Source organism: Macaca mulatta, chromosome 18, assembly GCF_049350105.2.
Source record: "Macaca mulatta isolate MMU2019108-1 chromosome 18, T2T-MMU8v2.0, whole genome shotgun sequence".
Taxonomy (NCBI): Eukaryota; Metazoa; Chordata; class Mammalia; order Primates; family Cercopithecidae; genus Macaca; species Macaca mulatta.
In genome coordinates this window covers 13,769,774-13,841,862 of record NC_133423.1, presented here as the reverse complement: position 1 = coordinate 13,841,862, position 72,089 = coordinate 13,769,774, and the positions used below count along the sequence as shown (strand labels likewise).

At 35.5% G+C, this 72,089-nt stretch overlaps 1 long non-coding RNA gene across 1 annotated transcript; it reads right to left on the bottom strand.

The window, feature by feature from the left end:
* Nucleotides 1-33,422: 33,422 nt before the first annotated feature.
* Nucleotides 33,423-67,156, bottom strand: LOC144336440 (uncharacterized). Its single transcript, XR_013408244.1, has 3 exons — nt 67,071-67,156; nt 33,845-33,994; nt 33,423-33,524 (listed from the first exon to the last, which is right to left on the bottom strand). It is a non-coding gene; the product is annotated as an uncharacterized LOC144336440 (long non-coding RNA).
* Nucleotides 67,157-72,089: the final 4,933 nt, after the last annotated feature.

Below are 72,089 nucleotides of genomic sequence, written 5' to 3'. Positions count from 1 at the left end.
TCTCCAAAAACACTGAAGTGAACAAACAGTAAAAATTATTAAATATATTAAAACTCGTAATATAAACATTGCATACATCAGCTAAATTTTCCCCAGCTGGTATCATACAGAGTGGGGGAAAAGCTGAAAGCCTCTCCTCTAATATCTGGAACATGACAAGGATTTCCAGTCACCACTGTTATTCAATATACTACTAGAAGTCCTAACTAGAATGATCAGACAAGAGAAAGATATAAAGGGCATCCAAATTGGAAATGATGAAGTCAGATTACTCTTATTGGCAGATGGTGTAATGTTATATGTGAAAAAACCTAAAGATTACACGAGAAAACTATTAGAACTCATGAAATTTCAGTAAAGTTGTAGGATACAAAAGCAACATACAAAAATCAGTAGCGTTTCCGTATGCCAACAGTAAACGGGGATATTTAATTCATCTGAAAATAATGGAATTGTGGAGACGAGGCTTAGTAAATCATGTAAAGGTTTAAAAATACACAGAGGATTAAAAAAACGTTAATTTAGTTTTTAAGAAAGAAGAGTCAGTCACACAAGTGCTATTAATGAGTTTTGTTCTTGATATTGAGAAGATGCCCTAAACAATTTCTGTCTGAATTTATATACCATATCCCCTTTATTGACTCTATTCTTGCTATTTGCCTTCTAATTATCCACTTTTCTTTCCTTACTTTTTGATTTCTCAGCAATTCCAATTTTTTTATCAGTTTCCTCTTCTCATCACCCTAATAATTTTTATTATCCTTCACATTCATTCAATGGATATTTAATTGTCATTCATTATATAAGCCTGTCAGGAAGCTGAGGAAACTAGCAGTTTTTACAACCTAGAAAAGCTTTTGGACTTATTAAGTTATATCTGAGATAAATTTTTTCTTACTATCCGATTGAATATAAGTTGTCACTTTTTTCCAAAGGAAAATTCTGCTTTTAAAGTAGATAAATTAATTCTGCCTTGGTGCAGGCTTGCATTTTGAAAATAAATCATATTCTCATCTATTGTGAAATTCTGAAAATGTAAATAAAAGTACAGGAATACAGAATGCATATGTGTGCACATATGTATATGATAGGCATTATACCTGAATACATCCTTGTACACATATTTGTGGTTATATAAACAGTATTTCCAAAAATGTAGATTCTATTCAAATCTAATATTCAAGTATATTATTTAGTGTATTCATTACAGTTCACTACCTCTATATTTTGATCTGTTCAGAGAAGAGAAATATTTGTGAATAAATGATGAAGGAATGGAATTGCTGACAAAATGCTGGGATTATATATTAAGAATGGAAGAATTATTATTTGATTGACTCAATGTTTAATTCACCAAAAACCCATATTCATAAACTAAGCAATGACTTTAATATGATTTATATAGTTCTTTATAGTTTATTATTCCTTAGTTCATAAAATTAAGAGATACATATGTTTGGATCCAATAATAATTATACATCATATGTATTATTGTATGTTTATATATAGGATATGTATGATATAATTAATATATAACATATGTTATGATTATATATAATTATTTTATATTTATATCATATGTACATATATGTATACTATATATAGTATACATATATACAATAATTATATATATTATATATTTATATACAAATATTTATATACAAATATTTATGTTATATATAAATATATGTAATATATTTTATATATTTACATATATATAATATATAATTCCAATATATATTATTGAAGATATATATACATATAGGATATACAATTATTATTGTGCCAACATTGAGTAAATCCAAAATTATCCTCCCATTATTCTTTTTTTCTTTTTGGAGACAGAGTTTCAGTCTTGTTGCCCAGGATGGAATGCAATGGCACAATCTCTGCCTCAGCTTCCCGAGTAGTTGGGATTACAGGCATGTGCCAAAATGCCTGGTTAATTTTGTATTTTTAGTAGATATGGAGTTTCTCCATGTTGGTCAGGCTGGTGTTGAACTCCCAACCTCAGGTTATCCACTTGCCTTGGCCTTCCGAAGTGCTGGGATTACAGGCGTGAGCCACCACGCCCAGACTATTCTCCCTTTCTTAATGAATAATTCCAGCATTTTTTGAGACATTCCATGCTAATTTTAATGTATGTCTATTCTTTGCCAAATGTGTAGGTAAGAATCAACTGAAGACTTAAAACAAAATGCCAGTGTCTAAGCTTGACCAAAATTAATTCCACTTGAGTCTGTCTCAGATAGGTTTCAGACATTGCATTCTATAATTCTTTGTCAGTGATTTTGATGCTTTTTATTAGTTGTTTACCATTGACTTTAAGATAAATCAGGATCTCAAATACAGAACACCAGGCTTTCTATTTCTGTTACTCACATACCTTCCAATCTCCTCTAGAAAAAAAAGCAAATGATACCTGCCGTGTTATAGCACTACTGTTATGAACAAATATGGTATTGGAGATGACAAAACTATATCTATAGCCTGGACTATCCTATATAAATTTACACATGACTAAGCAAGTTGAAAACGGATATGGTTTTCAATACTCAATGCTCTGTTTAGCTGCATGATGTTAAAGGTTCATGTAAGTTTATTTATAAATTTGATGAAGTCTACAAATACTTTATGAATAAATTAGTTTGTGAACATACTTGTTACAAAACAATATAGCCGACCTTCCATCATAAATTTGACTGCAGATTAACCAATTTGGTCATAGTTTCAAAAAGCACATTGACATTCATAGAGAAACAAAGGTCTTTGTGTATATTCAGGAAATTGCAAAAGAAAGAAGGTAAGTTTTCACGATAAACATGTACTTACAGACAGAGAAAGAAATAAAGAAGAAAACATTTAGGAGTAAATTATATCAAGGGAGATTCAGTTTGTATTGCCCCATCTCTGTTTTTCTAAAGGTAGTTTAGAAATAGTAATCATAAATGAGTTAAAACTATATTCTAGTTTTCTTTTTGTATTTATTTCATTATTTTTTCTCTGCAGCCCATCTTCTTTACTTCCCCCTCATCTTGTCTAATTCTAGGCTTTCTTTCTCTGAGTTTCAAAATATGATTTATTGTATCTTGAGGGAAACATGGTTTTTGTAGCAATATACCTCCAGTTTCTTAGGAAAACCAATTTGAACAAAAAACATAAATATACTATAATATCCTTCATAGATATTTTAGATAATTTTCTACCAATATTCTCATCTTCTTGAATTGACAGTGTGTAGTTAATAACACACTTTTCAAAAATGTAATTTAAACAGTTATAGTCACTCAATTATACATTGCTCACTGCCAAAGAAACAATGTCATGCATAAGGATCAGGATATGGGAATGATATAGTACTTGATTTAGATATTTATCAGATTTACTATACTAGTTTGCTAGGGCTGCCATAATAAAATACCACAGACAGGATGGCTTTTACTGCAGAAATTCATTTTATCACAGTTCTGTTAGGTAGATATCCGAGATCAAAGAGTCAGTGTGGTTTGGTGTTTTCTAAGGCCTCTCTCCTTGGCTTAGAGACAACTGCCATCTGCCTGTGTCCCCACTTAGTCATCTCTCACCCTGTGTGTGTCTGTGTTCCGATCTCCTCTTCTTATAATTACAATAGCCATAGTGGACTCGGGCTTACGCTAATATCCTTAATTACCTCTTTAATAGTCTTATCTCCAAATGTAGTCATGTTCAGAAGTACTACTAGAAGTTAGGGCTTTGACATTTGTGAGGAAAGGGTACAAAATGTAGCCCATAATATACATATTCATATATACAAACAGGTATTGTTCAGACGTTAGCTATTAGGCTTTTGAATCTATAATCATTGTTTAAATCTGTGAGTGTTATCATGTAGTAAAAACAATGTTGTCTTAATAATATTAATCCTCTCTTGCAGGTATAGACTGTTTTGTTCTCTAGTTTGTCATTGATTTCTATCACTTTTTCTGACATATATGAAATCCTTAATAATTAGTGATTGCATGTGTGGATGTGTGGTCGAATACATGGATGGATGAAGGAATGAATGAACCATCACATGAGCAAATAAATAAAAATACAGAATTTGTATAAACTTTTATATTGTTAGTACAATAAAAGTACAATCAGTGTTACTAGTAAGTCCACAGTAAGTGTTAGGAGTATTTTAACCTTTCTGGCATTAGAAAGCTGGTTCGAATTTACTTCCTTCAAGAATTAAAGTCAGTCCTGCTCTGACTAGTCTATTCTCACCTCACTCACTCAGTATTTGTGAATTGAACTTGGTCCATATGTTTGCTCACATCTGTTTTCTTGCCACTTGCAGCAAATACTCAAATCCAGATGTGGATATGTTTTGCCTGTGCAAATTAATTGGTATGATTATCAAGACTAGAGGCTGTACTTTTGATTTCCCCGTGTAGCACCTAAATAGGTTTTCTATACACAGTGGTAACCCAATAAATTTCTTGCTAACTAATGCATCTCCCATTCATGAGCCCCTAGTTGATATTTTTTGTCTTTTGCTGCCTGCAAGTGGAAGCATACATTTCAATTAGATCTCCACTTACTGAAAAGAGAGATTTGTTAGAGAAACCAGAGTAAGCAATTTGTCATGTTGTTTTCATGCAACCATAAAATAGTATTTCAAACTCTGTTATATTTGGGGATTACTCTGCCATATCCTGAAATTCATAAAATGCAATATATGGGTACATAACGGATGAGGTGCATTTCAGAAATGAAAATGATTGCAGTACACAGTTTGTAAATCAAATTTGTGAAACACTTCAGGATGAAAGCCACTATACAATAAATACAGGTTGTGAAAGGATACATGTTTGTTGCATAAATACAATTTCCTTTGCATGGATATTTTTAACCCCATAATAATCTCCAGGTCAGATTTTAAAACATCCTTTTATTGATGTAATTTGGAAAAATATTGATATAAAATGATTCCTGATGTGTCAGCCACAGATTTCTTGACGTTTTCTTCTGCTTTCTTATTACGTGGCCGTGATCTGACAAAACTAAGATGTCTGTCACCAGATTTTCTTTCTATGAAATGTTGGTTCTTATTTTCTAAATTGTAATTTAGCCTCCCATGGTTTGACCTCATCTCAGCAGATAGCTTATATTATCTGTTTTACACAAAAAGAAGATAAAAGGAATTATATATATATAAAATTATAGATCATATCTGTACATTATATGTATGTATATATGTATATCAAAACCTAAAAATTAAAATAACTTTTTATGTGTAGAATTTGCTACTTACATTGCAAAGTACAGCTGTTCCTCAGCAAGGGTTTCTCCAGAAGTTAGCCCTAAAATGTGTTTGTAGATTACTGAATGATATAATGTGCAGTGTTTGAAACCGCATAAATAGAAGTAACTCACTAAAATGTCCCATTAGAGTGTTTGGAGATTTCTAATAAAACAAATATGTCCAAGATAGTGTAATACTCTAGCAAATATTTATATTTACACAATTCTTTCCAATGATAATTACCAAATGTACATAAAAGTAAACATGGAAACACAATAAATACCAAAATATGTGCAGATTTGATAATACATTTTAATATTTTGCTATAATAGTTCCTGAAGAATATTCATGAAAAGATATTTACGCATGAGTCAAATAAAGACAATTGTCAGAACCACACCTAACAATTTTATAATAATTTCCAAACGTTATTCACTGCCCACTGGGTATTTGAATTTTACCGATTATCCCCCAAATATATTATTTACCTTGTTTTCTCCCTGGGGGCTCCAATAAAAGACCATACATTACATTTGGTTATTTATCTTTTAGACTTTAGAAAAAAATCCAATATAAATTAATATAAAAGTCCAGGGAGCACACAAAACAACAACACATTTCTGCAATAAATGTGAATTTAATGAGACTGAAAGATGCAAGGTCAATATAAAACACTCAATCATATTCCTACATAACTTTAATAAATAATTTGACTCATATAAAAAAGTAATAACATCAAAGTGTGAAAGAAGTTAGTAATAAATCTAAGAAAAATGGTGAAAGATCTTTATGCAGAAACCAAAAAATACTGATGAAAGAAATAAAAGATCTAGATAAGCACAGAGATAAGCCACGTTCATAGTTCGGAAGCTTGAATATTTTTAAAATATCAACTGTTTCCAATTTGATACTATCCCCTTCAAAATGCTAGCAAGCCATATATTTTTTCTTATTGCCAATATGAACTTGATTGGCATTTGAAGGTTAAACTGTCATTGGTTTGCTGGTGTCAATGCCATTTGTTTGTGGTATATGATTGATCCTATTCAGTTCTCAACCTAATACATAATTATTTGTATGTGCTTCTGTTGGCACATTTGGTAATTAATTCTAAACCGTCTTTTATAGTGCATTTAAAGTATACAGAATGCTCCCCAAAGAATAGTTTTATCACCACTCCAGTAATGTTTGTGTTTCATTTACATGTTAGTTATTATTTAGTTTAAAATTTGCCCCTTGTGATTTATCGTTTCATGTATGGATGATACAGAATTGTGGTGTACAATTTCTATTGGTATTTACGTTTTGTTTCAGAATTTTTTTCAATTTATCATTTAATTGTGATGTGATTAAAGAACGTACTCTATATAATATTAATCCTTTTAAATTAAATAAGACTTGTTTAATGGTCCAGTATATAAACTATGTTTGGGGATTTAAAATGCACAGTAGAAAATAACTATGCATTCTTTATTTTTTGGATGTAGAACTCTAAAAATGTCAAATGGTTTCAGTGGTCAATAATGTTGTCCACATCCTTTATAAATATATTGATAATTTTGTTTAGTTATCACAAGATAATTCAACAGGTATTTTTAAATGTCTTACTTTAGGAATATGGAATTTTCTATTGCTTTATTCATTTTTTTCAATCATGCTGTATGTGTTTTTGAGGCCCTATTATTAAGCGTTTACACATTTGTCACCATTACAGTTTTTATTTTATTTTATTTTATTTTAACTACTGGGATACACGTGCAGGAAATGCAGGTTTATTACATAGGTAAACATGTGCCGTGGTGGTTTGCCGCACCTATCAACCTATCACATAGGTATTAAGCCTTGCATGCATTAGCTATTTATTTATCCTGATGGTTTCCCTCCTCCTGTACCACCACCCACCTGTCAGGCCCCAGTGTGTGATGTTCCCCTCCCTGGGTCCATGTGTTCTCTTGTTTAGCTCCCACTTATAAGTGAGAACATACGGAGTTTGGTTTTCTCTTACTGTGTTAGTTTGCTGAGGATGGTGGCTTCCAGCTTCATCCATGTCCCTGTAAAGGACATAATGTCGTTCCTTTTTATGGCTGCGTTGTATTCTATGGTGTATATGTACCAAATTTTCTTTATCCAGTCCATCATTAATGGGCATTTGGATTGATTCCGTATCTTTGCTATTGTGAATAGTGCTGCAAGGAACATAAGGAACATATGCATCCCTGTATCCTTATATTAGAATGATTTATATTCCTTTAGGTGTATACCCAGTAATGGGATTGCTGGGTCAAATAGTATTTCTGGTTCTGGATCTTTGAGCAATTGCCACACTGTCTTCCACAATGGTTGAACTAATTTACATTCCCACTAACAGTGTAAAAGCATTCCTATTTCTCCAAAGCCTCGCCAGCATCTGTTGTTTCTTGACTTTTTAGTAATGACCATTCTGACTGGCATGAGATAGTATCTCAGTGTGGTTTTGATTTGCATTTCTCTAATGATCAGTGATGTTGAGCTTTTTTTTCATATGGTTTTTGACCACATACATGTATTATTTTGAGAAATATCTATTCCTGTTCTTTGCCAACTTTTTAATGGGGTTGTTTTGTTTTGTTTCTTGTAAATTTGTTTAAGTCTCTTGTGGATTCTAGATGTTCGACCATTACAGTGTTTTGATTAACTGGCTCTTTTATCATTATGACATGTCCTTCTTATTTTTGTAGTAGTCCTTGAAGTTCATTTTCCCTGGTATTAATATAGTCACCTTGGTCTCTTTAAGCCTATGATTTTCATGGTGTATCTTTTCCTATCTAGTTACTCTTAATTCCTGTGTCTTTATATTTAAAGTGCATATTTATTATGAAGCCTATAGTTGATTCTTGCCTGATTAATCAGAGTGATTAATTAAGTTATAAAAGAAAAGCAAAGACTATAGCTATGCTTCAGTTTGGAAGTCCACACATTCTAGGCTGAAGATTGTGGCTACCATACCAGATCATAACAGTTTTGGAAAATGCATACTTCTGGTGCATAATATGGAATGGCTTCACAGGAATGTGGGAGGAGCTGAAATAGAGAAACTTGGAAAGTGGTAGGTTGAGTTTCAGAGAAATAATTCCTAAACATATCAGCCTCAAACACTGATGCAGATGGAAAAGCTAGAGAGTGCAGGAGAGTCAGAATATCAGTCCATCTGACAACCAGACTGGGACAGCAGATGAAGTTTGGGGGAGCTTTGGGGAACCTGCTTTGTCTATGACAGTTGAAGGAGACGTGAATGGAGGCCACTGTGTCTGAGCAAGCTGTTCTCTGTGACCAGAAAGACCATTAATCAATAAAAACCCCTTTTTTACTTCTACCTTTCAAATTGCATGTGAGTGTCTCTGGTTGGCAAATGACAAAGCAATAGGATTTTGGAAGACATTTATCCATTGTGTGTATGAGTGGTAGTGCCAGGTTGACAAAAATCAGGCAGTGTTCAGTACTAACCTGGTTTGTCATTCTCTTTCAACCCAATCATGTTATGAATGTGACTCTTTTGAAGGTGATGTGAAATGAATAAGCAGAGCTTTAGGACATTTAAGCTGGCAGCACATTTTCAGCCTTATTTGGAAAGTGGAGAACATGCAATAAAAAACAATTTACACTTTAAAAAAGAGAAAAAGGAAACATAGGTACAATAGAAAAGCTAGAACAGAGTACTCAAAGGCCACTACTAAGAAGCAATAGAAATGTATATCACAGATGCTAACACTATATTTTATCAGATTTTTGATTTCTATATTTCACTATTCAATGATGTAAGTTACCAAAATGATAGATTTCAGAATACATTTGGCACATGACATGGTGCAGCAGTCATTAATGTCACTCATCAAATATTTATAGCTCTTTTTTTCCAGGCTAGAAGAAAAATTGAACTGTCTAGAGCTTTTCGAAGTGGTGGCCGTGGGATTTGCTTTGGTCAAGATAATGTAAACAAAAGTGTGTTCCTTGCACACAGAAGCTTGAAGGACCAGATGGCCTTTTACTATATTCTCTTTCCACAGCTGTGGTGATGCAGCAAATTCATCACTCTAGTTACAGTCGCCCTGTCAACTCATACAGGACAGACAGCCTGAGAAAGAGGTAAACTTACTTTGTGCCATGTCACTGAGATCAGGCATCTGTTTCTACAGTACAACAGCCCATCCAAATAAATGCAATGGTGTTAACAAGACATGGCCAGTGGAACAAAGTAAACATGAATTTAAATCCTTTTCCACACATTTTCTTTTGTGTGACTGTAGGAAATTGTGTACATTCTCTGAATATCAGTTTTCCTAAAATGTCTCTTGTTAAAGATAATACACACAAAACATCTAATATAGAAGGCATTCCATTAGTTGTATCTATTATTAATAGAAATTGGTCAACAATGTAACAATGATTCAATAAAACTATCTAGCATGTGGAAGCAAAAGATCATGTCAGGAATGAAAACACATACCTCTATGAAAAGTGATATATCTTCTAGAAAGCTAAAGTGAATCTAAGGAAAAGGACAAGCAAGATTTATTGTTCTCCTGAAGATATGGTTTCCTAAAAACAAAGATTAGCATTCTCTTCATTCATATTCCCTTCTCAAGTAAAGCATGGAAATTAAATAAAACAAAGTGTAATAACTGTTTTCTCTTCTAGAGTTGTTATCAGTGTCCATGGTGAGCAACACTTCATGAATAACACATTGAATCATTAGCATATCAAAGCAGCTTTCCTTTTGCTGTTATTTCACCACATGGATCAGGTCTTTGATTAGAACTAAGCAACATTTGGGCATGCTGTTACTTCACAAAGGATTAGCTAATGGAGAGAACCTAATCTCCTATCATTTGGGACATTTTGTATTAATTCAAATACTTAGAAAACAAGTCCATAAGTGAATGCTATGCAAGACATGCTGCAGCTCCAATCTGCGTCTTTCATCCCTAAAATAACTGAGTTTTATTATCATCCACTTCAGATGAGAGATATTTTTTGTCACAAACAATTTCATGGTTAGACACATTTTTTTTTGTTCAAAATTACATAAAAAATCAAGAAGAAAGCATGCATCCCATGTAGAAAATTCTGCCAAAAAAAAAAAAAAAGAACTATCAGCCTAATTCACTTGTACCCAGGAAAATGTTCGCTTGTTCTTTTATTTAGACACTGTACTGCATTCCAAGAACATCTAATAACATGCAGATGAATAGGACACTGTTCCTACTCTTAGTTATCTGAATTATCTTAGGAGTGATAAGCAAATCATCGTAAATTAATATTAGGCATGTTTAATTGAGTCAGATTGTATATGACACGGGAACTCAGAAAAAGTGGCAGTTTGGGTTATCTGAAGATGACTTCATAGTTAATTTAACCTTTAGGCTGCATCTTACTTTTAGCTAAACTAAAATTAGAGAAAGGAAGAAAGGAAAAAGAAAGAAAAAGAGATTAAAAATTATGTTTATAATCAAAGCAGCAGCAAATGAAATGTAGGCGTGTGTAAAGAAGAAATCATACAGTATACTGAAAACTGAAAGATACATATTTTAATGGGGAAGTCAGGTGCATTTTTTTAGACTGAGATTAGAGAATGCTAGTTTTAGGGTGGAAGCAACAAGTATCTTAGATGCAATGCTAAGAAGAGAATTCTTTTCTGTCTTCAATGAGAATAATAATAAAGTTTTTAGGTTTTAAAAATTAGATATGGTATTAAGTAATCACATTTATTTGTTTATTGGTTTTTAATATGTTAATTGACAAATCATAATTGTATATATTTATTGGGTAAAATATGATGTTTTAATAGATGCGTAAATGTGGAATCATTGCATCAAGATAATCATTATGTCCATCACCTCACTTATGTTTTTGGAGGAGACGTTTGAAATTTACTCCTACTTATTCTTCTTTTTACTTTTAATTGATATATAATAATAGTACATATTTAGGTATATAGAGTGATATCTCCATATATGTATACAATATGTGACAATCAAATCAGGGAAATTAACATATCTATTACCTCAAACATTCGTTATTTCTTTTTGTTGGGTACATACAAAATCTTCTCTTCTAGCTATCTGAAAATAAGCAATACATTTTTTAACAACTATAGCCACCCTACAGTGCTACAGAACACTATAACTTATTCCTCCTATCTAGCTTTAATTTTGTATCCACTCGCCACCCTCTATCATCTTTCTTTCTCCCCTTTGTTTCCCAGCCTCTAATAAACACTATTGTACTCTTTACTGCTATGAGCTCAACTTTTTTAGCTTCCAAATATGAATGAGAACATATGCTTGCATGTTCTATGCCTGACTCATTTAACTTAAGATACTCCAGGCTCGTTCTTGTTGCCTAGAATTACAGGATTTTTTAAATGACTGAATAATATTCACTTTGTATATATACAGTATTTGGTTTATACATTTATCTGTTTATTCTACATTTTGGCAATTGTGAATAATGCTACAATAAACACGGGAGTGCAGAGATCTCTTTGATATCCTGATTTCCTTTCCTTTGAATATATACTTGACATTGGGATTACTAGATCATATGATAGTTCTATTTTCAGTTTTCTGAGGAACTGCCATATTAGTTTTCGTAATGGCTCCACTTTATTCAACATCCTCATCAGCATTTGTCATTTTTTGTTTACTTGATGATACCTATTCTAACTGGGGTGAAATGATACTTCATTTTGGTTTTGATTTCCATGTCCTTGAAGATTGATAATGTTGAGCATTTTTTTCATTTATCTGTTTGCTATTTGTCTTTGTATTTGTATTTGTCTTCTTTTGAAAAATGTCTATTCAGATCCTTTGCCTATTTTTTTTTTCTCTTGAGTACTTGGAGTTCCTTGTATAATCAGGATATTAATCCCTTTTTGGGTGAATCGTTTGCAAGTATTTTCTCTCATTCTGCAGGTTGTCTCTTCTCTCTGTTAATGATTTCCTCTGATGTGTAGAAGCTTTTTAGTTTAATATAATGCCATTTGCCTACTTTTGCATTTGTCACCTGTGGTTTTGAAATGTTACCTATAAGGGGGCGGAGCAAGATGGCCGAATAGGAACAGCTCCAGTCTCCAACTCCCAGCACAAGCGACACAGAAGACCGGTGATTTCTGCATTTTCAACTGAGGTACTGGGTTCATCTCACTAGGGTGTGCCGGACAATCAGTGCTGGTCAGCTGCTGCAGCCCGACCAGTGAGAGCTGAAGCAGGGCGAGGCATCGCCTCACCTGGGAAGCGCAAGGGGAAAGGGAATCCCTTTTCCTAGCCAGGGGAACTGAGACACACCACACCTGGAAAATCGGGTAACTCCCACCCCAATACTGCGCTTTAAGCAAATAGGCACACCTGGAGATAATATCCCCCACCTGGCCGGGAGGGTCCCACACCCACGGAGCCTCCCTCATTGCTAGCACAGCAGTCTGCGATCTCACGGCAAGGCAGCAGCGAGGCTGGGGGAGGGGCGGCCGCCATTGCTGAGGCTTAAGTACGTAAACAAAGCCGCTGGGAAGCTCGAACTGGGTAGAGCTCACAGCAGCTCAAGGAAACCTGCCTGTCTCTGTAGACGCCACCTCTGGGGACAGGGCACAGATAACAACAAAAGCAGCAGAAACCTCTGCAGACGCAAAGGACTCTGTCTGACAGCTTTGAAGAGAGCAGTGGATCTCCCAACACGGAGGTTGAGATCTGAGAAGGGACAGACTGCCTGCTCAAGTGGGTCCCTGACCCCTGAGTAGCCTAACTGGGAGACATCCCCCACTAGGGGCAGTCTGACACCCCACACCTCACAGGGTGGAATACACCCCTGAGAGGGCTCTCCAAAGCAAGAATCAGATAGGTACACTCGCTGTTCAGAAATATTCTATCTTCTGCAGCCTCTGCTGCTGACACCCAGGCAAACAGGGTCTGGAGTGGACCTCAAGCAATCTCCAACAGACCTACAGCCGAGGGTCCTGACTGTTAGAAGGAAAACTATCAAACAGGAAGGACACCTACACCAAAACTCAAATCAGTACGTCACCATCATCAAAGACCAGAGGCAGATAAAACCACAAAGATGGGGAAAAAGCAGGGCAGAAAAGCTGGAAATTCAAAAAATAAGAGCGCATCTTCCCCGGCAAAGGAGCGCAGCTCATCGCCAGCAACGGATCAAAGCTTGACGGAGAATGACTTCGACGAGATGAGAGAAGAAGGCTTCAGTCCATCAAATTTCTCAGAGCTAAAGGAGGAATTACGTACCCAGCGCAAAGAAACTAAAAATCTTGAAAAAAAAAGTGGAAGAATTGATGGCTAGAGTAATTAATGCAGAGAAGGTCATAAACGAAATGAAAGAGATGAAAACCATGACACGAGAAATACGTGACAAATGCACAAGCTTCAGTAACCGACTCGATCAACTGGAAGAAAGAGTATCAGCGATTGAGGATCAAATGAATGAAATGAAGCGAGAAGAGAAACCAAAAGAAAAAAGAAGAAAAAGAAATGAACACAGCCTGCAAGAAGTATGGGATTATGTAAAAAGACCAAATCTACGTCTGATTGGGGTGCCTGAAATTGAGGGGGAAGATGAAACCAAGTTGGAAAACACTCTTCAGGATATCATCCAGGAGAACTTCCCCAACCTAGTAGGGCAGGCCAACATTCAAATCCAGGAAATACAGAGAACGCCACAAAGATACTCCTCGAGAAGAGCAACTCCAAGACACAGAATTGCCAGATTCACCAAAGTTGAAATGAAGGAAAAAATCTTAAGGGCAGCCAGAGAGAAAGGTCAGGTTACCCACAAAGGGAAGCCCATCAGACTAACAGCAGATCTCTCGGCAGAAACTCTCCAAGCCAGAAGAGAGTGGGGGCCAATATTCAACATTCTTAAAGAAAAGAATTTTAAACCCAGAATTTCATATCCAGCCAAACTAAGTTTCATAAGTGAAGGAGAAATACAATCCTTTACAGATAAGCAAATGCTTAGAGATTTTGTCACCACTAGGCCTGCCTTACAAGAGACCCTGTAGGAAGCACTCAAAATGGAAAGGAACAACCGGTACCAGCCATTGCAAAAACATGCCAAAATGTAAAGACCATCAAGGCTAGGAAGAAACTGTATCAAGTAACGAGCAAAATAACCAGTTAATATCATAATGGCAGGATCAAGTTCACACATAACAATATTAACCTTAAATGTAAATGGACTAAATGCTCCAATTAAAAGACATAGACTGGCAAACTGGATAAAGAGTCAAGACCCATCAGTCTGCTGTATTCAGGAGACCCATCTCACATGCAGAGACACACATAGGCTCAAAATAAAGGGATGGAGGAAGATTTACCAAGCAAATGGAGAACAAAAGAAAGCAGGGGTTGCAATACTAGTCTCTGATAAAACAGACTTTAAACCATCAAAGATCAAAAGAGACAAAGAAGGCCATTACAAAATGGTAAAGGGATCAATTCAACAGAAAGAACTAACTATCCTAAATATATATGCACCCAATACAGGAGCACCCAGATTCATAAAGCAAGTCCTTAGAGACTGACAAAGAGACTTAGACTCCCATACAATAATAATGGGAGACTTCAACACTCCACTGTCAACATTAGACAGATCAACGAGACAGAAAGTTAACAAGGATATCCAGGAATTGAACTCATCTCTGCAGCAAGCAGACCTAATAGACATCTATAGAACTCTCCACCCCAAATCAACAGAATATACATTCTTCTCAGCACCACATCGCACTTATTCCAAAATTGACCACATAATTGGAAGTAAAGCACTCCTCAGAAAATGTACAAGAACAGAAATTATAACAAACTGTCTCTCAGACCACAGTGCAATCAAACTAGAACTCAGCACTAAGAAACTCAATCAAAACCGCTCAACTACATGGAAACTGAACAACCTGCTCCTGAATGACTACTGGGTACATAACGAAATGAAGGCAGAAATAAAGATGTTCTTTGAAACCAATGAGAACAAAGATACAACATACCAGAATCTCTGGGACACATTTAAAGCAGTGTGTAGGGGGAAATTTATAGCACTAAATGCCCACAAGAGAAAGCAGGAAAGATCTAAAATTGACACTCTAACATCACAATTAAAAGAACTAGAGAAGCAAGAGCAAACACATTCGAAAGCTAGCAGAAGGCAAGAAATAACTAAGATCAGAGCAGAACTGAAGGAGATAGAGACACAAAAAACCCTCCAAAAAATCAATGAATCCAGGAGTTGGTTTTTTGAAAAGATCAACAAAATTGACAGACCGCTAGCAGACTAATAAAGAAGAAAAGAGAGAAGAATCAAATTGACGCAATAAAAAATGATAAAGGGGATATCACCACCGACCCCACAGAAATGCAAACTATCATCAGAGAATACTATAAACACCTCTACGCAAATAAACTAGAAAATCTAGAAGAAATGGATAATTTCCTGGACACTTACACTCTTCCAAGACTAAACCAGGAAGAAGTTGAATCCCTGAATAGACCAATAGCAGGCTCTGAAATTGAGGCAATAATTAATAGCCTACCAACCAAAAAAAGTCCAGGACCAGATGGATTCACAGCTGAATTCTACCAGAGGTACAAGGAGGAGTTGGTACCATTCCTTCTGAAACTATTCCAATCAATAGAAAAAGAGGGAATCCTCCCTAACTCATTTTATGAGGCCAACATCATCCTGATACCAAAGCCTGGCAGAGACACAACAAAAAAGGGAATTTTAGACCAGTATCCCTGATGAACATCAATGCAAAAATCCTCAATAAAATACTGGCAAACCGGATTCAGCAGCACATCAAAAAGCTTATCCACCATGATCAAGTGGGCTTCATCCCTGGGATGCAACTCTGGTTCAACATTCGCAAATCAATAAACATAATCCAGCATATAAACAAAACCAAAGACAAGAACCACATGATTATCTCAATAGATGCAGAAAAGGCTTTTGACAAAATTTAACAGCCCTTCATGCTAAAAATGCTCAATAAATTCGGTATTGATGGAACGTACCTCAAAATAATAAGAGCTATTTATGACAAACCCACAGCCAATATCATACTGAATGGGCAAAAACTGGAAAAATTCCCTTTGAAAACTGGCACAAGACAGGGATGCCCTCTCTCACCACTCCTATTCAACATAGTGTTGGAAGTTCTGGCTAGGGCAATCAGGCAAGAGAAAGAAATCAAGGTATTCAGTTAGGAAAAGAAGAAGTCAAATTGTCCCTCTTTGCAGATGACATGATTGTATATTTATAAAACCCCATCGTCTCAGCCCAAAATCTCCTTAAGCTGATAAGCAACTTCAGCAAAGTCTCAGGATACAAAATTAATGTGCAAAAATCACAAGCATTCTTATACACCAGTAACAGACAAACAGAGATCCAAATCATGAATGAACTTCCATTCACAATTGCTTCAAAGAGAATAAAATACCTAGGAATCCAACTTACAAGGGATGTAAAGGACCTCTTCAAGGAGAACTACAAACCACTGCTCAGTGAAATTAAAGAGAACACAAACAACTGGAAGAACATACCATGCTCATGGATAGGAAGAATCAATATCGTGAAAATGGCCATACTGCCTAAGGTTATTTATAGATTCAATGCCATCCCCATCAAGCTACCAATGAGTTTCTTCACAGAATTGGAAAGAACTGCTTTAAAGTTCATATGGAACCAAAAAAGACCCCGCATTGCCAAGACAATCCTAAGTCAAAATAACAAAGCTGGAGGCATCACACTACCTGACTTCAAACTATACTACAAGGCTACAGTAACCAAAACAGCATGGTACTGGTACCAAAACAGAGATATAGACCAATGGAACAGAACAGAGTCCTCAGAAATAATACCACACATCTACAGCCATCTGATCTTTGACAAACCTGAGAGAAACAAGAAATGGGGAAAGGATTCCCTATTTAATAAATGGTGCTGGGAAAATTGGCTAGCCATAAGTAGAAAGCTGAAACTGGATCCTTTCCTTACTCTTTATACGAAAATTAATTCAAGATGGATTAGAGACTTAAATGTTAGACCTAATACCATAAAAATCCTAGAGGAAAACCTAGGTAGTACCATTCAGGACATAGGCATGGGCAAAGACTTCATGTCTAAAACACCAAAAGCAACGGCAGCAAAAGCCAAAATTGACAAGTGGGATCTCATTAAACTAAAAAGCTTCTGCACAGCAAAAGAAACTACCATCAGAGTGAACAGGCAACCTACAGAATGGGAGAAAATTTTTGCAATCTACTCATCTGACAAAGGGCTAATATCCAGAACCTACAAAGAACTCAAACAAATTTACAAGAACAAAACAAACAACCCCATCAAAAAGTGGGCAAAGGATATGAACAGACATTTCTCAAAAGAAGACATTCATACAGCTAACAGACACATGAAAAAATGCTCATCATCACTGGCCATCAGAGAAATGCAAATCAAAACCACAATGAGATACCATCTCACGCCAGTTAGAATGGCGATCATTAAAAAGTCAGGAAACAACAGGTGCTGGAGAGGATGTGGAGAAATAGGAACACTTTTACACTGTTGGTGGGATTGTAAACTAGTTCAACCATTATGGAAAACAGTATGGCGATTCCTCAAGGATCTAGAACTAGATGTACCATATGACCCAGCCATCCCATTACTGGGTATACACCGAAAGGATTATAAATCATGCTGCTATAAAGACACATGCACACGTATGTTCATTGTGGCACTGTTCACAATAGCAAAGACTTGGAATCAACCCAGATGTCCATCAGTGACAGACTGGATTGAGAAAATGTGGCACATATACACCATGGAATACTATGCAGTCATAAAAAAGGATGAGTTTGTGTCCTTTGTAGGGACATGGATGCAGCTGGAAACCATCATTCTTAGCAAACTATCACAAGAACAGAAAACCAAACACCGCATGTTCTCACTCATAGGTGGGAACTGAACAATGAGATCACTTGGACTCGGGAAGGGGGACATCACACACCGGGGCCTATTATGGGGAGGGGGGAGGGGGGAGGGCTTGCATTGGGAGTTATACCTGATGTAAATGACGAGTAGTTGGGTGCTGACGAGTTGATGGGTGCAGCACAGCAACATGGCACAAGTATACATATGTAACAAACCTGCACGTTATGCACATGTACCCTACAACTTAAAGTATAATAATAATAAAAAATAAAAAATTAAAAAATTAAAAAAAAAAGAAATAAAAAAAAAAGAAATGTTACTTATAAAATTGTTGCCCAGACCAATGTTCTAAAGTGTTTTTTCTATGTTTTCTTCTAGAAGTTTTATAGTCTTGGGTCTTACATTGAGGACTTTAAGCCATTTTGAGGACATTTTTTGCATATGATGAGAGATAGGGGTCTAGTTTCATTATTCTGCATGTGGATATCCAGTTTTCCTAGCACTGTTTTTTAAAGTCCTTTACCCAATGATTGTTCTCAGCACCTTTATCAAGTCAGTTGGCTGTAAACATGTCTATTTATTTCTAAGTTATCCATTCTGTTCCATTGGTCTATGTCTGGTTTTATACCTGACATCTACCATGTACCATGACCTGTACCATGCTATTCTGATTACTATATCTTTGTGGTGTATTTTGAAGTCCTGTGGTGTGATGCCGCCACCTTTGTTCTTTTGGTTCAGGATTGCTTTGGGTATTTAAGTTTTTTAGTGGTTTCATACAAATTTTAAAATTTTTCTTCTATTTCTGTGAAGAATGTCATTGGTCTTTTAGTAAAGAATGAATTGAATCTGTAAATCACTTTGCATAGTATGTTTGTTTTAACCGAATTAATTCTACCTTCATGAACATGGAATCTCGTTTCATTTTTTTCATCTCCTCTTCTATTTCTTTACGAGTGTTTTGTAGATTTTTATTGTAAAAATATTTCACCTTCATGGCTAATTTTATTTCTAGTTATTTTATTTTTGTAGCTATTAGTAATGGGATTAATTCCTTGATTTATTTCTCAAGTACTTTATTGTGTATAGAAACACTATTGATTTTTCTATGTTGATTTTTGTGTCCTGCAAAATAACTAAATTCCTTTATAAGCTCTAAGATATTTTTGCTGGAATTTTTAGGTGTATATATATGTGTGTGTGTGTATGTGTGTAGATACACATGTGCGTATATGTCTATATATTTATATATATGCATGAATATATATATGTGTATATGTGTATATATAGGGCTGTGTGTGTGTATATGTGTGGATCAAGACATTTGCAAAGAGACAATTTAAATGTTTTTTCCAATATGGATGTCATTTTAATTGGCAAATCGTAACTGTATACATTTGGGTATGTGATTTTTTTTTTCTTTTGCAGTACTTTATATAGATTTCTCTTTCCATCTAAATTTTATTTCCTGATTATTTCAAATAAAATCATGCATAAATATATTATTTTAAATATATAAAATATTTCAAGATGTTATAATATTACTAGATGTTTAAAAATGGAGATTATCAATTATTCTTTCAGCCATCAAATAAACAAAAGTAGGGTTCCATATTGGGTGGAGTTAAACCCTGCTCATAGCACAATATATGGAACACAGTTATGTGAAGGAATGAATTAACAAAAGAAAAAAATTTAGAAAGAATGGAACATAATTCAGAAGGACATGTGACTGAGACTGTACTACATGAGAAGAAAAGGGGGAAAAAACGTCATATAACATGAGGCCAAAAATAGGAAAGGTAAGAATATAGTACTTGTGCAGCGATAGTGTACTTGGGAATTATAAAAGATTCCACTTTGAAGCAAGGCCATAGAGAGGGGAAGATGGAGAGAAGGACTGAAGGGGTGTGAGCTGTAATAATGTGAGCTTCCTATAGGTATTTTCACAATCAGAATATATGCTGTTATTCAGATGTCATAAGACTCATTTAATGCAGTGATCACCACAGCCAGTTAGAATGGGGAACTATGGCAGGATTGTTAAATTGTATCCTAGATACAATTATCTTATGACCACCAACTTTCTTATATATTTATATAAGAAAGTGATATAAATAGCATACTTTCTTTTATATCCTGCAGTCTATATGTGAGGTAGGTTATAAGCTAGTGGATTAAAGGCATTTTATTTTCAATGTATGTGTCAGAATAAATGAACTTTCTCAAACTATGTGATTCATCACAGAATAATAAAAAATGATTCTCATTCTAATGACAATAAATATATACTAGAAGGATGGTCATTTATTCCATGCCTGCTGCATGTTCCCATAATTCTTTGAAATGCTTTACATACATTTTTATATTTATTCTTCAAGATAATCCCATATACTAGAAATGTATAGCAGCAGTTTTTACTGCCTGTGTTATCTTCCACTGACCTACAGTGAGCAGTTCAGTGAGAACTCAGACCCACTCTGGCAGTTTCTCCCTTCACACTGCACTATGCTTGCAGCTTACTGCCTCAAGACTTGCCTGGCAACTATTGGCAGGAGATTCAACTAACTGGAGTGCAAGATCTACTAGATGAATTCTCAGCTACCCATTCCTCAGATGAACAGGTCTAGGAGGACTCTCAGTTTTACAGAGGCCCTGTGGATTTGAACTTTCATTGTTTATATCTATCGGCTCTATTTCATTCTCATTCCTTATTCAACTCTCCTCACTCCCTCATTCCTGATTCCTGTGATCACGTCCCAAATTAAATTCCTGTGCTTTCATTCTCCTCTTAGATTTATTTTATGGGGGAGGAATCAGAATTGAAGTATAATTGTTATCGATTTTACATAGGGAGAAAACAAGTTTCAGGTAGATGAAGTGATTTACCAAAGTTTTTCCATTTGAAAAGTGGTAAACTCAATATATTCTTAAGTAGCAGCACAGCCATAAATTTGGAAGACCATTGAGAGGTATGGGACAACAGTTGTGATACAGGCAAAAGCAGAGGCTTCTCTTCCTATTGGCAGCTCAAAGTGAGCAAGGCCTAGTACTGAGAGTATTCTAATTAGCTGAAGGAATGGGTCATCATAGACAGGAGTGTCCAACCTGGAGCATACACAGGGGGCTGGGTCTTAAAGCCATCTCCCTGTGGGGCCTCAACAGAATAGATTCTCTCTCAGCCAATATATGGTAAAACAGTGATCAGAACTAAGATTTGAGCCCCAGTGTTTTTGGCAGTTTTCTATGTTCTCAATCAAAAAGCATAATGATTCTCTTCACCGAAAAGGCTGTATCTTAATCCATTTTATAAACTGTAAACTCACATCTATACAACTCTGTATATAATCTCCCCTCAATGAACTGTTATGAAAAAGAATTACAATCAAACACAGTGTTTTGGAAAACTTAAGAAAGGCAGTTATTTTGGAAAATATATTTATTATCAAATATTCAAGAGCCTCAAAAATGTTTTGCAGCTTCTAGTGTAATTATTGTTTTCAAATGATATCAATGTGCTCTCAATTTCATATCAATGAACATGGATTATTTCTGCATACATAAATTAGATGTTTTCTAAGAAGATTTTTGTAGCAGTTATCATTACATAAACAAAGATTAACACACTAACAGCTCTTGTAGAGTTTATTCAATAACAAGGCAATATAAATTTTCTGCATAGGAATGCCTTTAGTCACTTTATAAAATAATGTGGATGGGACACTTCTGAAACCAACAGTTCTTGTTCATTTAATTACAGTTTTGTTAATATAATCACTCCAGTAGGGGATGTGTTACTTGGTGGGTGATATTTTCTTCACACCATGAGATGCACATTCACAGTGTTTGTCTCTATTAACTTAATTAAGAAATTACAATTAGAAAAAGAACTATGCGTTGAACATTTATTTGAGCATACAGAGGAAGTAATGAGAATGCAAGCGTGTGTGGTGAGGACCCATTGTCTATGTAAACCTTTCCGGATTACAGAATCAGCAGCTGGCATTTTAGTTATTGTTTAAGGACTCTCTCATTGTCTTTGGCATTTTGTGCACATAAGCACAAATCAGTGCCTAAAACATTTTTAAAATGCCTATGCATAAGTGCATTCTGTTTCTTTAAGAATTTTAAAAGGATATAAAATATATTAATTTATGCAAAAAACAACATTTCACATTAGTTTGCTCTTAGAGGAAGTGGTTGAGACTGTTTGATAAATAATGAGTGGCATCTGCCTAATTCCATTAGGTTCTACAGTTTTCTCTGAGGAAGAAAAAAAGCAATCTAGTGTGTTCTTTCAAATGAGAAAAGTTGTATGTATATTCTTCATAGCAGCCATTCTGAAATATGTCCCTGAGGGCAAATTTGTAATAATATCCAGCTGTTACTCAAACTATACCCTAAAATGTTCCTGCTAAACAATCACATTAAACCAGAACAAGAGGAAAATATGTATTTTCATAACAACTTTTAGGGTAAAAGAAATTTATATTAGAGAATAGAGTTAATTTACATATTTAAAAGGAAGATTAATTTGAATATGCAGGTAAAATGCAAGTTATTTAAAATGACAAAGAGAGCTCATCATAGTCTGGCTCCTACATATTCCCTCAGAATAATCCAGGGATATGATAGTTCCCTAACCATCATGACTTCAAGTCACTAAGATGCTCTCTAACCTCCCTCTAGTTTTGACCTCCTGATTTATATATATATATATTATATTTATATAAAATAAATATATTTATATAATGCTCTTTGCTCCCTTCCTAGTTTAAATAATTATTACCTATTTTCAAAATTCAAATGGGAAATCACCTCCTCCAGAAAATCTCCCCAAGCTTCTATAATTGGACGAAGTTGCTCCTCGTCTGCTTCTGCTGCCACCTTGGCAGACCCTTATCATAGGTCTTAAAGTTTTAAGCGTGCTTTTTTTTATATACTGTAAGTTCCTAATAGATAAGACACTGACTCTTTCAGCATTTTATACAGAGACAAATAAACTATGCTGAGGCTCAGGTGTCTGAAAGGCGGTCCTGACTTTGTAATATAATACAAGGCATTTTATATGAGGAAATTAGGCCAGGTTCACATTTATTTTAGGAAAATGCCCAATCTACAATCCTCCAGCCTCTACTTGAGTATTTTTAGTATTGTGGAGCTTATGAGCACAGTAGAGAGTTTTGTATTTTAAAAAATTATTTTATTTTAGAAATATTTTAGGTATATAGAAAAATTGTGAAGATGGTACAGAGATTTCCCATACACTCCCCACTCAGTGTTCCTGACTATTAACATCTTACATGAGTATGTCACATATGTTACAATTAATGAAGCAGTGTTGGTATATTATTATTCACTAAAGTCTGTAATTTACTCAAATCTCCTTTGCTTATACCTCAATGTCCCTTTTCTCTTCCAGGGTCTTCTACAAAACACTAAATTTAATTTAGTTGTCCTGTCCTTAGACTCCTCTTGGTTGTGACAATTTATCCGATTTGCTTCTTTTTGATGACTTTGGCAGTTCTGAGGAGCACTCGTGAGGTATTTTGTAGAATGATTCACAATTGGGATTTGTTTGACCTTTTCCTTATGATTAGAAAGGGATTCTATGATTTTAGAAGGATGACTATAGTGGTAAAGTGTCATTGTCATCACATCATTTCAATGATTCATCCTATCTACATGACATATCAATGACATACCACTGTTGACATTGATCTTGATCCCAAGACTGAGTGGTATTTATGCTTCTCCACTGAAGCTATCCTTTCCTTCTCCCTCTCTATTATTTATGGGAGAAACTCACCATGTGCAGCCCAGATTTAAGGAGTCAGGAGTTACATTCCACCTCTTTGAGAAGATAGTATTTCATACATTATTTGAAGTCTGCATGGGAAAATTTTCTGTTGCTCCCCATTTATTTATTTATTTATTCAGTCATTTATTTATATGAATATGAACTCACAGATCTTTATTTAGGGCTTTGTGTTATACCCAGTGCTCCTTTATTTATTTTATTGCTCAAATCATTTCAGCTTTGGACATTGAGAACTCTTCAGGTAACTGCCTTGTTTCGTTGACATATTCCTGTTTTTGTGTGTGTGTTTGTGTGTGTGTGTGTGTGTGTCTGTGTGTTTAGTAATTTCTTACTCTCTGCCACAATAATCTGCTCCAGGTTTCATCTTGTTTGTGTCTTGGTTTTGCCCTGGATCAGCTATTTTTACAAGGAGTTTTGGGTCCTTCTATTGAAGAATGATATTAGAAATAAAGACCTGGCTTCTAGGTGTGCCCATTGCTACTGGGGTGTCATTGCTTCAAGAACTTCTGAGCTGACATCCCATGTATATAAACATGTCTGTTAATAGTTCTAGCTGCAACTATTTTCATCTATATTAACCTTTAAGTGAGTGTATGTTGATGTCATACTGATACATGACCTAATGGATTATTCCAACCTCTAACTATTATTTGGATCATTCCAACCTCAAACTATGCAAATTTCCATTTTAACAGTGATCAATGTAGCTTCTACAATTTGCTGTCCATTTTCCTAATTGTTCAATTCCAGTATAATTGTATAATGATATCAGAGTTGTTAGCGTACACTTTCATGAGGAAAAAAAAAAAGAAGCTTATTAGAGTGCAGTGCTTACATGCAGTTTATTTTCATTTAGTTTTACAGACTTCACTCAATTCTACTTTCTTTGATCAGTTCTCCCCATCCCACCCCTGCTCAATTTACTGAGATTGTTTCATGTATATATAGTAATACAGTTGGATTGTTTTGTCACATTCTGAAATCCATCCCCAAATCCTATGATAAGTAATTTTTTGAGAAATCATATATCAAAAGTATATTCTTAATGCTACTAATTTCTATGGATTTTCAAAAAAGTATTTTATGTGGTAGATAATTACTTCATAAAAATTCTGTGTTTCACTTATTTAAACCCTCCTCTTAATTCTTCAAAACCACTCTTCTCACTAGACCTCTACTTTTGTTTATACAGTATATAACTGGGATCATGTAGTATACAGCTTTTCCAGACTGGCTTATTTTATTTAGCAATATGCACATAAGATTCATCAATACCTTTTCACAACTTGGTAGCTCAATTTTTGCTGAGGAATAATTCACCGTGCAGCAAAATGCATTATACATTTTACAAAGGTACCGGTTTATTTACCAATTTACTTTTTACAGAATGTTTGATTCCAACTTTTGGCAATATAAAAAAGGTTTTATAACAATTTAGATGCAAATTTTCATGTGGACATATCTTAAAATTGCTGAAAAATACAATGAAATTATTTTTAGCTTTGTATGAAACAAAAAATTGTCTGCCAAAGTTCTATACCATTTTGCATTCCCATTAGCAATTAAGAAAACTTCTTGCTCTTTTTTCTCAAAATCATTTGATATTGTCAGGCATTTGGTATTAGCCATAATAATAATTGTATAGTTGTATCTCATGGTTGTCTGAATTCAGAATTCTCTCATGACAAATAATGTTGTGTATCTTCTTATTTTTTGCCATATATATATATATATACACACTTATATATATAATTCTTTAGTGAAATATCTGCTCAGATCTTTTGTTCATTTTTAATTTTAAAAAAATTATGTCGAGTTTTAAGATATTTTAAAGATTTTTTTGAATGTGTCCTTTTCTTAACCAGATATATATGTTGCAAATATATTGCAAATACTTCCTCTCAATCTGTAACTTTTCTTTCATCCACTTGATAGTATCATTTACAGAAAAGTTTTCAGCTGTAATAAACTTCAAAATATCAATTATTATTTCATGGCTAATTTATTTGGTGTTCTATCACCAAAGCTGAAGTTAAGTAGATTTCTTCTTATGTTTTCTTTTAGAAGCTTTACAATTACACAGTTTATGTTTAGTTCTTTGATTCATTTTGAGTTGTGTGTGTTGGGGGGCAAGGGGAGTGTGTGTAAAAATTGTAATATCTGTGTCTAGATTTTCTTTCTTTCTTTCTTTCTTTTCAAATAGACCTCTATTTTTTTTTCCCCCATCACCATGTGTTGAAAACAACATCCTTTATTCACTGGATTAACTTTACGCTTATCTCAAAGTCTGATGGTTATATTCATGGGGGACAATTTCTGAGCTTTCTATTCTGTTCTGTTGAAATATGTGCCTATTATTTCTCACACCTGTAATCTTAGCACTTTGGGAGTCCAAAGCAGGAGGATCACTTGAAATCAGAAGTTTGAAACCAGCCTGGCCAACATGGTGAAACCCTGTCTCTACTAAAAATTAAAACAAAACAAAACAAAAAATTAGCCAGGCATGGTGTCGGGTGCCTGTAATCCCAGTTACTCGGGAGGCTGAGGCGGGAGAGTAGCTTGAACCCAGGAGGTGGAGGTTGCAGTGAGTTCAGATCAAGCCACTGCACTCCAGTCTAGGTAACAGAGTGAGAATCGAATCTGTCAGGAAAAAAAAAAAAAAGCATTAATGATAGCACTTTTAAAGTAAGTCTTGAAATCAGGTAATATAAGACCTCCAATTTTGTTCTCCTTCAATATTATGTTGGCTACTCTTGACCTTTTGACTTTCTATAAAGCTATAGAATCTGTTTGTCAGTGTCAATAAAATATTCTGCTGGAATTTTTATTGTAATTGCATTGACTCCATAGATCAAAATGGAAAGGACTGACTTCTTGACAATGTTGACTATTACAATCCATCAACATGGAGAATTTGCTATTTTTTATCTTTTTTAGTTTTTTTCCCACAATTTTTATATTTTTCCACATATGTAGTTTGCACTTATGTTGTAAATATTTCATTTTTGTTGGTGCTGTTGTGAATGGATTTGTTTTTAACATTTCAAATTTCAATTGTTTATTAGTTTTGTATAAGAAATCAATTAATGTTTTACAGAAACCTTGTATCATGTGACCTTGCTATTAAGTCCAGCAGTTATATTGTTGATTCCTTGAAATGTTCTAATAGAGAGTCGCATTGCCTGTGAAACATTTAAATGTTACATTTCTTTCTTTTCAATTGGTATAGCTTCTTGTTTTCTTGTCCTTTTACACTAGCTAGGACTTTCATTATAATACTGGGTTGAACTGGAGAAAGGTGCATTTTTTTTCCTCTTTTTTTGTCTTAGGGGGCACAGCACCCTATTTCTCCTCATTATACGTGATTACTTATTGGTGGTTTTTATAAATTTCTGCATCAAACTTAGGAGTTTTCAGTTTATAGTGTGTTGAAAGTTTTTAATAAGAGAATTTTGATTGTGTCAAAACTTTTTAAAAATAAATTTATATCACCTTATGTTTTTTAAAAAACCTGCTAATGTAATGGATAGCATCCATTGAATTCCGAATGTTGAACTAGCCTTGCATTCCCAGAATTAATCCTACTTGGTTATCATATTTTAGTTGATTTTGAATATGTGTCCTTTGTTAATACATTGTTGAATTTCATTTGCTAATATTTGTTGAGGATTTCTGCATCTATATTCACACAATGTATCAGTTGATAATTTTCTTGGAAAACATTTGTATCGTTTTGGCATTAAGTTAATACTGGACTCATGGAATGAGTTAAGAAGTGTTCCGCTGAAACTCTGTCTCTACTAAAAATACAAAAAATTAGCCAGGCGAGGTGGCGGGCGCCTGTAGTCCCAGCTTCTAGGGAGGCTGAGGTAGGAGAATGGCGTGAACCTGGGAGGCGGAGCTTGCAGTGAGCCGAGATGGTGCCACTGCACTCCAGCCTGGGGGACACAGCGAGACCCCGTCTCAAAAAAAAGGCGTTCCTTCTACTTCTGATATATAACAGTTAAACAATCTAGGTATAGTGCACAATTTTGGAATGTTATTAATTATTGATTCAATTTTCTTAGTAGATATAGACCTAGTAAGAGCTTATTTTTCTCTTTGTGTGAGTTTTGCTTTGATTATTTCAAGAAAGTGGTCTGTTTGCTGTAACTATTTCAATTTGGAGGTACAGAGTTGTTTCAAACATTTAAAAATATTTTTAAAATCATTTTAGTGTTTAGAAGATAAAGAAGTAATCTCATCACTCTCTCTTTCTCTCCCTCTCCCTCTCTCTGTCTCTCTCTCTCTCACACACACACACACACAAACACACACACACACCACACAGTTGCTTTCTCTCTCTTGCTGTTTCTTCTAGTTAGTCTAGCTAGGGTTTTATTCATTTTATTAGCCCTTTCAAAGGACTAGATTTTGGGTTTATTTATCTATTATTTTTCTGTTATCAATATCATTGTTTCTGCTCTCGTTTATATTGTTAGATTTATTCTACTTTTTTAAAAATTAAATTTATCTTCTTTTGCTAGTTTTTTAGTGACTTTTGCTAGTTTTTTAATGACATATACTTTTTTTAGATCTTTGTTCTTTTTTAATATACACATTTAAGTACATCATTTTTATCTAACTACTATTATATATCCATTCCCCAAGTGTTAATGTTTGATACATTTTAGTATCATTAAGTTCTGTGAAGTTTATTATGTAATTTTAAAAATGGAGTTTTTCAACATTTTTAGTATGTTTTTGCTCTTGATTTCTATGTTAATTTTAATTCAATTAAAGTAGAAAAATATTGCAGTCTAAAAACATACTTTGTATAAGTTTTAATCTTTAAGGTATTTAAAGTCTGCCTTAAGTCCAAATGCTGTCTGTCTTAGTAAATATTTAATGTGAGCTTGAGCAGAGTGTATATTCTGCTATTTTTAAATGAAGTATTCTTTAAATGTTCAAGATAGTTGAGAGTATTATTCATATCACATGTACTAAATTTTTAAAATATACTCAAATTACTGGAAAAAAAGTTTTGAAGTTCCCAGCTTTAATAGTAGAATTGTCTGTTTCATCTTCCAGTTCTGCCAATTTTTGCCTCATATATTTTTATGCTTTGTTGTTAAGTACATATAAGTTAAGGATTGTTATGTGTTATGAAGAATTGATCCCTTTATCATTTACATAATGCCTATTTTTATATTTGAGTATTTTCATTTTTCTGATATCAGCTTTACTTAAATTATTATAGTTATTTTATCTTTTATTTGGTTAATGATATCTTTTCTCATCCAAATCCTTTTAACCTCTGTTTTAATATTTAGAATCAATTTCCTTAAACAGCATATAGTTGCAACTTAATTATTTTATTAAATCTAAAAATGCATTATTTAATTGGTACATTAAAACCATTCAGCCAGGCACAGTTGGTCACATCTGTAATCCCAGCACTTTGGGAGGCTGAGGCAGGCAGATCACTTGAGGTCAGGAGTTCACGACCTCCTGGCCAACAGGTTGAAACCCCGTCTCTACTAAAAATACAAAAAATTAGATGGGCTTGGTAGCGCGTCCCAGCTACTCGAGAGACTACGGCAGAAGAATTGCTGGAACCCGGGAGGCAGAGGTTGCTGTGAGCTAAGATCGTGCCACTGCACTCCAGCCTGGGGGACAGACCTATACTCTGTCTCAAAAAAGAGAACAAATTTTTTTAAAAAAATTATATTAAAATGACTGTCTATGTAACTAGATTAATATCTGCCATGTTTACAACTATTTTCTATACATTGAATTTGATTTTTGCTTCTCCCTTTCCTCTTTTTCTCCCTTCTCTGTTTTTAATTAACTATCATATTAATCCATTTTATCACCCATATGATACAAATTATAGTTATTTTTTAAAAAATTAGTATTAAAAATACCACTTGTTCTCACATTTAAATGGGAACTAAATAATAAAAACACAAAGACACAAAGAGGGAAACAACAGATACTGAGACCTACTTGAGGAAAGAGGGTAGGAGGAGGGACAGGATCAGAAAAAATAACTATTGGGTATTACGCTTAGTACCTGAGTGAAAAAATAATCTGTGCACCAAACCCTCCTGACATGAGTTTCCCTACATAACAAACCTGCACATGTACCCCTGAACCTAAAATAAAAGTTAGAAAAAGCAAACAAATACTTCTTAGGTTCTATTCTTTCTTCTTCTCGTGGTGTTAAAATTACTGGATATTCTGTTTTACTCTGTGTGTGTGTGTGTGTGTGTGTGTGTGTGTGTGCGCGCGTGTGTTTGTCTCTCATATTGGGAATTTCTGTTTTTCTATTATCAAACTGATTTATTCTTCCATTGGACATGTCCGTAACTGACTTGCCCATCAAAGCCATTCTTCAATTCTGTTCCAGCATTTTATATTGCTAGCATTTTTTTTATTATTCTTTGCAGTTTGTATGTTTCTGCTTATATTACCTATTTGTTATTGCATATTGTCAAATTTTCCAGTAGAGCCCTTATTATACAGATTTCGCTTATTTATTTATTTAGATAGATTATCACTCTGTCACCCAGCCTGGAGTGCAGTGGTGCAATCTCAGTTCAATACAACCTCCGCCTCCCAGGTTCAAACGATTCTTGTGCCTCATTTTCCAATTAGCTGGGATTACAGATGTGCACCACCACAACTGGCTAATTTTCCTATATTTAGTAGGGATGGAGTTTCACCGTGTTGGCCAGGCTAAGGTGATTTGCCTGCCTTGGCCTCCCAAAGTGCTGATATTACAGGTATGAGCCACCGTGCCTGGCCTATAGTCATTTAAATTCCGTGTGTGATAATTCTAACATCTGTGTCATATCTGAGTCTAGTTCTAATGCTGGTTTTTTCCATTCAGTCTTTTTTTTTTTTTTTTTTCGCCTTTTGGCATGCCTTCTACTTTTTAGTTGAAAGCTACACATTTTGTATCAGATTTAGGAACTGAGGTAAGTTGCCCTTTAATGTGAAGTTTTATTTCATCTGGCTAAATGTTTGGCTTTGTTGAATGTTTTCAATAGCTGCAGCTACCATAGGATTTAAATATATATTCAGTGTCTTTGTTTTTGACCTACGGCTTTACCATATATTCCTCCTCAGCAACAGGCTGAAACTTGTAGTGTTATTGTACTTTTGTACTGAGCCAACTGGTGTGCTGGTCAGTTGTGTGGGAGGTGCATGAGCTCTAATCTTATGAACAAATCTTAGTCTTTAATGAGTCTGTGTCACTGGGCTGTAAGCTTCACAAGTTTTTCTCTAGTCCTATATCCTTCCTTAACCCCCCTCCCCAGTTTTAACTTAGTCAGAAAGGCTAGACCACGCTAGAATATGAGGATAAATTCCCCACAGTTGGAATAAGACTCAGGTATAGTATTTTCCTTGAAGAGCAGATTTTGTTCTGGAAAAAGCTCTGGGTATAGTCTATAATGATCGCTCTTCCCCTGCCCTTGCTAGATAATAAGAATATTATCTCATTCTTATTTGTAAGAACATAATGGAGTTCATGGAGAGAATCTCACAAAAATGTGGGATTCCTTTAAGGTTGGAGCAACCAGTTGTTTCTTTCTCCCATTCTTATCCACACTTGCCTTTGAGGTGTATGTCAAAATCAATATTTAACTGTCCTACTAGTTTAGGGCTCTAGTAGCTTCTGTCCCAGGTAGGCAGAGCTCACTGTGATTATCTGCATTTTTCCATCTTTCCAGACTTGGGGGTGATAGTTTGCTGTGCAAGCGTAGTTCTCTGATATATCCAAGAAGAGCTGTTGCTTTTCAATTAGTTCAGCATTTATCTTGAAAGTATGGAGTGAGAACTTCTAAGCTCTTTACATTTTTCAAATGAAGCTGTTTCTCCAGAGTACATTTTTGAGGATAAAATTTTCTTGAATGGTATTGCATTAAATTAAAGGTAATCTCTCTTACATTGCATCAGGGATTGCAAACAAATCTCTAGATTCAAAATTAGGGCAGTTCCTCTTCCATACATACTCTTTCAAATTTTAAAGATAATGTTTTCTCCCCAGTCCTTTATTTTCCTCACCACGGTTACTGTTCCTACAGTTGCTCATTACTTACGTGTCTTCCTTGTATCAACAATATGCCGGGACTGACTTTTATCAGCCTAGGAAAGCTGATTCCTAAATTTTCAGAAATTGTTGTGAGCTGTTGTCAAGCACATCATTATTAAAAGTGGAATAACATCCTTTTAAAATGCAATTATTGTTTATAAATGTTATGGCATATTTCCTTTATATTAGTAACATTTTAATAGAATTATGTATGTACATATAAATATAATTTTCTTTTCAGATTTACAGTTGTTGTTTATCTGCACACCACATCCCTGTACTGTGCATGCACTTTAATTACTAATGTCCTGCATTATATGAGATCCAATAAGAATAATGAAACCCTTAGGACACCTCTCATTGCTAAATAAATAAGCTATTGTCCTTTTCACAAATGTAAACCCTCTTTAGAAAGGCGTAAATTCAATGGCCATTGGATTGCATTAGATTTGTTTCTCAGAAAGCTTTCTCTCTGTCTCTGCCTCCCACTCTTACTCAAACATGATTGATAGAGAATTTGAGTAACACATTCACTGTTACCCGCTCTAACTGTAATGAAGCAAATCAGGTTTTATTTTCTTGGTAGTACAGATTGAATGTGTTTCCGACAGTTCCTTTTTCAGAGTCTTTTATACAAGTTCAAACATATTGACTAGACCTTTAAGCTTAATCTGTAACTTCTGAATAAGTCAGTATCTACAAAGAGTGATAACTAAAAAGGACAGGATATCTTTTGTCTTAGAACAGAAATCTTTTAATTATTAAATATTCTTTAGGGTCTAATTGGTTTTGCTAAGGTGACATTTCAGGTTAAATAATTAATATATTTAAATTTAATTTTAGATTTTTAGACATTATAAATTATTTTAGATGAGCTAAATGTATATTTTTTGTTGGGGTGTTTCAAAGGTCAATAAGTGAATTTATTTTCAATCTTCTAAGATCATTTTTCCAATGTTGCAAGCAGCACAAAGTCAAATGATCTTCAACACATATCTTTAATTAATTGAAATTGCTGTCAAACTATTGTATATTCAAGTGATTATATTTTACCAAGACCAGCATATATAATCAACTTTTCAAGACATCTATTCGTGTAAAATATGCTTTCTTTTACTTTCTTAATTTATTGCATACATTAAATACCAATCCTTTATTATTCTTTACTAAGATATTTAAGGCTACTTTTCTGAAATTATCAATATAAAATATGCTTGTGAATTACTATTATGAATTAGTGTTATCACAATTATTCTAACAGCTCAATATTGCTCGCAGTAATTTACTTACTGTTTAGTCAGCCAAGGTTTTCAGTGCTTTTCTTACTAGGCTTTGTTTTCCGGTTTGTCTTAGGATAGTCACTGTGAAAAGGTGACTCCTTATTCTCTTTCCTATGAACATTATACTTCAATTAGTATTACTCAAAATACCATTGTATTTATGACAAAACTGGCTTCTATTTACTATATCCAACAATCAATAAACACAAATTGTTAGAGATTCTTTTCAACAATGAAAGCCATATTTCTCAGTGTGCTCTTACAGGGTTTTTCACAATTAATAGTTATATGGGTGTCTACTTTGTCTTCCAAGCTGGTTTCCTTGGAAGCAGATTCTGAGAAATAGATAAATATATAGGACATACTTAAAAATCTCTTTTGAGATCAGCATTTGAGGAAAGGAAGAAAAGATTTGGCAAACGGAAGCTTACCTTCTATGCAGGCACCACAAATGCCTCGGCTGACACTGTGTAATGCTTAGGAGATGGGGTGTTCCTTCAGAGTTGTACCAGGTTGGAGCAAAGACTAGGACTTTACACATAGCATGAATCAGCCACTCTATATAGACGAGTGCTCATTTTCTATGGGGAAGCAGGCCGATAAAACAGATAAAGAATATTTCTGACAGTGGACTTAGCACCTAAGAAAACAAGTCGTTCATTCCTCAGGAGAAATATTGGAGGCAAAGCACAGTGCCCATCACAATCTGCATTTTGTGTCTACAGATCCACATTCTTGCATAGGTTCTAGAAGTGGCTCCTCCAGGACTCAACTGTGTCTTTCTTCTTGAGAGATAGAGGAAAGTTACTGGGTGAACCTCAGACCCCACTGCTACAGCTGGTCTCGAAGTCACAACTAATATACATTGCCTACCTTTTCTACTTCTATTTTTACATTTTCCTCACTCTAAGGTAGCACTTCTGCTGGGCAATAATGACTTACGAGGGCCATGACCAACCCTCATCCCAGAGCAGAATGAGCCCATGGTTCCTTGGCCTTTCTGAGGATCGAGTGGCTGCACTTATATATTTTCTACCAAAACTGGGCAAAAGGACACCAGGAGGCACCCATATAGAACATGCACGTGCTAAATATATCTATCTTTTTCTATCCCAGTTGGGTAATAACAAAAGTACATTTTCCTGGTGACCACAGCCAATTACTCCTGCCAAGATGCTGCGATTCTTTTGCTTGCTTCTTCCTTGATGTAAGGAATCCAGTAATAGGCAATGGATCACATTATGTAATTGTTTTCCCTTTGATAACAAGAACCTCTAAACCCACAGAATGAAGAATTAGGGAACATACACAAATTCCCTAAGTGGGTCATTGGGATGATGGCAAGTAGAGACAACTGCTGCTTTCAACCTGTTTGAATACTTATAATTCCTTTGAATCGAGCAGATGACATGAGATAAAAGTCTTTGATTCAAGAATGTATATTCCATCCTGGAGGACAGAGCCCCCTTCTGGTCTAACGTAATCTACTCGCTGGCCCATGCTGTGCCGTCTCAACAGGTTATCCATCATTCTATCAGGCCAGTATCATCAGGATGGCACAATACGATCTACATTTTTACTTTTTGAATTGATAAGGTTATTAAATGTTGTGGTCATGAGCTCCTTCTGCTATCTTCTTTATGGTAACATAGGTCCCTCTCTCTCACGTGGATCTATCTATATAGGATATTGGTTTTTTGGTTAAACAGACTAGTTTTCAGTCCAGCAGCACCATGTACCTGACTTGTTGAGTCAACTCAGACTCCACCGCTAACAAGAAAAAGGCCTTTATTAGGCCTCAATTTCCAAATTAAAATAATACATTTTAGAATATGGCCAGCCTAGCCCAGCAGTAACACAGGTTAACAACAATAACAACAACAAAAGTGTCAGCTGCCCTGCGCGGTGGCTCACCCCTGTCATCCCAGCACTTTAGGAGGCTGAGGTAGGTGGATCACGAGGTCAGGAGATTGAGACCATCCTGGCTAACATGGTGAAACCCTGTCTCTATGAAAAATATAAAAAATTAGCCGGGCGTGGTGGTGCATGCCTGTAGTCCCAGCTATTTGGGAGGCTGAGGCAGGACAATCGCTTGAACCTGGAAGGCAGAAGTTGCAGTGAGCCGAAATAGTGCCACAGCACTCCAGCCTGAGCAACAGAGTGAGACTGTGTCTCAAAAAAAAAAAAAAAAAAGAAAAGTGTCAGCTCTGCTTTTGAGAAAAACCTAAAAAAAAAAAAACTTCTGCCTGAAGAAAACACACAAGAAAACAAACAAACAAAAATGTCTCTGGCTCAACAGGACCTCGGATTATAGAGGCTCCTCTAAATGTCTGTCTGATGGTATTCATAAGTAAAAAGCTGATGAATGACACCCATTGTCTGGCTCCAAGGACAATTCTTGGAGACTCACTGTAGTCAGAGCTAATCAGCATAATAAGCAAGGATTGAAAAGGTATGACTCTTGGTTCAGAAATCCTTCTGTAGATCATGCATAATATATATTTTACTGACTCTTGAGTTGTTGGCAATAGCATAGCTTACTGGCCTATTACTTGAAAGATGATAGTCAGATTAAGATATCCCTCTTTGGGGATGCGAAGTGTGTAAACAAAATATGGCTATTGATAGGACAGCCTGGGTACTCAAGCAGATGCCCATGATGAAAGCCAATTATCTAATAAGACTGAGTGGTTTCAAGCTGCTGATCAAAACTCCACTTTTCAGATTGCTATCCTTGCTTCCTGGATCAAATACCTCACCAGACAGGACAACATTGTTGACTGGATCAAAATAAAGAACTTTGTGTCTGATATTGAATTCCCCACTGCATGCCATATTTGTGGCTTCTACCAAACTCTAGATTGTTATGCAATGAAAGAGGTCGTGTGGCACAGGGCATTATTGTTGCCTGATCCTGGAAAATTGACTACATCAAACCCTTAAGCTTATCTCATGACTGTCATTCATGCCTCCCTACTGTTGGTACTTGATAATCCAATCAGCAGACTCAAGCTACACCGTTACAACACTTCAGAAATACACGGTTTTAGGATTTAAGATTTACAAATCATTTATAATCTGACAAAAATGTGCCTTTCATCTCAAATTCTACTCAATAAAGGGCCAAAAGTAAAAAGACTTTGATGAACATTCCGTGTTTCTTATCATTCACAGACATCTGGTATTGTTGAGCACTTCCTCACAAATCAGTACAAAAACTCTTTTTTGTCCTGGTCTCTTTTTTGTCCAAAGATTTTAATAAAGTTAATTTGATTACTGAGGGTGGTATGCCCATAAAGAGATCATCTTCTCTTGGCCACCGTGTCGCAAATGATCAGGAACAAAGCAGATGGAGTAGATGAAGACTTATTTTAAAAATTTATTGTTATGGGGGGGGCGGAGCAAGATGGCCGAATAGGAACAGCTCCAGTCTCCAACTCCCAGCGAGAGCGAAACAGAAGACCGGTGATTTCTGCATTTTCAACTGAGGTACTGGGTTCATCTCACTGGGGAGTGCTGGACAATCGGTGCTGGTCAGCTGCTGCAGCCCGACCAGTGAGAGCTGAAGCAGGGCGAGGCATCGCCTCACCTGGGAAGCGCAAGGGGGAAGGGAATCCCTTTTCCTAGCCAGGGGAACTGAGACACACAACACCTGGAAAATCGGGTAACTCCCACCCCAATACTGCGCTTTAAGCAAACAGGCACACCAGGAGATCATATCCCACACCTGGCCGGGAGGGTCCCACACCCACGGAGCCTCCCTCATTGCTAGCACAGCAGTCTGTGATCTACCGGCAAGGCAGCAGCGAGGCTGGGGGAGGGGCGCCCGCCATTGCTGAGGCTTAAATAGGTAAACAAAGCTGCTGGGAAGCTTGAACTGGGTGGAGCTCACAGCAGCTCAAGGAAACCTGCCTGTCTCTGTAGACTCCACCTCTGGGGACAGGGCACAGTAAACTAAACAAACGCAACAGACACCTCTGCAGACGCAAACAACTCTGTCTGACAGCTTTGAAGAGAGCAGTGGATCTCCCAACACGGAGGTTGAGATCTGAGAAGGGACAGACTCCCTGCTCAAGTGGGTCCCTGACCCCTGAGTAGCCTAACTGGGAGACATCCCCCACTAGGGGCAGTCTGACACCCCACACCTCACAGGGTGGAGTACACCCCTGAGAGGAAGCTTCCAAAGCAAGAATCAGACAGGTACACTCGCTGTTCAGAAATATTCTATCTTCTGCAGCCTCTGCTGCTGATACCCAGGCAAACAGGGTCTGGAGTGGACCTCAAGCAATCTCCAACAGACCTACAGCTGAGGGTCCTGACTGTTAGAAGGAAAACTATCAAACAGGAAGGACACCTACACCAAAACCCCATCAGTACATCACCATCATCAAAGACCAGAGGCAGATAAAACCACAAAGATGGGGAAAAAGCAGGGCAGAAAAGCTGGAAATTCCAAAAATAAGAGCGCATCTCCCACTGCAAAGGAGCGCAGCTCATCGCCAGCAACGGATCAAAGCTGGACGGAGAATGACTTTGACGAGATGAGAGAAGAAGGCTTCAGTCCATCAAATTTCTCAGAGCTAAAGGAGGAATTACATACCCAGCGCAAAGAAACTAAAAATCTTGAAAAAAAAGTGGAAGAATTGATGGCTAGAGTAATTAATGCAGAGAAGGTCATAAACGAAATGAAAGAGATGAAAACCATGACACGAGAAATACGTGACAAATGCACAAGCTTCAGTAACTGACTCGATCAACTGGAAGAAAGAGTATCTGCGATTGAGGATCAAATGAATGAAATGAAGTGAGAAGAGAAACCAAAAGAAAAAAGAAGAAAAAGAAATGAACAAAGCGTGCAAGACGTATGGGATTATGTAAAAAGACCAAATCTACGTCTGATTGGGGTGCCTGAAAGTGAGGGGGAAGATGGAACCAAGTTGGAAAACACTCTTCAGGATATCATCCAGGAGAACTTCCCCAACCTAGTAGGGCAGGCCAACATTCAAATCCAGGAAATACAGAGAACGCCACAAAGATACTCCTCGAGAAGAGCAACTCCAAGACACATAATTGCCAGATTCACCAAAGTTGAAATGAAGGAAAAAATCTTAAGGGCAGCCAGAGAGAAAGGTCGGGTTACCCACAAAGGGAAGCCCATCAGACTAACAGCAGATCTCTTGGCAGAAACTCTACAAGCCAGAAGAGAGTGGGGGCCAATATTCAACATTCTTAAAGAAAAGAATTTTAAACCCAGAATTTCATATCCAGCCAAACTAAGTTTCATAAGTGAAGGAGAAATAAAATCCTTTACAGATAAGCAAATGCTTAGAGATTTTGTCACCACTAGGCCTGCCTTACAAGAGACCCTGAAGGAAGCACTCAACATGGAAAGGAACAACCGGTACCAGCCATTGCAAAAACATGCCAAAATGTAAAGACCATCGAGGCTAGGAAGAAACTGCATCAACTAACGAGCAAAATAACCAGTTAATATCATAATGGCAGGATCAAGTTCACACATAACAATCTTAACCTTAAATGTAAATGGACTAAATGCTCCAATTAAAAGACACAGACTGGCAAACTGGATAAAGAGTCAAGACCCATCAGTCTGCTGTATTCAGGAGACCCATCTCACACGCAGAGACATACATAGGCTCAAAATAAAGGGATGGAGTAAGATTTACCAAGCAAATGGAGAACAAAAAAAAGCGGGGGTTTCAATACTAGTCTCTGATAAAACAGACTTTAAACCATGAAAGATCAAAAGAGACAAAGAAGGCCATTACATAATGGTAAAGGGATCAATTCAACAGGAAGAGCTAACTATCCTAAATATATATGCACCCAATACAGGAGCACCCAGATTCATCAAGCAAGTCCTTAGAGACTTACAAAGAGACTTAGACTCCCATACAATAATAATGGGAGACTTCAACACTCCACTGTCAACATTAGACAGATCAACGAGACAGAAAGTTAACAAGGATATCCAGGAATTGAACTCATCTCTGCAGCAAGCAGACCTAATAGACATCTATAGAACTCTCCACCCCAAATCAACAGAATATACATTCTTCTCAGCACCACATCGTACTTACTCCAAAATCGACCACGTAATTGGAAGTAAAGCACTCCTCAGCAAATGTACAAGAACAGAAATTATAACAAACTGTCTCTCAGACCACAGTGCAATCAAACTAGAACTAGGACTAAGAAACTCAATCAAAACCGCTCAACTACATGGAAACTGAACAACCTGCTCCTGAATGACTACTGGGTACATAATGAAATGAAGGCAGAAATAAAGATGTTCTTTGAAACCAATGAGAACAAAGATACAACATACCAGAATCTCTGGGACACATTTAAAGCAGTGTGTAGAGGGAAATTTATAGCACTAAATGCCCACAAGAGAAAGCAGGAAAGATCTAAAATTGACACACTAACATCACAATTAAAAGAACTAGAGAAGCAAGAGCAAACACATTCGAAAGCTAGCAGAAGGCTAGAAATAACTAAGATCAGAGCAGAACTGAAGGAGATAGAGACACAAAAAACTCTCCAAAAAATCAATGAATCCAGGAGTTGGTTTTTTGAAAAGATCAACAAAATTGACAGACCACTAGCAAGACTAATAAAGAAGAAAAGAGAGAAGAATCAAATCGACGCAATTAAAAATGATAAAGGGGATATCACCACCGACCCCACAGAAATACAAACTACCATCAGAGAATACTATAAACACCTCTACGCAAATAAACTGGAAAATCTAGAAGAAATGGATAATTTCCTGGACACTTACACTCTTCCAAGACTAAACCAGGAAGAAGTTGAATCCCTGAATAGACCAATAGCAGGCTCTGAAATTGAGGCAATAATTAATAGCCTACCAACCAAAAAAAGTCCAGGACCAGATGGATTCACAGCTGAATTCTACCAGAGGTACAAGGAGGAGTTGGTACCATTCCTTCTGAAACTATTCCAATCAATAGAAAAAGAGGGAATCCTCCCTAACTCATTTTATGAGGCCAACATCATCCTGATACCAAAGCCTGGCAGAGACACAACAAAAATAGAGAATTTTAGACCAATATCCCTGATGAACATCGATGCAAAAATCCTCAATAAAATACTGGCAAACCGGATTCAGCAACACATCAAAAAGCTTATCCACCATGATCAAGTGGGCTTCATCCCTGGGATGCAAGGCTGGTTCAACATTCGCAAATCAATAAACATAATCCAGCATATAAACAGAACCAAAGACAAGAACCACATGATTATCTCAATAGATGCAGAAAAGGCCTTTGACAATATTCAACAGCCCTTCATGCTAAAAATGCTCAATAAATTCGGTATTGATGGAACGTACCTCAAAATAATAAGAGCTATTTATGGCAAACCCACAGCCAATATCATACTGAATGGGCAAAAACTGGAAAAATTCCCTTTGAAAACTGGCACAAGACAGGGATACCCTCTCTCACCACTCCTATTCAACATACTGTTGGAAGTTCTGGCTAGGGCAATTAGGCAAGAGAAAGAAATCAAGGGTATTCAGTTAGGAAAAGAAGAAGTCAAACTGTCCCTGTTTGCAGATGACATGATTGTATATTTAGAAAACCCCATCGTCTCAGCCCAAAATCTCCTTAAGCTGATAAGCAACTTCAGCAAAGTCTCAGGATACAAAATTAATGTGCAAAAATCACAAGCATTCTTATACACCAGTAACAGACAAACAGAGAGCCAAATCAGGAATGAACTTCCATTCACAATTGCTTCCAAGAGAATCAAATACCTAGGAATCCAACTTACAAGGGATGTAAAGGACCTCTTCAAGGAGAACTACAAACCACTGCTCAGTGAAATAAAAGAGGACACAAACAAATGGAAGAACATACCATGCTCATGGATAGGAAGAATCAATATCGTGAAAATGGCCATACTGCCCAAGGTAATTTATAGATTCAATGCCATCCCCATCAAGCTACCAATGAGTTTCTTCACAGAATTGGAAAAAACTGCTTTAAAGTTCATATGGAACCAAAAAAGAGCCCGCATCTCCAAGACAATCCTAAGTCAAAAGAACAAAGCTGGAGGCATCACGCTACCTGACTTCAAACTATACTACAAGGCTACAGTAACCAAAACAGCATGGTACTGGTACCAAAACAGAGATATAGACCAATGGAACAGAACAGAGTCCTCAGAAATAATACCACACATCTACAGCCATCTGATCTTTGACAAACCTGAGAGAAACAAGAAATGGGGAAAGGATTCCCTATTTAATAAATGGTGCTGGGAAAATTGGCTAGCCATAAATAGAAAGCTGAAACTGGATCCTTTCCTTACTCCTTATATGAAAATTAATTCAAGATGGATTAGAGACTTAAATGTTAGACCTAATACCATAATAATCCTAGAGGAAAACCTAGGTAGTACCATTCAGGACATAGGTATGGGCAAAGACTTCATGTCTAAAACACCAAAAGCAACGGCAACAAAAGCCAAAATTGACAAATGGGATCTCATTAAATTAAAGAGCTTCTGCACAGCAAAAGAAACTACCATCAGAGTGAACAGGCAACCTACAGAATGGGAGAAAATTTTTGCAATCTACTCATCTGACAAAGGGCTAATATCCAGAACCTACAAAGAACTCAAACAAATTTACAAGAAAAAAATAAACAACCCCATCAAAAAGTGGGCAAAGGATATGAACAGACATTTCTCAAAAGAAGACATTCATACAACCAACAGACACATGAAAAAATGTTCATCATCACTGGCCATCAGAGAAATGCAAATCAAAACCACAATGAGATACCATCTCACACCAGTTAGAATGGCAATCATTAAAAAGTCAGGAAACAACAGGTGCTGGAGAGGCTGTGGAGAAATAGGAACACTTTTACACTGTTGGTGGGATTGTAAACTAGTTCAACCATTATGGAAAACAGTATGGCGATTCCTCAAGGATCTAGAACTAGATGTACCATATGACCCAGCCATCCCATTACTGGGTATATACCCAAAGGATTATAAATTATGCTGCTATAAAGACACATGCACACGTATGTTTATTGCAGCACTATTCACAATAGCAAAGACATGGAATCAACCCAAATGTCCATCAGTGACAGATTGGATTAAGAAAATGTGGCACATATACACCATGGAATACTATGCAGCCATCAAAAAGGATGAGTTTGCGTCCTTTGTAGGGACATGGATGCAGCTGGAAACCATCATTCTTAGCAAACTATCACAAGAACAGAAAACCAAACACCGCATGTTCTCACTCATAGGTGGGAACTGAACAATGAGATCACTTGGACTCAGGAAGGGGAACATCACACACCGGGGCCTATCATGGGGACGGGGGAGGGGTGAGGGATTGCATTGGGAGTTATACCTGATGTAAATGATGAGTTGATGGGTGCAGCACAGCAACATGGCACAAGTATACGTATGTAACAAACCTGCACGTTATGCACATGTACCCTACAACTTAAAGTATAATAATAATAAATAAATTAAAAAAAAATTTATTGTTATAACATGAGCATTTTTGCATATAGTGCCTCTTTTTTCTCCTGGCAACAATCTCAAGACAGCCAGGTAAACATAACCTTCTGGAAAACAGCCCAGGGAAAAGGGGTTTGAGGGAGTAAAACTTACCTTCAGTTCATTCACCTAGTTCTCATGCTAGACTGACTTCCTAGATTACAGACAATGAATACTTCGGAGTCTGCACCATTTGTTAGGTTCCCCAGCAGTGTCCCACACAGGCCAAAGAGAGAGAGAGATTATGAGTCTTTGTCAATTTTATTAGAACCTCCTTGATCCTCTTGAACCTGACTAGTTAGATGAAAGGTGGCAGTGAGAGTAGGGGACTATTAGAGAAATAGTAGGCTTATCATGACTGGACAATTTATGCCAATTGTGTGGCAGATGGAAAAGGAATGCATTAGGCTCACAAGGTGAAGAGCAAACTAGGCATTGAAGGCTAAAGAATTCTACCTTCTTCCTGAGTCAAGCAGTAGCTGTAGTTGGCAAGTAGACCTGCTTCTTGGATTAAAACCCCATTCACCTGCTGTGAAAACTCAAACTGCTACTACTACCACTACTACTACTGCTGCTGCTACTACTACTACTAATAATAATAATAAACTTCCTGATCTATCATGCTGTGTCTGGTACCATCACCAGTCTCTCCTAAATGTGGATCTCCTTAGTGTGTGTACAAACATGACACCAGACCAGCTTTGTTTAAATCTCACTGATACAAATCCATATACTTTATGCCTAAGCAGTGTGGGTTTATGCTATATGTGGCTACTGGGCTGCAACCACAAATTGATAATTAATGGCTTACCTTAAACAATGTTTGGCAATCCAAATCCACTTTAAATAAGAAACACTGAGTCAACATGAGTTGTGCCCCTTCAAGTTATATGTTCTACAAAGATTGAGTGGGGCATGGAATATTTCTTCAGGGCAGACAAGTGTTGCTCTTTGGGCTATTGTTCTGGAGAATTTTTGGTAACATCACCAAAGATTGGCAGGTCCCCCTTCCATCCACCATAAAGGATAATAGACTTTACCTTATAGTACATGGCAAAGCCTCCCTCCTCCCCACTCCCATGTTGGATCTATGCACAGTTTACTGTACCTTTGTCCTTGGGGAGGGTGGCTTAGAAAACTCAACACTGTGGTTTGGCCTTATTTGGCTGGCCTCATTTTGCTCATTTTTGAGTCCTATTGACAGTAGCCTTAATTAAATGCTATATAGAACAAATTAAATGGATTTTGTCCCAGCACCTTCTGGTCAAATTAGTAAGAATACTTGATGGAATGACACACTCATGTTAAAATTCAAGTTTATTCAAAAATCTCCCAGGCTAAGGGGTGGAATTTTGGAAGATGCAATCAGTTATGAGACTTGAATCCTTGCATTTTTCTCACTGAAAATGCCAAGACTGAAGGCCCTGACTGCTCCTTGTCCAGCCATTCCTCAGCATTTTCTTTGCAGCATATAAAGAGCGCTTGCTAATAGCCCACTATAAAAGAGTTGGACTTCCCAAGCTCATATTTCTTTATGTGTGATACAAACCCACAGTTTGTGTATCATTCACCTGTGCTCCTCTGCCTCAGACCCATAAAATTTGTGGGGGGTAGGATGCAGGGGGTGGGGGAATAGGAGCTGACTCAAGATGAAGCTCATAGCATTTGATGTGTCATAATTAGTAACATCTTTATTTCTGACCTAAGAGTATTGAGTCCTCTTCCAGTATTCACAAAATAGTGAGTGACAGGCTAGCCTCCAGACTATAAGCAAGAGTCTGAAGTACCTTGCTTTCTAAGAGATGGCATTAAAATGAGGAGAGACGTTAAGACTGTTTTAGATAATCACAAGTGCTCTGCACCATAATAAAACAGAAATGATCACATGGAATGTAATTGGAAGAGCCATTAAGACAGTATCATAGGAAACTATTCCCTGAGTAGGTGATATTTGAGTTGAGACTTAAATTGAAGTAGAGAACGAGCCCCTCAAGCCACATTCTGTGAAAACAGCATTGGAAAAAAATGGAACAGTATGGAGAAATGGCTTTAGGCAGGAACATGTTTGACATGTTTGCAGAATAGAAAGAGGGGCAGAGTCACATAATCAGAGTGAACAAAGAGGGGAATGAAGTTATGCAATTTTTATTTTCAAAAGAACACCTTAGTCACTATGTAGTAAATGAATTAATCTGGAGTTAGGAAGAGGCTATTTAAGAAGACTTGATGGAAAGAACTTGCATTTCCTTTAACAGACCAATAACAAGTTCTGAAATTCAATCAGGAATAAAAAGCCTACCAACCAGAAAAAGCCCAGGTCCAGATGGATTCACAGTCAAATTCTATCAGATATATAACAAAGAGCTAGAATCATTCCTACTGAAACTATCCCAAAAAATTGAGGAGGAGGGACTCTTCCCCAGCTCATTCTGTGAGGTCAGCATCATTCTGATACCAAAACCTGGCAAAGTTACAACAAAAAAGAAAACTTCAGGCCAATATCTTTGATGAAAATCAAATCCTCAACAAAATAGGGGTAGAAATCCAAATCCATCAGCACATCAAAAATTTAATCCACCACCGTCAAGTAGGCTTTTTCCTGGGATGCAAGATTGGTTCAACATATGCAAATCAATAAATTTGATTCAACACATAAACAGAACTGAAAACAAAAATCACAAGATTATTTCAATAGATGCAGAAAAGGCTTTCAATAAAATTCAGCATCCCTTCATGTTAAAATTTTGCCACAAACTAGGCACTGAAGGAACTTCAAAATAGTAAGAGCCATCTATGACAAAGCCACAGCCAACATAATACTGAATGGGCAAAAGTTAGAAGCATTTCCCTTGACAGTCAGAACAAGACAAGGATGTCCACTCTCATCACGCCTATTCAACATAGTACTAGAAGTCCTAGCCAGAGAAATCAGGTAAGAAAAATAAATGAAAGGAACCCAAATAGGAAGACAGAAATTCAAACTATTTCTGCTTGCTCAAAATATGATTTTATACTTAAAAAACTCCATAGGCAGCTGAGTGCGGTGGCTCACGCCTGTAATCCCAGTACTTTTTGGAGGCCGAGACGGGCGGATTGCGTGAGGTCAGGAGTTCAAGATCAGCATGGCTAACATGGTGAAACCCCTTCTCTACTAAAAATAAAAATAAAATAAAATAAAATAAATTAGCCAGGCATGGTGGTGCACATCTATAGTCCCAGTTACTCGGGAGACTGAGGCAGGAGAATTGCTTAAACCCTGGAGGTGGAGATTGCAATGAGCTGAGATCATGCCACTGCACTCCAGCTTGGGCAACAGAACAAGACTCTGTCTGGAAAAAAAAAAAAAAAAAAAAGAATACCCCATAGTCTGTCTACAAAAGTACTAGATCTGATAAACCACTTCAGTAGAAAATTTAGTGGCATTTCTATACACTAATGATTGCCAAATCAAGAACACATCTCATTCACAGTAGCCACAAAAAAAAAAAAAAAAAAAAAAAAAAAAAACCTCAGGAATAAGCTAACCAGGGGGGTAAGAGATCTCTACAAGAATTACAAAATGCAGCTGAAGCAAATCAGAGATATCATGAACAAATGGGAAAACATTACACGCTCATGAATAGGAAGAATCAATATTGTTAAAATGGACATACAGTGCAAAGCAATGTACATATACGGTGTTATTCCTATCAAACTATCAAGAACGTTATTGACAGAATTGGAAAAATATATTCTAAAATTCATATGGAACAAAAAAGGAGTCCCCAGAGCCAAAACAATCCTAAGCAAAAAGAGTAAAGCTGGAGGAATCACATTACTTGAACTCACACTATATTACAAGTCTAAAAACCAGTACCAAAACTGCATGGTACTGGTACAAAATTTGACAAATAGATCAAAGAAGCAAAATAGCCCATAAAGAAAGCCACACACATACGAGCACCTGATCGTTGACAAAGTTGACAAGAACAAGCAATGAAGAAAGGACTCTCTATTCAATAAATGGTGCTGGCATACCAGGCTAGTCATATGCATAAAATTGAATTTGGACCACTTCTTTACCTCATATACAAAAACCAACTCAATATGGATTAGACTTAAATATGAAGCACAAAACTATAAACACTCTTGAAGAAAACCTAGGAAATACCATTCTAGACATAGGCATCAGGAAAGATTTCTTGAGGAAGACACCGAAAGCAAAAATTGGCAAATGGGACCTAATTAAACTAAAGTGTTTCTGCACAGCAAAATAAACTACCAACAGAGTATATAGACAACTCAAAAATTGGGAGAAAATATTTGAAAACTATTCATCTTACAAAGGTCTTATATCCAGCATCTATAAATTAAACAAATTAACAAGAACAAAACCCTATTAGAAAGTGGGCAAAGGACAGATACTACAAAACAAGGCATATCTATGGCCAACGAATATATGAAACAAAGCTCAACATCATATTCATTAGAGAAATGCAAAGCAAAAGCAAATGAGATCTCATCTCACACCAATCAGAATGCCTATTATTAAAAAGTCAAAAAATAACATATGCTGGTGAGGTTGTGAAGAAATGAGAATGCTTACACACTGCTGGTGGGAGTGTAAATTAGCTTAGTCACTGCGAAAAGGAGTTTGGTGAGTTCCCAAAAAACTTAAAACAGAGCTACCTTTCAACCAGCAATTCCATTACTGGGTATATACACTAACGGAATATGTTGTCATTCTAGCATAATGACACACGTATGTGTATGTTCATCATAGCACTATTCAAAATAGCAAACACAACCAGGCGTGGTGGCTCACACTTGTAATCCCAGCACTTTGGGAGGCCGAGGCGGGCAGATCATCTGAGGTCAGGAGTTCGAGACCAGCCAGGCCAACATGGTGAAACCCTGTCTTTACTACTAAAAGTACAAAAATTAGCTGGGCATAGTGGTGCACGCATGTTATCCCAGCTACTCAGGAGGCTGATGCAGGAGAATAGCTTGAACCCGGGAGGTGGAGGTTGCACTGCACTCCAGCCTGGGTGAACGGAGTGAGACTCCATCTCAAAAAAAAAAAAAAATTAGCGAAGACATAGAATCAATCTAAATGCCCATCAGTGGTACACTATCTAAAGAAAATGTAGTACATATACACCATGGAGTATTATGCAGTCATAAAAATGAATGAGCTAACGTCCTTTGCAGCAACATGGATGGAGCTGGAGGCCATTATCCTAAGCAAACTAACAGGAACAGAAACCCCAGTACCACATGTTCTCACTTATAAGTGGGAGCTAAACACTGAGTACATACACATGAAACAAAGAAGGAAATAATAGACACCAGGGCCTACTTAAAGGTGGAGGATAGGAGGAAGACAAAAATCAAAAAACTATCTGTCGGGTACTGTGCTTATCACCTGGGTGATGAAATATGTACACCAAACCCCATGACATGCCCATGACATGCAACGTGTCTATAGGAACAACCTCCACATGTACCCCTGAAACTGAAAGAAAAAAAAAAAACTTGGAAATAGAAATGGCATTAATATCTTTCTTCTTTTAGTTCCATTAACACTAAAATTTATAAAATAATTGAAACAAATGTATTAGGTCAGTGTATTCAGTTTCTTGATTATGTCAAATCATACCTAGTGCATTTGTTCCCTCAAAATAAGACATAATATTGAATATATAATCTTTATGTGTTCCCCCAAATAAAGTGATTTGTAAGTTTAAAGAAAGAAGGAAAAAAGAAATTGTTGTGCTGTATGTTATCATTGAAACAAAAATGTTTGGAACAAGACCCACTTTTGTGGTAGAGCTAAGAGCATTTGTCAATGAATTGAATGTGGTTTGAAGAAAAGAGAGAAATTAATGATTAGCCCAGAGTGATTGGCTTGAGTGTTTGTTTGAATATTTGTATAATTTATAAATGGAAAAGGCCAGAAGAGCAGGAAATATGGAGGACTGAGATCAAGAGGCTTTTCATTTTTAATTCGTTTGGGGCCTTGTTAGAATAAATATATGAAGTAACCAGTTAGCCAATATGTAATAAAAATAAAATGGAAAAAAAAGTTTTGAATATTGGTATTACTCTCTTTCTTTTCCTGCAACCATTGTGACATTTTTTACAGATCTTTTAATATTGTTTGCATCATAGCTGAATATATGCATTTGCAATATTTATGCACTATGAGGAAATATTAAACATTTTATTCTATTTACACATAAAATATTGAGAATTGTTTTAAAAAAACAAAATATTGCACAGCTTCAGAATTTATCAAGAGGGTAACACTAAAAATGCATTAGATACAACAGTCCATATAAGAATTAATGCAGTGGTTTACAGTAAAGTAAATGTCATAGAGCATGCTGCCCATTCAGCTCTGCTTCTATTACCTTCTGCATTAACTTTTTCCTTGATTACCCAAGGAAGCCCAACTTTTGTTTTTCTTTTATGCTGAATAGCGTCACTATTATCTGGCACTGTGTAGTCCATAATCACATCCTGATTTATTTAGTTACTCTTTAATATCTACAAATTTATTTCTCCAATCAAAAATCATTCTAAACTTCATGGAAATTCCAGAGAACATGTTTTTAATCAATAGCATCTTCACCTCAATTTTGTAGTTAGACATAGCAGATCCTAGATTTGTGACATGTATGTTGTAAGAAGGCACTAAGAAAATGGAAAGGAAGCCAACTATTGGAAAATACCATTCTCCTAGAGAGTATGGAAAGAATTTCCACATTATTGATTGTCTTCCATTCAATAATCCTGTCTTGTATGTATTGTTAGCTTTTTTTAACTGATGGAGAAAAGCTTGCATCTCCTGACAATGGCTGATGATTTTCATTTTGCTTTGCCTTGTTCCAAAGACTCTACTCTTTTCACTAAACCACTGTGTGTTAGCTGACTTGTATGGACAGTGCACAAAACTTGCACTGTGCAGAGTACAGATGGACACGTAAATAATCACGACAACGGAAGACTGCCTTTGCTTTTAAATGGCATTTTACCTTATATATTTTGGGCCCCTTGGAGTCTGCTGCTTTCAAAGTATAATCGCAGATAACCATTTTAAAGGGGTAAGGCCGTGGTGAACAAAATGTGTTATTTTGCCCACATGTCTACAAAATATGTAGATTGGATGCATATCTAGTCTCCTTACTTATCTGGGGGGTCTATGATTCTTTGAAATTTGTAGGGAAGCAGATCTGCTTTGCCATCGTCATACAGTTCAAGTATGTGCTGAATAGACAAGGACACTGCTCAGGACATTTCGTAAGTTGTTCTTTCAGTGTAGAAATCATTCAGGCTCTGCGCCGCCATCACTTGTACCCTTTCATCCTGTAAGTGGCTTTTCACCAGGTTTTCCTTTTCCTCCTCTGTAGTCATTGCTTTATCTAGCACTCTTCTTCCACACTCTCATATTTATTTGATGCTGAAAATGCTGCAGATCGTGGGTGACAACCTTCTTGCCACCAACACTAATAATTAAGAACAGGTGCTGTATGTCCTCATATTTGTCACGAGAAAATCTTCATACTATTTAATATTGCAGCACATACCTTAATCTCCTCCACAGAATCAACCAAAAAATCTCCTAAGTACCTTAATAAACACAATTCTGTTGGACTGGCATATGCTTACATTATATGCTATGCTTCAAATATTATGGTAGTTTGTCATACGACAGATATTTTCCCTAAATAGCATCTGCGATAGAAAATGATTAGTGTTTCCTCTTTTTAGAATGATCTAAATAGATGATATTGGGAGCAGGTGAATAAAAATATTTAAAGTATTATGTGCCATTGGGGTAATATATAATTGTTTGCATGCTTACATCTTGGTTGGAATATTAAATGCTAAAGGTACTGTGGGTCCACTAAATATAAATAAAAGAGCTGACTTCAGCTAATGACTCACTTTTGAGCATGGCTCTTTGACAGGTTTTATTGGTAATTGAAAAAAATGGCAAAGCAATTTTATGACTGTGCTTGGAGAAAAGAGCCCAGTCCATAACATGAAATCAGCCAACAAAGCATTTTTGCTATGATTACTCCAAACCCCAAAGCAATAGGCCAGTGCATTTTTTTAAAAGTTTCCTTGTTATTTATTTATTTTTAAACTTCACTGGAAATCATCACAGTCCACAGAAAGCAAGATACTGGTAACACATCCGTAATGAATCATTTAAACAGCTTTTTAAAAAAAGAACAATAAAGGCCACATGCCAGATTATTTGCCATGCAATAATTATATACGAAATAAACTATTTTCTGATAGAGGATAAGAAAATTGAGTTGTGTCTGTTTTTTTCTAATACAGCAGAAATTGTGTGACTACAGAGTTTACTGTGTTGAAAAACATTGTTTGGAAACAAAAGAAAAACATTGGTGAAAACACGTATTTATTCTGCATGCAACTGACCATTCTGTTACTGATATTAATTTAATATTTCCGTGCCTTGTGAATGTATGTTTTAGACTTAAAGGCAGAGCATTTATGCCTTTCTCAGAACTTAGCAGAGTATTTCAAAAAATTTCAATACTCTAAAATTTTACTAACTCTAATCCTTTTTTAATATAATTTCATATTATTTTATAGACTATAATTAAGTGAATCTGTGCAACCCCACATTCACAGAATGTTCTCGAATGTCATTCATTGTTCTCCTGTACCTTTCTTGCCACACTTTCTCTTTCTCCAATACCTTTGTCATGACTTTCTCTTTCCTCATCTTCTCTTCGTCCAGCGTCCATACTTCTTTCTTTCACAGAATTATCTTCCCACTTGTTGATACCATTTACCTCACCATACCATTTTCCCTACATTTCAATCATTGTTTCCTAATTTCCTACTTTTTCCTCTTTTTTATGCTATTTTCCACTGTTTTCCAAGCTTTGATTACATCTGTAGACTACAGTGTTTTTTAAAATCAAGCATTATTTAATGAGCAACAACAGGAAATTTAGACCAGCTCAACTGTCTCATTCTTCTTTCATTTAGGGATTAGCTTTTGCTGAATTACAATCCACTCTAAACATCAGTGGTTTACTAGAATGTCCTCTGATATTGCAGATAAGTTTTTTGGTTAACTAAGAGCTCAGTCATCTTGGCATAAGGGGACAGTTCTTCCACAGGCCTTGACTCTACCTGGTCTTGGCTCCTTACTCAGGTTTGTGTTCAGGTATCAACCACAGGTTCTTATTCTATCACTTTCTGCCCAGAAGTTACTTTTATGTAGTCTAAAAATATGCCACGTATATATTTTCTTTCAAAAATAACTACATATGACAATTTTCCCAAATATTTTGGCTAGTCATTTCCCAAATATTTTGGTTAGTCATTTTCCCAAACAAACATTTATAAAAATTTCATACTCATTATCCAGCCTTTTATTTGGTTTCTCACGTCTAGCCACACTACTCCAAAAGAAATGCTCCTGCTAAATATAGGTTTCTGCTACAGCAGCAACCCACTTCCAGGTATTAATTTCTGTATTAGTTAGTTTTCTCTCTGTAACAAACCATTTCAAAATTCTGTCGCTTTAGACACATCCTTTATTACACATGCAATTTTGGGTTGACTGGGCCAGGTAATCAAGGCTGAGACTAATTTGGAGGTTCTTCTTCAAGCTATGAACCTGTCTAGGTTTGGCTCTTACCTGAGTTTAGGCTCAAGTCTACCCCAAATATGCTTAATCTGGGGATCACACTGGATTGGTGTAGCATCTCGGTGGAAATTTTAAAAAGACAAAGGCATCAAAAGTCAAGTGATAAGACACAAGAGTTCTTACAGTCTAGTTTCTTAACTAGCTCCCTTTTGCCATAAACTATAGGTGACCACCAGACTCTTAGGTCGACTTGTGCTAAGGGACCCACAGGCAGGTAGGTTATCATCTTGGTAGGGTTAACAGATAATGATCATTAATTAGAAGCAGAGCTGTTACTATAGACTGAAGGCAGAAATAACTATGTTTGGTACCATTTTGGTCCACTTGGATGTTCTTGATACTCAGTAGTTCAAATGTAATGATAGAAGACAAGTGCGGTAATCCTGGCCTGAGAATCGTCTGACGTGAAGTTCAGGGTCACATCACCAGTTAAGTCACTGGCACCAGCAAAGCATCATGGCTACTGCAGCCTCAACCTCCTGGGCTCAAAGATATGCTGCTGCCTTAGCCACTTGAGTAGCTGTGACCACAGGGGCATGCCACTATGGCTGGCTACTTTTTTTTTTTTTTTTTTAGATAAGAGGTCTTCCCCTTTTACCAAGACTGATCTTGAATTCCTGACCTCAAAGGATCCTCCTGCCTTGGCCTCTAAAACTGCTGGCAATACAGGTATTAGCCAGCATGCCCACCCTGTAAATTTGTATTTTTAAGCTTAAATTATAATGTTTCTTTCTGTGTACCCAAGTAGATGATTTTCTCCTTTTCAAAACCAGTTCCCATACATCTGCAAAAGATAAGTTCATGGAGATGTTTGTTTAGTACACCTAAAACTATATGTTAATTTTATCTAACAAAGATCCCATATAGTGCAAGGAACAGAATCTGCTATTGGAGATATATCTTAGTTGTTTTTGTGGAGCTACAGTCAACATACATCCAACTATCAGCTTTGATGCCATGTTTGGTTTGGGGTGAAGTTTTTTGCTGATATTGGAGATATAAATTCAACCATTTATTGCAATTTTAAAAATTAGAAAAATCAAATAAACTATTATTAATATATTTACCATTTATTGATTACAGTGACACAAGCACTGTGCCAACTCTGTTCTGTATATTATATCCTTTTTCGCAATATTGTACAAAGCATTCCACCTCTGTCTCCATGGGTCTCCAAGGATGGCACTGATTTCTGCCATTTGTCTAGATTGTGACATTGAGTTTCATTTACTCTCTTTGTTGCAAAAGAGAAAATTTTAGAGAATTCCATTTAGTCTGTAAGAGATTTTTTTCCTTTGAAAATGATATGGTTATGGAAAATATTTAATTGAAGTTGTCAAAATCATAAATTCTCTAACAGTAAGATGAATCTTTGAAAAAAGTAAAGGTTTTCTGTGTTTTTCTTTAACACAGAGAGATGTTATTAAATATTTTAACAGAATATGATTTTAATAGTTTTGAATAATAGTTTTGAATAAGGTTAGTTTGTAGATCCACAAATTTAATAAAATGAATTCATCAATTAATACATGAATATGCCAAAATTATTTAATTTTAAATTGCATAACACCGTTTGCATTCTAAACAAGTTATAACTTGGGAATGACATGGTATCACTATTTATAGATTCCCATACTACTTCTTCTCTAGGGTTTCTCAATTTCTATCGACATAAAATAATTAAGAAGTAATTACAGCGCTCAGAAAATGCATTATGTTTACAAAATTACTGTAATTCAAGCTATGATTTAAATTTCTTGCAGAACTATCTACCTTGATAAATTTTTCAAGGACAGTCCCTGACAGAAAGATTTAAAGTTTAATTTATCTTCTTTAAAGATGATAAACTGTCTTTCCTAAATCACAGAGTCTCTGACTGCTAAGTATCCACTCACAACCCTATACATACAAGTTTTCTTATCAACTAATCAGACAACTGTGACTCTCAACCTTGTGAAACATGAATTTTGAGATCAAATTATCTGTCATTTACTATTTGCTGCTTGTATACCAAAATAGAGAAATTACTTTGGTAAAAATAATGGCCTCCAGCTCCATCCATGTCCCTGCAAAGGACATGTTCTCATTTTTCCTTTTCCTTTTTTTTTTTTTTTTTTTTTTTTGGAGACAGAGTCTCACTCTGTTGCCCAGGCTGGAGTGGAGTGGCACAATCTCATCTCACTGCAACTTCCACCTCTTGAGTTCAAGTGATTCTCCTGCCTCAGCCTCCCAAGTAGCTGTGACTACAGGAGCCCACCAGCATGCCCAGCTAATTTTTTGTATTTTTAGTAGAGATGGAGTTTCACCATGTTGGTCAGTCTGGTCTTGAACTCCCAATCTCTGGTGATCCACCCTCCTCAACCTTCCAAAGTGTTGGGATTACAGGCGTGAGCCACTATGCCCAACCTATGATCTCATTCTTTAGCAAACTAATACAGGAACATAAAACCAAATACCACATGTTCTCATAAGTGGGAGCTAAATAATGAGAATCTATGGACGCACAGAAGGGAAGAATACACATTGGGGCCTTTCGGAGGGTGGAGGGTAGGAGCAGGGAGAGGATCAGGTAAAACAACTAATGGGCACTAGACTTAATACCTGGATGAAGAAACAATCTGTACAGCAAACCACCATGATACAAGTTTACCTATGTAACTGACTTGCAGTCGTACTCCTGAACTTAAAATAAAAGGTTAAAAAAACAAAGAATAACAAAAAATAAAAATAGAGACATTAAATAGTTACTGATATATTTAATGTTTATTTAGTTCGTTATGTCCCAGGCCCTGTGTCAAATGTTTTTGCATTATGCCGCTTACTAGCAAGCCTGTGGCCTGCAATAGATACCTTATGTATCCCTGTTTTACAAGTGAACATACTGAGGCTCAAGGAAGCCAAGTAGAATTCCCAGGTTTCTAGACATAGGGAATGGCAAAGCTAGGATTCAGACATAGGGCTGTCTAATGCCAGAGTCAATGATAAAAACAGAAGCAAAAAACCACAACACCCGCATGATTTTCTATCTTCAATACAACCTGCATATTTGACAGTTCCCCCCACTCCCACCCCAGTGGCTACACATTATCAGTTTCTCTGTGTTCTGTTAGACATGGTTTGACTAAACATTGAATTTAGTTTCCAGAAATTTTTAGCCCTACAAGTTGGTACTGATCAAACCTATGAGTCAAAAATACCAGCTCTGAGCAATTAATATCATTGTTCATGAAATCACATGTAGCTGTGGCCTTGACAAATTTTGTGGCAATGAAAAACATTCTGTATAGGAAAGTTCCTTGCTTTGCTCATTGACATATAAAGGAGATACACTGCACACTAATCATGATGTCACTGTTTGATCCTGATCTGAGCACTGCTATTAGGCTGATTAAAAACAAAATTAGTATCCCAAATTTTCCCTGTTGTTCTCCTTTTTATTATAACTTAGATAGATTACCTAAGTGTATGGTTTGATTAATACTTTCTATTATATTACCTAAAATTTTTTGATAAGTGACAAAGTACTAAATTTCACTCAAATTTTCAGATGATTCACAAAACTTCGTAAGTGATGTGACTATTGATGAATTAAGTTTATTTTTCCCCCATATTAAGTTTACTATTTGTTTTCCATGCTGAGAACAGTTGGATAAATTGAATCAAAGTTATTGAACTTTGGTCAATAACACTCTTGCCTTAATGAAGAGCAGTGTTACAATGAGTGATAAAAATGGACTGAGGCTAACTATAATGGAATTAAACTTTCGTTTTGACCTACAAAAAAAGTTTTTAAAAAACTACACAACAGCTATACCACTTACTGCTTACTAAGGATGTGTGATGTTCTTGATGAAATTATTCCAGAATACAAATTTCTGTTTATGTAACTTAAATATTCTGTACAATCATCCTACTTATCAAGCGGTACAGAATATTAGATGAAATTAATAATCATATAGCATGTGTGAAAATAACAGCTTCTGAAGTTTTATTTCTGTATATATTTAGTTTTTACTTAAATATAACATTGAATGATTTAAGGGTTATTTTTCTCTAACAAGTTCAATTAATGTATAATGATAATGAAAGATTAGCTGATGTGACTATGACGATACTTGGAAATATGCTATCTAGAAATCCAACTATGAAATCTAAAATCTGCTCCTTAATTTTGTTAATGCTACTGCTGTTATTATTAATGATTTATTATTTTAATAATAAAATATACCTCTAGTCTTCCCAAACAAAATAAAGTTGTATTCTGCATACACTAAGAATTTCAAGCCATAATGTGTTTTCAGTTTTCTCAATATGAATGTATTTACCCTCTTATCTCACAGACATAATCTTTTTAAACTTTTAAATTTCAAGTGTTATATCCTCTCCAGCAAAATATATATATATATATATATATATATAACTATTCCTGATTATATTACTGATTTGTTTAATCTGTTCATAAAGACCTATGAGAAACCTCATAGGTCTTAGCATGGCATCCTCATTAACTCAATTTCCTCTTCCTGTTCCGCTTCTTTTCTCGTGCTATTTCCCTGCATTTGTCATGTCTCTGTACTCAATGTCTGGCCCTCCCACCTCCAGAGAGGTAAATTGATGGTTATAATATACTGTGATGTCTCATTATATACCCAGAGATTTTGATGGGAAAATAAAGGAAGAAACAAAGATTTCCAGAGAGATTGGTAATTATACTGACTCAGTCTTTAAGTCCAAATGGGAGTAGTAGATTAATAAAAAAGAAAATGTATGTAAAGTTCAGAGCACAGGAAATGCATTATGGGCAGGTCAGCAGAAAATTTATTTCTGTACTTCATCATTTACAATAGGCCAAATGGTGCACAAAGATATAAAATGCAGAAGTGTACACATGAGGACTAGCAAGACTCTTCTTTTCAGAGTAATGAGGCCAACTCTTGCTGTCCTCTCCCCCAAAACAAAAGATAAAGCAGTATGAATGATGGCAAGCCTGAAGATGTGTGGTGACTAGTGTGATAGATGTGATTAATGCACCTTTGAGAAAAATGAATGTGACATTGGTAGAGGAAAAATGTAATCACTGAGAAGCCAGAGACATAATTCTATACCACACATGATATGAGAACGGGTACTCTAAGAAACTGTCATAAAATGGATCTCATCTCGCTACTCCGTATTCACATGGAAACAGGAAATGCTATACTTATTATTAGAAACAAGCCCCCAAACAAGGCTACATAGAAAATCCATTGTTGCCTGGCACGGTGGCTCAATTGATCAAAGCCAACATCAAATGTCATAAGTGATGTAGATGGTATGTACCATTGTTGTGGTGTGATGAAAATGGCATGTCACCCTATGGTCTTCCTCCCCGAAATTTATAATCTGAGCCTACTTACGGAGAAAACATCAGACAACTTCTAATATTAGGAGATTCTTCAAAATATCTGACCATCACTCTCTCAAATTATCAAGGTCATCACAAATAGGAAATGCCTGAGAAATGGCAATGCCCAAAAGGAGCTGAAGAAGATATGACAATTAAATGCCACATGGTACCTGGTGAAGAACCTGAAACAGGAAAAAAAAATCCTTTCTTGTGTTTTTATATTTTCAAACATTACAAAATAAATAAATATAAAAGGAAAACTATACTCATTATATGTATATTAATTTTCTACATGATGAAGTAAGTTCCCCTATTTTCTGCTTACTGATCCTCCTGTCGTAATTAACTTGGTATTTTAATTTCATCTTTTGGGATAATCGGTTGGTTGAAATCAAATGCATTAGGAACTATGCTGTATTTCAAGCTTGCCAAGGTTCTTTTGCTTTGCAGCCAGAATATTATCTATTCCTTCATATTTTTCCTAAAGAATAAAGTATTTATAATGTGCAATTTATATCAAAAATTGTTGGACAAAAAAAATCTACAAAAATACTAGTGTGCCATAACATAAAATCACCCAGATTTGCATTCAAGTGAAATTCAAAAGAGGAAAATGACAACAGTGTACATAAAAAAGTTATGCTGTGTTTGCGTGTGTGGTAATGGGACATCATTTAGGGAAAAGTCAGCATATCCCAAAGTCCTTTTATTAATGTTACACTAAACCCTGTTTTTACCCCATCCTAAATAATCTGGAGATGTGATTTTAAATCTCTTAAATTTAAAAATTGCTATTATGTTTTCTATTGTATATTTTGTACCTAATAGAATACTTGACATATGCATCCAAGGACTATTTGCTGAATAACCAAAAGGATATCAAAGCAAAAAGAGAACACAATATTGTCCCGTTGAATATATAGTCATTGCTTGCATCTATAATGCGTTGTATTTTATAACTTTTAACTTTCATTTCTATTTGAGAGAGATAAGTAAATGGTTAATATTTTTGCTCTGTATGCATTATTACTAAGGCTCAAAGAAAGGAAGTAACTTATGAAACAGATGAAAGTGGACCTTAACTTTCACGGGGCGTGGTGGCTCACACCTGTAATCCTAGAACTTTGGGAGGCCGAGGTGGGCATATCACCTGAGGTAGGGAGTTTGAGACCAGCCTGGCCAACATGGCGAAACCCCCATCTCTACTAAAAATATAAAAATTAGCCAGGTGTGGTGGCACATGGCTGTAATCCCAACTACTTGGGAGGCTGAGGTAGTAGAATCTCTTGAACCCAGGAGGTGGAGGTTGCAGTGAGCCGAGATCATGCCATTACACTCCAGCCTGGGCGACAAGAGTGAAACTCCTTCTCTAAATAAATAAATATATAAATAATAAAAAGAAAGAAACAAAGAAAGTGGACCTTACGTAATTTCAAGATTCTGGATTCTAAATCTACCTTTTCAACATTCATGACAAAGGTTGACAAACTTCTTCTGAAACAGTCTGATTGGTTACTTTTAGCTTTGAGGCCCACCTGATCTCTGTTGCAAAGATATTCAACTCTGCCCTTTTAGCAGGAAAGCCGCCATAATCAATATGTAAATAGGAATCGCTGTGTTCCAAGAAAATTGCATTTAAAAACCAAAAACAGTTGTAGTGTGCTGACCCATGACCTACATTGTGCCTGTCTCTAAGGACATGGAATGTATTTAACCTTTCACATATATATGAGAGAAAATGCCTCTCTTTTTTCAACTTTATATTAAGGTATAATTGAGAAATAAAAAAAAGTATATATTCATAGCATACAGCATAATGTTTTGACATACATGTACATCATGAAATGATTACCACAATCAAGCTAATTAACACATCCATCACCTCACACAGTAATTTTGTGTGTGCATATGTAGCAAGAACACTTCAGATCTACTCTCTTAGCAAATTTCAAGTACGTAATACACGTTGTACTTAATATTTCCAGAACTTACTTATCTTATAACTAGACGTTCATACCCTTTGACCAAAATTAATCACCCCTTTCTACCTCCTACCCCTAATTCCTGATAACCACTTTTCTACTCTCTGTTTCTATGAGTTCAGCTTTTTTAGTTCCACCTGTAAGTGGGATAATACAATAGTTGGCTTTCTGAGTCTAGCTTATCTGACTTAGTATAATTCTTCTAGGTTCATCCATGTTGTTAACGAATGACAGGATTTCCTTTTTTTTTTAATTAAGTTTTAAAATTTTAGTGTTTATTTTTGTTTTGTTTTATTGATGTATCACAATTGGACGTATTTTGGGGGTAATGCAATATTTTGGTATGTGTATACAATGTAATTATCAAACCAGGGTAATTGGAATATCTGGGACCTCAAATATTTGTATTTCTTTGTATTGGAAACGTAACAATTCTCTTCTACCTATTTCGTAATGTACAATAAATTCTTGTTAACTGTAATTTCCTCACGGTACAATGGAATAGTAGAACTGACTCCTATCTAATTGTATCTTTGTATGCATAATCAAATTATCTTCCACCTCTCTCCCTCCTTTCCTTCACAACCTTTAGGAAACACCATGGTACTCTCCAGCTGCATGAGATCCACTTTTTTAGCTCCCACATATGAGTGAGAACATGCAATATTTTTCTTTCTGTGCCTGATTTATTTCATTTAACATAATGACCTCCAGCTCCTTCCAAGTTCCAGCAAATGACCAGATTTCATTATTTTTATGGCAGAATAGTATTTCACTGTGTATATATACCACATTTTCTTTATCTGTTCATCCAGTGATGAACACTTAGACTGATCATATATCTTGGCTCTTGTGAATAGTGCTGCAATAAGCATAGGAGTGCAGATGATCCTTTGATATGCTGACATTCTTTCCTTGGAAATATACCCAGCAGTGAGATTGCTGGATCATATCGATGTTCTCATTTTATTTTATTTTATTTTTTTGAGGAAACTCCTTAGTGCTTTCCATAATTGTTGTACTACATTGCATTCCCACCAACAGTGTATAAGGTTCCCCCATCCACGACATTGTAAGCACGTATTTTTTGACTTTTTGATGACAGCTATTCTAACTGGGGTCAGGTGATATCTCATTGTGGTTTTAATTTGCATTTTTCTGATGACCAGTGATGTTGAGCAACTTTTCAGATACCTGTTTGAATTTGTATGTTTTCTTTTGAGAAATGCCTATTCAGAAATTTTGCCCACATTACAAATCAGATTATTTGTGTTTTTATTTTTTTGATGTTGTGTTGTTTGCATTCCTAATGTATCCTAGATGTGAATCCCTTGTCTGATAAATAATTTGCAAATATTTTCTGCCATTTTGTAGACGTTTTGTTCAGTTTGTTGATTGTTCCTTTGTTGTATAGAAGCTTTTAAGTTTGATACAATCTCATTTGTCTAGTGTTCTTTTGGTGTACTTAGCTCTTGTGGTCTTACCCCAAAAATCTTTCCCCTAATCAGTGTCCTGTAGTGTTTCCCCAATGTTTTCTTCTAGGAGTTTCATAATTTCAGGTTTTGTATTTAAGTCTTTATTTCATTTTGAGTTGATATTTGTATATGTTAAAATGTGGGGATCTGGTTTTATTCTTCTCCATGTGGATATCCAGGTTTCCCAGCACCATTTAAAAGAGACTGCACTTTCCGCAGTGTTTAATTTTGATACCTGTGTCAAAAATGAGTTGGCTGTAAGTGTGTGGATATATTTCTGGTTTCTCTATTCTGTTCCATTGTTGTTGCTGCTGTTGTTGTATGCCAACATTATGTTTGTTGGTTATTACAGCTTTGCAGTATACTTTGAAATCAGGTAGTGTGATGCCTCCAACTTTGTTCTATTTCCTCACGATTCTTTGTCTAGTCAGATTTTTATGTGATTTCCACAAATTTTATATTTTTTTTTCTATTTCTTTGAAGATGTCATTTATATTTTGTTAGGGGTTTCATTTAAGCTGTAAATCACGTTGGGTACACAGACACATTAACAATACTATTTCTTTTGATTCATGAGAAAGGAGAATGTTTCTAGTTTTGTGTCCTCTTCAGTTTCTTTCATTAGTGTTTTACAGTTATCCCTGTAGAGACATTTATCTTTTCTGTTGTTAAATGTATCCCTAAATATTCTGTTATTTTGTAGTTTGTAAATCAGATTGCTTTATTAATTTAATTTTCAGATCGATTACTCTCAGTGTATGGAAATGCTGATTTTTGTATGTGGATTTTACCAGATTTTTAAATTAGTTCTAATAATTGTTTGCTGGTGTGTTTAGGTTTCTTTAAATGTAAGATTATGTTGTCTGCCAACAAGGAAAATTTGACATTTTCCTTTCCAATTTGGATGACCTTTATTTCTTTCTCTTGCTGAATTGCTCTTCCGAGGACTTTCAGATATGGAACAATACAAAAATACCCATTTTCACCCTTTTATTTTTTCTTTTTAAAAGCTGAACAGTATTCCATAGTGTGTGTGTGTTTTTATATATATACACACACATATATCTATGTGTGTGTGTGTGTGTATATATATATATCTTTATCCATTCATCTCTTGAAAGGCACATAGGCTATTTCCCTATCTTAGTTATTGTAAATTAATGCTGTAATGAACATGAAATTGCAGATATCTTTTGAAATGCTGATTTCATTTCCTTTGACTATTTATCCAGAAGTTAGATTGCTGCATTTCATATGGAAAGTCTATTTTTACTTTTTTGAGGAGACTTCATACTATTTTCTTTAATAGCTATACCAGTTTACCTCTCATCACAACGTACTAGTTGATTATTCCACATCCTCACCTACATGTGTTATGTCTTGACTTCTTAATAACAGCCATACTAACAACTGTGAGTTGAAATCACAGTGTGGTTTGAATTGTAGTGCTAGGATAATCGGTGAAGTTTAGCACCTTTTCATATACATGTTTTCCATTTGTATTGGACCCTTATTGTACATGATACACAAAATTCCACTTCAAATGGCTTAAAAATGTAAATATAAGACCAGAAATCATAAAATTCCGTGACATTGGTTTTGGCAATTTTTTTTGACATGATACCAAAGCATAGTCCACAAAGCAAAAATAAACAAGTGGGACCACATCAAACTAAAAAGTTTCTGCCGAGCAAAATAAATAATTTACAAAATAAAAAGGTAACCTATTAATTGGGAGGAAATAATTGCAAATCATATATGTAAGGAGGAGATAACATCAAAAATGTAGAAGGAACTAAACTCAATAGCAAAAAATAAAAACCTGATTATAAAATGTGCAAAGGACCTGGACAGATATTTTTCGAAGGCAAAGGAAATACTTCTTGATTGAAAAGATTAAACACAATCTTAGAGGTTAACATCTTTTGAGAACAACAACAAGATAAGCAAGTTAGTGCAGAAGAAGCTTTTCTTGAATATGATGTATAGTTTATATTTGTTGTTATTGTTACTTTTATAGTGTGGTGTCTACTTTGTCTTTTCTGAGAGGAATGAGTGGTTTGATGTTCACAAAGTTTTCTGAAGCCTGCTCAATGTATGCTGAGTTTATGAGAAATTGAGGATACTCTGAGGAAATATGCGGACATCACACACAGATTTTATTGTGGTGTGCTGACTACAGGTTTCATTCATTTGGGGACTGGTAAGTAGCTTCCTGCTGTTCTCACCTCCTGTTAGAAGATGTGTGCTAACATTATAAAGGTAAAAATCAGTTGATACAGCAACTTTATAGTTTGCCCGCAGATTTTTTCAACCTATACTTCTGCTTCTCTAGATCTTCAATGTCTTACGTCTTTTATTTGCTCTTCTTTCAGTTTGTTACATCTGCTCTCCCACCATAATAAATTGATGTTCTGATTCTTTTATTTGAGTATTTGACTCAGATTGATTTTACAAAATTCAGCCAAACACTAATATATTATACCTGTATTGACGTTGTGGTACTTACTAACTGTTTTCAGCATTTTATGTGGTAAACTTCATATTTCTTTATGAATTATTAAAATAAATGTGTTTGTTCACTTATGAATTACTTTTGAGGCAAGCGTTATTTATGCACCAAAAGTTGGAAGTCTAAGAAAGGACTTAGTCAAACTTAGAGTCTGCAAAATATATCATGAAAAAGATGTTTCATGATTATGTAGCAGTTTCATGAGATACCATGTGTTTGTAGAATTTAAAGGTGTTTAGAAACTCATACTGCTTGAATGATCTTAGTTGTTCCTTTGCATGGTATCATGGAAAACTTGTTAACTTGCTTTTGTTCCCCAGAGTGTATCTTTCACTGATTTTATGCCATCAAAATTATGCTTATTCTCATGTGGCTATCACTGGCTAATTCTGGATTTGATTGAAGCAGATCCTTTTAGAAGCTACAACATGGTGAAAAATGACCGTTTTGTATATTGACAAGCTCTTTCAAAGTTTCTTCTAGTTTGAATGCACAATAAAGGACACATTTGCATATGTGTATGATTAAAGGGTTAAAATATTGTACAATAAAGAAACTGTATTTACATATTTTATATATTCTACAACTACAGTTACTATGTAACTTACATGTATAGTATAACACTGGATGTTTTTTATTAAATGGGAATTCAGCCAAGTTAAACAGTGTACTAAGTTTGTTCTAGTATGGAAATCAATTCCTAAATGAAAATTATAACAATTTCCCTGGCAACAGTAGCTGGTGCCAGCAGACACATTTAGCCACCAACTACTACATGGAAATATGCATTCTTCATTACAATTTCTGATTGTAATGGTACTTTTGTTGTTGTTGTTGTTTAATGGCTCAGTGTCCCTGGTATTTTGGTATAATAGCTGGGTCTTTTGAATATAGAAAATGGGGATCAAAAAATATTTTTTATATCTCTTCAAGACATCCTTTAAAGTTAGGTGTCTTTGGGGAGTTTCTTTTGAAAAACCATAGCAAATAAATGTTTTATTACTAAAAAATAACGAAAAAACAAGTATAAACTAAGAAGAAAACAATTTTCTTTTTCAGCATCCTTTCTGAAAAGCACAAATGCTTCATCTACTCTGTGTGAAACATGGTATGATATTCTTAGGACTGTCTAACTGACACTGTGATAGAAAAATAGGCCTTTGATTTGATGAATCCAAAGAATACCTGAGTATACTAGAATTCAACCTGAAAAACACGGTCATGTAGGAAATTTAAGATGAGTCTCTCATTTTCTTCTTTTCAGAGGATTAGTTTAATTACAGTTCATCTTTCCTCTTCTAATCTATAGACATTTAATTTCTATTTATCTACAAATATTTCTTTACCATATACAGGCATACCTCAGAGATATTACAGGTTCTGTTACAGACCACCACAGTAAGGCCAATATCACAAAATAAATCACACATTTTTTTGATTTCTCAATGCATATAAAAGTTATGTTTACACAATACTGTAGTTTATTAAGTGTGCATTAGCATTATGACAAAATACAATGTACATACCTTAATTAAAAAATACTTATTACTAGAAAAATGCTAACAATCCTCTCAGCCTTCATTGTCTCTATGATGATGGCTGCTGACTGCTTAGGTTGGTGGTTGCTAACGGTTAGGAGGGCAGTGGCAATTTCTTAAAATAAGAGAACAATGGAAAGTGCTACTTCAGTGAAGAGATGAGTAATAAGGAGGAGACTTATTGCTTATCTGAAGAAAGTTTTAGTGGTGTGAATAGAAGACCAAGCCAGCCACAGTATTTCCTCACACCAAAAACAATGGAGTTTGCCACATCAACTGGTTTTCCTGTCACAAAGGATTTCTTTAAAGCATGTGAGGCTGTTTGATAGCATTTTACTCACAGCAGAACCTCTTTCAAAATAAAAGTCAGTTCTCTCAAACCCTACCACTGCTTTATCAACTAAGTTTATGTAATATTATAAATTCTTTGTTGTCGTTTCAACAATGTTCACCACATCTTTACCAGAATTAGATACAATTTCAAGAAACCATCTATGGGAAGCAATTCCTCTCCACTGAGATTACAGTAATTCAGTCACGTCTTCATGCTCCACTTTTAACTCTAGTCCTCTTGTTATCTTCACCATATCTGTAGTTCTTTCTTACACTAAAATCTTGTACCCCTCGAAGTCATTCGTGAAGGTTTAAATCAATTTCTTCCTAATTCCTATTTATGTTCATATTTTTCACCTCCTCCCATCATTCACAAATGTTCTTAATGGCATCTGGAAAAGTAAATCCTTTCAATCCTTTCCAGATTGTTTTCAATTTACATTTCCCAGATCCATTAAAGGAATTACTAACTATGGCAGTTATGGCATATATGTATGTGTACATATATATATGCTAATAACATTATATATATAATTATTAATTATATACATAATTAATAATATGTGAAGTTTAAAATTACTCCTTGGTCCCTGGTGTGCAGAATGGATGTTGTGTTGGCAGGCATACAAACATTAATTCCCGTGTATATCCTCATCAGAACTTAGGTAACCAGAAGAATTGTGAATGAGCAGTAGTATGTTGAAAGGAATAATTTTTCTGAGCAGTAGGTCTCAACAGTGGGCTCATTATTCAGTAAGCCACGCTGTTCACATATGTGCTATCATCCGTGCTTTGTTGTTCCATTTACAGAGCACAGGCAGAGTAGATTTAGCATAATTCTTAATGGTCCTAAGATTTTCAGAACAGTAAATGAGCATTAGCTTCAACTTTAAGTCACCCACTGTATTAACTCCTAACAAGAGCAAACCTATCTGTACTTTGAAGCTTTGAATCCAGGCATTGACTTCTCTCTAGCTATGAAAGTCCTAGGTAGCATCTTCTTCAAAAATAAGGTTGTTTCATCTCTACATTAAAAATCTGTTGTTTACCGTGACCACCTTCATCAATGATTGTAGCTAAATTATGAATAACTTGCAGTTTCTACTTTAGCACCTACTGCTCTACCTTAAGCTTTTATGTTATAGAGACAGCTTATTTCCTTAAAGCTTATAAACTCACCTCTGCTTGCTTCGAGCTTTCTTCTGCAGCTTCACCAGCTCTCTCAGACTTCAGAGAATTGAAGAGAATTAGGGCCTTCCTCTGGATTAGGTTTTAGTTTGAGGAAATACTGTAGCTGCTTTGATCTTCTATTCATACCACTAAAACATTCTCCATATCAGCAATAAGACTCTCTCTTATCATTCATTTGTTCACTGAAGTAGCACTTTCCATTTTTTTTCCCAAGAACTTTGCCTTTATATTCACGGCTTGGTTAATTGGCAAAATAGGTCTAGCGTTTGGCCTTTCTCAGCCTTTGATATGCCTTCTACATAAAACGTAAGCCTTTCTAGCTTTTGATTTGAAGTGAGAGATGTGAAACTCTTTCTTTCACTTGAACACTTAGAGGCCATTGTGGGGCTATTAATTGGTGTAATTTCAATATTACTTCATTTCTGGGAATAGGCAGTCTTGAGAGGGAGAAAGATGGGAGAATGGCCTATAAATCAAAGAGTCAAAACACACACAGTTGTTAAGTCCTCAGTCTTATGTGGGTGTGGTTTGTGGTGCCCCAAAGCAATTACAATTGTAACATCAAAGATCATTCTTTACAGATCACCATACCAAACAGAATACTAATTTTAAAAGCTTGAAATATTATGATAATTACCAAAATATGACAAAGAGACATGAGGTGTTCAAAAATGGCACTGACAGACTTGCATAATGCAGAGTTGCAACAAACCAATTTATAAAAAATACGTATCAGTGAAGCACCATAAAGCAAAGTGCAATAAAAAGGTGCACCTGTATTCAGCTTACTTTAATAATTACATTTTTCTAGGTAGTATGTCAGATTATGAGTCTTCCTGCATTTATCTCATATTTTCTAGGCATTTCAGAACTACTTTTTCTCCTAGTTTTTGCTGTTACACTTTGCTTTATTACTCTAATTTTAAAACTCTTAAATTTTTCAGCAATATTTCCCAGTTAACCTCATGTCCATTATTTCCCCTTTAAGCCTGTCTAAAATTCAGTTTGAACTATGTCTGAAGATATGCTGCTGCTGAGCTGAAGCACAGCGTAAACTTTTCTTGCTCAAGAGAATGTGCAGCCTGGAGGTTTGCTCTACAAACCCCATAAAACACTGATACTGCTTAGAACACACATGGATCCAAGGGCCATCAAAGTGTTTTTATCTTTTATTCCTCTTTCCTCATGTCCACTTGGAGAAATGATGGTTTTGCCCTTTCTATATACTACCAATTACATGAAGTAATTGCTTCATATCAGTCATCATTTCTAAGTCTGATTCCAGTTTTCTGTGTAATTAAAAACCATTATTTTAGGATTTTTGTCCTTCCAGCTTCTAAAAATGTAATTTCTTGTGTATTCTTTATAACTATTCTAAATTTAAAAACAAAGATAATGGACATTTTAAAAAGGTTATTATAGCATTCATATAAGTTATATGCATTAAAACGAACATAAATACATAGATGCATATGTGAATGTATGTATGTATATAAATATTTGTATATACATATGTCTATACAAATGTTTATATATATGTGTGTGTATATATTTGAAATATATGTATGTATTTCAAGTATATATACATTTCAAAACTGCAACTGTCAAAACTGCAAAAATGACTTTGGTTATGCCTTTAAGAAGAGGTTGGTTTTTTTTGTTTTTGTTTTTGTTTTTTGCGAAAGTGAAATAAGGACATTTTAAAATTCTTGCTCTGTTAGAAAATTATGACAACACATCCCCATAATGAACCGAATAGTCAGTACCATACTAACACCTTCAGCGTGTAAAACCCAATCCCTGGTAAAAGAATTAAGCATATATCAATTTTCAAAATATGTTAAACTAGTATCTTTCCACACATTAAAATTTTTCATTTTAACTACAAACTAATGAGCTCTGGCTATGAATGAAATATCCTGGTACTTAATGTACATCTGACGTCATGTATATGCAGGCCTCAAATCCTTCTATTTAAATAATCCTCTGAAGAAATAGTGTGCCAGACAAGTAGAAAAATCAGGAACAGGAAGTCCCAAATATCATAAAAACTTGTAGTTTTATAAGATATTCTAACAGCATATCCCCACAAGTTTGGGTGCTTACTTACTTCAAACAAAACAATAGGCATTCCCTCCTTTGAGGCATTTCATACTATGACTCATAGTCACTAAACACTGTGTGTTTAGTGTGTTTACATTTTGTGTTGAAATAGTGTGTTTAAAGTTTGTGTTTAAATTCACTGAAGCACAAAAACAAAAATTGCTTTTAAGAAACCACAAAATAGGGTATATATTTTAAAATTTCATCAGAAAGAAAATGTCACTGGACTTTTTTTGTTTATTGTATTGTTATCAATATATTATCAGCAGTTTCTCTATAATGTGTATCCCCAATTAAAAATTTAGGAAACTAACTGAAACTCAACTTGACTCTTAAACTTTCTTTAACTTTGAAGCATATTCACATATTCCCATTATTCCAATGAGGATAGATTCATATTAACATTCTAGCCCATTTTAGTCATTGTAATGAGCCTAAAATAGCTGCCAGCTTGCAGTGCTGGAATTAATGATAATTAAATGTAACACAAAATGTATTTCCATATTTTGTATTGCTCAAATGATTTCATCTCAGATGTAGTATGATTCCTTTTAGAGATGACTACTTCTATTTAATCTCTTTTCCAATTTTAATTTGAATTTCATATTGTTCCTGACTGTTTAATGAATATTTTGGGAGATGGCCATAGTGTTGTTAATTATACTAAAGACTGAGTGTAATTAATTCTTTTGGACCCAAAGTCAGCTAGTTAATCGATTTCTGATGAAACTGGAGATTAAACACAGATAGTTCACCTCTTCCTTCATTCATTTTAATTCTTTTCTCTTTCAATTCAATCAGATTACTTTGGGAAGTCATTGCTGGCAAGTCAATTGTGGAACTGTTTTGGACATTACCCAAGTGTTAATAAATGGGTGATCTTTTCAGTCAAGTTACCTTGATATTGATTTCTGAAAATGAAGAAATTTTAGTTTTAGTTATTGAGAAGTAAAAACTACCATTATCATTTATAATTCATATTTAAGTAGTTTATAATTATCTATTAACAATAGGCTCATGTAATCACACATAAGAAAGCTGTTGGCATGGCATTCCTAATAATCCTTAAAACATAGAGACAAAGGTTTACTGTATTTTCAAACACATTTACTACCATATAGCATATCCTATAATTGAGTTCGAAACTCATGAGCACAAACTAATTTCTTAAACAGTTTTATGCTTATAGTATTGTTGAAAAATGCAGTAGTGTGTATGGCAGTTTATTATTTTCAGTGATATACATAATGACATGTTAAATTATAACACCAAAAAAGGCCTTAAAAGTAAAAATAGGCCATGAGAAATAATAGTAAATAATGAATTAATATCATTTGTTTTAGTCAAGGAACAAAACATAAAGAAGATTCTTCACATTTTTCTTATTTCTAGAGATAACTTTTAAGTGTGCTGTGTAATATTTTAACAATGATATTCTCAGATAATTTTGAACAAAGCGCTGAGTTTGGTGCATTATTATTTTTCAGTCAATCAATTAATGTTAGTTAAGCTTGTGCCGGTAAAAGTCAAAGCTCTTGCTAATATATTTTCTGTACTCTGGAAAAGGGATTACTCTGTATACTTCTGTTAACTTTATGATTTGGGATTGTTCCTAAGAATTCTGGGAAAACCCCAATAACCTTATAATTTAATATTGATTGTACAGATACTGCTTTAGTCTGCTTTTGCATCTATGAAGGAATACCACAGACTAGACAATTTGTAAAGAAACTTACATCTCACAGTTCTGGAAGCTGGGAAGTTCAAGATCAAGGTGCCAGCCAGTTTGGTGTCTGTTGAGAGCCAGCTCTACTTCCAAGATGGCACCCTGAATGCTGCATTCTCTGGAGAAGAGAAACACTGTTTCTCACATGACAGAAGACCCTAAAGGGCAAGCCCCTCCTGCGGGCTCTATTCGTAGCAGCATTGATTCATTCATGAAGGCAGGCCACTCATGACCTAAACACCTCCCATTAGGCTCACCCTCCCAACACTGTTGCATTGACAACTAAGTTTAGAAATGGGCTGGGCGCGGTGGCTCACACCTGTAATCCCAGCACTTTGGGAGGCCAAGGCGGGCAGATCAGGAGGTCAGGAGATCCAGACCATCTTGGCTAACACGGTGAAACCACGTCTCTACTAAAAGAATACAAAAAATTAGCCGGGCGTAGTGGCGGGCGCCTGTAGTCCCAGCTACTCCGGAGGCTGAGGCAGGAGAACGGTGTGAACCCGGGAGGCGGAGCTTGCAGTGAGCCCGATCGCACCACTGCACTGCAGCCTGGGTGGCAGAGTGAGACTCCGTCTCAAAAAAAAAATAAAAATAAAAATAAAAATAAATGAATTTAGAAGGAAGCAAAAACATTGAAACCATAGTGGATAAAATCCTTCCTAATCTGACCAATGAACGTGTAATTGTACTGTTGGAATTCACTGATGAAGATACCACATTGGCAAGTCTATAACTCATGCAACTGCATAATGATATTTTGGTCAATGATGGACAGATACTTAACAGTGGCTCCATAAGATTATAATGGAGATGAACATTTTCCATCACCTAGAATTTACCATACTGTAACTTTAATATTATTTAAGTGTTTTCTTCTTCTACTTATAAAACATGATAAGTATAAAACAACCTCAGGTAGGTCCTTCAGGAGGTATCCCAGAAGAAGGCATTGTTTTCATAGGATCACAGTTCCATGCATGTTATTACCAATGAAGACCTTCCAGTGGAACAAGATACAAAGGTGGAAGACACTGAAATTGATGATGTTGACACTGTGTAGGCTTAGGCTAATGTATGGCTATGTGTCTTAGGTTTCAACAAAAAAAGTTTAAAAAGTTAAAAATATTTAAGAAAGGAAAAATCTTATAGAATAAGAAAAAAATTTAAAAGTATTT